At 36.5% G+C, this 60948-nt stretch overlaps 1 protein-coding gene across 3 annotated transcripts; it reads left to right on the plus strand.

The window, feature by feature from the left end:
• Positions 1-21340: 21340 nt before the first annotated feature.
• LOC127856296 (uncharacterized) lies at positions 21341-59945 on the plus strand. Of its 3 annotated transcripts, XM_052392406.1 has the most exons (28): positions 21341-21470; positions 21627-21809; positions 23161-23343; positions 23600-23782; positions 25986-26174; positions 26545-26727; positions 27193-27372; positions 27752-27934; positions 29007-29186; positions 29578-29760; positions 34323-34526; positions 38320-38508; positions 39470-39646; positions 40337-40506; positions 41858-41894; positions 42308-42343; positions 43017-44714; positions 44818-44868; positions 48063-48272; positions 48738-48929; positions 49720-49908; positions 50608-50826; positions 51643-51777; positions 53599-53817; positions 54839-55002; positions 57437-57548; positions 58489-58586; positions 59382-59945. In XM_052392406.1, exons 1-28 carry the CDS (start codon positions 21437-21439, stop codon positions 59463-59465), a joined length of 5865 nt encoding a protein of 1954 aa, XP_052248366.1. In that variant the 5' UTR covers positions 21341-21436; the 3' UTR covers positions 59466-59945. The 3 variants fall into 3 exon arrangements, with proteins under 3 accessions (XP_052248366.1, XP_052248367.1, XP_052248368.1); XM_052392407.1 differs by lacking the exon at positions 38320-38508; XM_052392408.1 differs by lacking the exons at positions 29007-29186; positions 29578-29760.
• Positions 59946-60948: the final 1003 nt, after the last annotated feature.

Raw genomic sequence — 60948 nt, forward strand, 5'->3', positions numbered from 1 at the left:
AACGCTTTCCCAGTTTTAATACGCAAAAACTAAGAGCTACGTCGATTATAAAACCTGTCTAAATGTTAGCATGCATGTATGATTTCTCCAATGTGAATTTGTCCAGTGCGGAAACAGATCAGGAAAATCAGCCTCGTCCTGAACATACTTAGCTATATGCAGGATCGAAAAGTATCGTCGCTGATTAACCCAGGCAGCCCGCACAGGCTAATCAGGAACGAGATTTTTTGCCCAAACCTGATTTTCGTTAAGAAGTGTATACATTAAGCCGAACGATTAAATAAAAGCCGAAGGTGTTGTCCCTGATTAGAATGTTATGACTGCACAAACTTATCCGGGACGACACATAACACACATTCATTTCGCGCCATTTTTCCAAAGCGCGACTCAAATGATATACCTGAGAATTAATAACAGTGGAAAAGTCATTGTGACACTGAAGTCCTAGTGAATGATAACTGCTCAATAAAAACTCAGACAATGTCAACAACATATTGATTAATTGTATACTGTTTTATGAGTGGAAAAAACTCGCCCAGTAAGAATGAACACCGCTATTAACAATGCATCATTAAGTAGAAAGTAATTAGCAATACAGTTTCGGTTAACTGTGATTGATAATAATTGTTTTCTTAATAAAGCACACGTGGTAACTGTCTATTGTTTAAATGTATTTTGGGCGTTTACCGTATACATAAACTTGTTTTAATGTTCGATACATAAATGTGATGACAGTTTCTGACGTATTGTGTAGCTTACCAGCATATGGCGTACGAAAGCTGATATGGAATGTAAATACATAAGGCTTAGGTCACCTATATAACATTGCGAGAGTTTCCAATTACGGTTATTTCCACTGGTCAACGTACAGTTGAAATTATGTAAGACGTGTCATGCGAAAATAGGTCTTACGCAAAATGCAGCGGCCAGGAGCTTCGCTGTCCACAATCAAGTCGTGTAAGGTCTGCTTGTCTTAAGAGAGGACAGAGCTGCTCCTGATAAGACTGTTTGCCGCTGACTGGTCTGGAGCTAAGCTGAGCGAATATGACATAAGGCCCATTTTCGCATGACCCGGATTTTTTGTTCGGCTTTCCCGTCTCATCCAGGTTTTGACCTTTGTTTATCCCATAAATGTGCTTCAATTAAGCCGGATTGTTTGCACTTGTTTAATAAGTAAACTCAGCAAAATAGAGACGTTTTGAAAATCTCTTCATACGATACATAGACACACTCTTTGGTTCTGCAAAAAAGCGAGTAAACGTATAATTAATGACGTTGCGTTATTAATAACTTAATCGAGATGAATGCATTATTTGGAGGCCTTATGTCGTCGCAGAGAGTTATGACCTTGTGGTAATAAACACACATTCACGAGCGTGCAAAGAACCACAAACACGAGTTGATCACTAAAAGGTAAATGAATATACCGTTAATATCAACTTTATCTTTGAATTAATGGTGCATTTGACTAAGAATAAGTGATACTTCCACTGTCAGAGCAAGCTCCTTTGTTTTGAAGAAATATTCTTATTTTTTAATTGTTGAATAACATTTTTGTACAAATTCAATATGCATTAAAGAAGTATCGTAGAAGATCGAAGCGACTTTAGCCTACGTGTTTTACTCAGTGACTGCAATCAAAATATTAAGTATTAAAGCTGCTTTGCGGGCTGCGCAGTTCCAGACAACCTTATCTTTCTCGCATTGTGATCAAAAGCTAACCTGTCCGTGAAAGGGTCACGCAGGGTTCCGTTATGTTATTAGCTGACATGGCAATTCAGGAATAGACAACGATGTGCAGACCAGTCTGGAGCTACGATCCCCACATATGGCATAACACCCATATAATTCATTAGGTGGCTCTTATAATACGTGCTGGTCAAACACTAGTCATGCATATACAACTGTGCATGTACAGAGGGGATAATCACGTGATATTAAAGATGGTGACGTCCATGCCGAGGCAGGTATTTTTCAACGTTTATTACTTGTATTAATTTGTTAAATGTTGCTCACTTTCCCGCCATATCAGAAAGAAACACACTAGCGGTAATTCCGTATTAATATTCGCTCTATATCTCGACCTTACTCGCTGCGAAATTTTCTTAGCGGGGTGATCTAATTACAGCTTCATGAAGAAAATTCGCGGGGAGAAAGGTCGATAAATGAATCGAATTTAACTACGAATTAAAGGCTAATTACCGTTTTACTGATATGGCTGGAAAATGAGGGTCATTTAAAACTTAAACAACATTAATAAAGGGTAAAAAACGGCGAAAATAACTGTCTCGGTATGGAAGTCGCCATCTCGACTATCACGTGATTAACCCATCTGATATACTGTTGTTTTTAGCTTGGAATACAGTTAAATTTTCCGGCACATACACTGATCAAAAACATCGTTTTTTAATCTTTCATCGTTCATCATTCAGTGTTGCTTTTAGATTGAAACTCTGATATGATGATATGATGATTCAAATCTTTGTACTGAATACTAATAAATATTCGATGACATGATTTTTTGTGTTTTAATGACTTTTTTATGGAAATGTGCATTAATGGATTTCTGATTGTGGAAAAATGATGACATTGGTCGGTCATTTTCCGATGTGTTTGTGTTTAATTCGTGAATCGGTAAACCCAAGCAATAAACGAAAAGAAATCACTCACGAAAAACAATTATTTAACAGTATTCTCTAATGATGAGTATAGATTAACCTTGTTGCATTAAGCGGAATACTCGTTTGCTCAAATAAGCTATTCTTGATCAACCCCCACGGATTAGATACTTAAACAATACAAACGATATCGCCGAAGTTATTATTGCTTTTATATATTTACCGTTATTTGTTCCGTTGGTATTTTAATTTTACATGTCATTTTATTATTCAACATTTCGTTCACTCACGAGTTTCTGTAAATATCTACGTTATAGTAACTGTTCTAAATGATTACAAAATATAATCCACATGAACGATATACACGCTTATGCTTTTTCCGTGCGCATGCGCGTAATCTTAATTACTTCATCTCGCCTGTAAAACAGAATATTTGCATTCATCACAGCTGTTTTTTTAAATGATATATTTGCATTTGCATTGCATTCTTCCTGAAAACATTCACTTTCGTACGAATCACGTTTATAACTTATGTGCAAACCAAAATTAACGCTCAAGTTGTCACAGCGAGAAAACTCACATGACAACTAACGTATGCTGAAGAAATACGTTAAAGCAGCAACATATTTTTACCCATTTATGCCTAGTGAACTCTCCCATCCTTCAAAATTTTTATCAATTTATTTCCAAAATTAGGGATATCTAGAATATTTATTTCTATATTTAGATTATTTCTTACAGAAATTCCTTTAAGCAAACAGCGCAGACCCTGATGAGACGCCGCATCATGCGGCGTCTCATCTGGATCTACGCTGTTTGCAATGGCCTTCTTTTCTAGACGCTAGGCATAAATGGGTAAATTGCTTCGATCTGTTATTGAAGTAACACAAAGAGGTTGTTTTCCGTATTTTTGTCGTCAAAGAGTAGACTATATTTCAAAACACGATATTCATTAAAAAATACAATATATCCATTGGGTGAAATTTGTCACGATAGAAGCCATTTGTTTGCTATCTAATGTAAATTAAGGGGCCTCGTTTGTACGGAGTTGTACATTTGTCAAGTTATATGAGTTTTATTTAAGCTTGTGTGTGAGTTAGGCCTAAGATAACCATCCCATGTGGAAAAACGTTCAAACATCTATTGATTATAGAAAATACATGTATTTTTTGAAGTTGTATACTCTGGATATTTTCACCTGAAGAAATGGAATGCCGTTGTTTTGTACTGATGTGATGTTAAGACAAGGTCCATGCTAACTTACACAAACTTTCATTTAGGGGATCAGTAATCACAAAATTATGCATTTGAAACAATAACCTTGAAAACATAGGATATTTTGTCTAAGAAAAATACCCGTTTATTTCCATACATACTGAAACAAAAGTTTTTTGAAAATATGATATATTTATAGAGTATCTTTTGATTTTCAAATAATACATATAAACACAATACTATTTTTGCAAATGTCACTTTAAAACCAGTACAATCGATACATTTTTAATGTTTTTTTAACCATTTTTTTAAGGATCATCCTAAATCTCAAGTAATTGGATGTCATGATATGGGGTGTTATGTGTGGATGTCATGATATGGGGTGTTATGTGTGGATGTCATGATATGGGGTGTTATGTGTGGATGTCATGAAATGGGGTGTTATGTGCTTCATACACGTATCATCCTTATTGTAATATTGTTAAAAATAAGATGCATTTTTCAAGCTTCATGTTTGTTTTATCTTACCCATTTTAATAAAGAAAATACATCATCTAAAGTTTTTTTTATCAACACCCATATGATCAATTACTGTAACGAATTATGTTAATTTTTCTACTATTTACAAAATGTAAGTAAAAGCAAATCACATAATAACACATTAACGATATCTATCTATCTTGATAAAAATCAAAAACATTTTATGCAACTTTATTTTGCATTCCATGTTCAGAGAAAAATGTTAACATGTTATTTCAATCAAAAACAAATAACAAATTCCAAGTTGACAGATTGAATTGGAGATGTATATATTTATATAGTTTGACAGGGGATACGCTCGTGGTCGGTTGGTCAGGTGGTTTGGGTGATTGTTTAATCGCAAAAAAATGTTTGTGAAGTGAACGCTTTCTACATTTCTTAAGGGATTGCATTAAAACTTGCAACATCTCATTACCATGAAGCGTAAATGTGCAAGAAACCTGTTTTCCTGCACACGTATTGAAGAATTACTTAATGACGTGCATTAACACTTGGTAATTTGTATGAACAACATGTTAGCAGTTTGTCTGACGAACTACTTACATATTTTTTTAGCTATTGAATTGAAGCTTAAATTTCTCATCACCATAGATGCAAATGTGCCAGACTACTTTTTCCTGTACACTAATTTAAGCGTTACTTAGTTACGTGCCTTTAAACATAGTTATTTGTATGAACATGTTAGCAGTTTATGCGACGAACTACTTATATATTTTTCGAGCTATTTAATTAAAACTTAAATTTCTCATCACCATAGATGTTAATGTGCGAGACATTCACCAGTCAAGAACAACCCGACCTAAACTCCAAGAGTAATGCGATCTGGGCAAAGATCTCCCTTTAAGGTATCAGAGACATATATATCTCTTCCTTCTATAAACCTCATGAGAACGATGAGTCCCTTAATGATTTATGGTCAACAGTAAGAAAGATTCCCAGAAATAGCTCAATCTGGATCTTGGGTGACTTCAACATGCCCAGTATAAATTGGTCAACCGAATCCATCATAGAAGGCTGCAGGCATAGAGATATCTATATCTCCCTACTGGAAAACCTATTAGACCTAAATCTCCAACAAAAAGTCACCTCCCCCACCAGAGGTAACAACACCTTAGATCTTTTCTTTACAAATGTTCCTGGTCAAGTCCACAGCACCACTACATTGCCCCCTCTAGGTTCATCAGATCACGGCATTGTATTTCACGAGATGAAGGTTAATAGAGGCCGTCCCCTACAAACTGTTAGAGAAGTTAAAAGCTTTAGGAAAGCTGATTGGTCAAGCCTCAAAAATGACTTTAATAAATATGCAAAATCCTTTCTAGCGTGTAACCATTCTGACCCAAATTCTGCTTGGTCGTCTTTTAAGAGTGAACTCACACGTCTAAGCTTCATCCATATCCCATCAAAACAAACTAAGGCACGTCGTGATCTGCCCTGGATAAACCCCTCCATCATACGCCAAATTAGGAAACGCAATCGACTTTACTCCAAACTTAAGAAGTCAACCACTCACTCACCTGACCTGTTACAGAAATTTAAGAAGCTCAGAGGTCAGATCCAAAAGCAAGTTAGAAACTCTTACTGGTTGTATTTAGACCAGGTCATATTCTCAAATGACTCACAACCAGGGGCGAATAAGACATTTTATTCTTTCGTCAAGTCAAACAAAACAGAAAATTGTGGAGTAGCCTCCCTCAAAAGTGATGGTCAAACCTTTACTGACCCAACAACCAAGGCAAACATATTAAACAAACAATTTGAATCAGTCTTCTCTCGCCCACAGCCACCGAGTCTCTCTCAGTCCTGTAAACAGATACTCACCCCACAAAACCACCCAAAGATGCAAAATGTCACTATCACCGAGGATGGAGTACGGAAACTCCTTAAAGGTTTAAACCCCAGCAAAGCCTCAGGACCCGACCAGATCTCCCTAAGGTTACTAAAGGAACTTCACCATGAAATAGCCCCTGTCTTGACCCATATCTACCAAATTTCTTTGAAATCAGGTATTGTCCCAAATGACTGGAAGCACGCAGTCATTGCTCCAGTGTTCAAGAAAGGCCCTAAATGCAACCCCAGTAACTATAGACCCATCTCACTAACCTGTATTGCCTCCAAGCTTATGGAGCATATACTTGTCTCCAATATCATGTCTTTTTATGACGAACATAATATTTTAAGTCAATTTCAACACGGGTTCAGATCAAAACATAGCTGTGAAACCCAGTTTTTCTCAGGAAGTCTATGACAACCTAGAACAAGGTCAACAAACTGATATTATAGTCATGGACTTCAGCAAAGCCTTTGACAAAGTCGACCATCACAAACTCCTCCTGAAACTTCATAGACTAGGGATACACCCCGAGACCATTTGTTGGATAAGGTCATTCCTATACGGTCGCACCCAGCAGGTTGCCGTCGAGGGCCATAACTCTGACAACCTTCCAGTCCTATCTGGCGTCCCCCAGGGCTCGGTCCTCGGACCTTGCCTGTTTCTCTCATACATTAATGACCTCCCTGACAGTGTTAAGAGCAAGGTTAGGCTTTTCGCAGATGATACTATTGTTTATTTAACAGTTAAATCTACCCAAGATGCACAAACCCTCCAAAAAGATCTCTTAAATCTTGAAAACTGGGAATCCGATTGGTCAATGGAATTCAACCCCGACAAATGTGAAATCCTAAGAATCAGCCGCAAAAAACATTCTTTCCTTTTTCCCTACAAACTCCATGGTATAGAACTAAAAGCCACAGAGACTGCAAAATACCTTGGTGTCACCATAAGTAAAGACCTGTCTTGGACCAATCACATAAACAACATAACATCAAAGGCCAGTAATTCACTCAGATTCATTTAAAGAAATATCAAAACTTCAAATAAAAAGGTTAAAGAGACTGCCTACAAAACGTATGTTAGGCCCCAGTTAGAATACTGTTCAACTGTTTGGCATCCTTGGCAAAAATATCTCATTTACAAAATTGAACAAGTCCAAAGATCAGCTGCCAGGTATGTTTGTAATGACTACAACTATACCAGTAGTGTTACCCAAATGCTAAATGATCTCAAATGGCAAACCCTAGAACAGCGTCGTAACATCAGTAATGTCACATTATTATACAAAATCCAAAATAATCTTGTGTGGGTTGACCATCACCACCTGACACCCACCAGAAACCTGAACTACCTGGTACCGTACTCAAGGACACAGTATCACTCGAATTCATTTTTCCCACGTAGTATTCGTCTGTGGAATGGCCTGCCTGTGTCCTTACAAGCTATTCCCAGTTAAGACATCTTTACTGGGAAGCTGCATCCTTTCCACCAGTTCTAATCTATTGTGTTTTTAACTTTTTATCTTAGTCTTGTAGCTTCTTTTATCTTTTTATCTGTACCTAGTATATTGCACTTAACATATCTTTAACAGCTATTTTCTGACAACGCGCCTGCTTCTGATAATCGTTCAACGATTGTATAGCAGTACCATGTAGATGTAAATGTAGAGACTACTTTTTCATGACTTAGATTTCTCATCACCATAGATTTAAACGTGCCAGACTACTTTTTCATGACTTAAATTTCTCATCACCATCGATATAAATGTGCGAGACTTCTTGTTCGTGACTTTGATTTCTAATCACCATGGATGTAATTGTACGAGACTACTTTTTCACTTACATTTCTCATCACCATAGATGCAAATGAGCCAGACTTTTTTTTATGACTTAAATTTCTCATTACCATAGATGTTAATACTACTTTTTCGTGACTTAAGTTTCTAATCACCATAGATGTAAATGTGCCAGACTACTTGTTCATGACCTACATTTCTCATCCCCATAGATGTTTATGTGCCAAAACACTTTTTTATGACTTAAAGTTCGCATCACCAAAGATGTAAATGTGCGAGACTACTTTTTCCTGACTTAGATTTCTCATCACCATAGATGTAAATGTGCCAGACAACTTTTCATGACTTAAAATTCTCATCCCCATATATGTTGATGTGCGAGACTACTTTTCATGACGATTGATCCAGTTGTTCATTACTTATGTGCCTTTAAAACATTCGAAAGGTTTAATGCAGAAGCATAAACTGTTTTTAGCTTGTGGAGAAAACTTTTTTTATTTCTCAACCGATTGAATTTGAAATTTGATACTGTATCCCCATGTGCAAGGCGCTTTTATAAACCAAGTTATCAGAATGTTCATGCGTAAAGTTAACGTGAACTTTGCCTATGATATAGAAAAAACGTGAAACCTTCTCAGTTTGTACATGACATTTCTTCTGCATTTATCACACGATTGAATTTCAACTCAAAATATGACATCACCATATTGTGTTGATGTGCAATACAGGGTTTGCATGCACATATGTTCATGCGCTATGTGATATCGAGTTTAGCTACAAGGGGCTGCATAAGGCATATAAATGACGATAACAATACTACGGACACGGAAATAAGTTGTAAATACAATAAGAAAAATAATCCTTATCTGAAAAAGAGAACATTTAAACGAGTATGTAAGGATTAAATAATGATTTGTTTCTTTTACGTTTGAATTGCCACCAGTAAGTTAATTGCTTTCACTTTTTATATTACTAAGAATCATCGGTTGGTTAAGGTGTTGGACTTTTATATCAAATCCTTATAATCTCGCATCGTGTTTTGATGACTTTATAATGATATTTCACTGTGTACTACTGAAATGAACTAAACGACTCAAGAAACCATTAAAAGACACCCTTGTCTATTGCTCAAACACAAATAATTTTTCATTATTACTCGAAAAATTGATTGTAATTTAAAGACCTTTCTTTTCTTCCTTAAAGTGATCGATAATTTTAAATTGCGTTTCGATATTATTTTAAATCTAGGAACATCTTTAACTGCATTTTGATTTTATTTCAACCTTAAGCGAATCTTTGACTCCGGAATTCTTACATGAAAAACGACTAAAAAACATTTAATGACACCTTTGTATACTCCTCAATCACAATACGTTTTGATTGTTCATCTTTACATCGATAACAATTTAGATATCTGTCTTGTTTGCATTCCAGAGATCGCCATGCGATTGCCATTTTTGGTTCTGTGCTTTGCATGGGGCCAGATACCAGTGTCCGGTCAACCAGTGGATCCGCTACTGGAAAATGCAGCAAACCAATTGTTGGGCCTCATGGGGGGAAAGGTTGAAAGGACCGATATTATCCCTTCGACTGAAGGTAATGTTTGTGTTTCTCAACTTGCTTGGTTATTAGGTTGGGAACGAATATGCCCTGGATATAAATGTTGAAGGCAGTGTGTTTGTTTGTATGTGTTATTTTTTTGTCTTTCTTGATTGATATGGTGGACTATTTATTTGTGTTACATTAATTTGACACGGATGCAATATATTATATAATGGAAATGCACTAAAATGCAATACACACATGTACAAACTAAAGGTAACTAGAACTAAAAGACAACCAAACCGCTACGAAAAGCATACATCTTTCGTTATAATATCTCGTAATAGGCATGTGCAACTTTCAAACAGACCCTATACATAGACATACAATTCGTTGACCCATCAATTGAACAGACCAATATAAAACATAAACTTTAAAAACTTTAAAACAGAAAAAGTCATAATAAGTATTACATTTCTTGACACACGTCATCGCAGTTAATGCGATGGAGCCCCACCCGTGACTGTAACTTAGATTAAACAGCTGCTAGTTCGCTGAGTGTATCCGAATGTGGGTCAGTGATGTTTTTACTAAACTGCACGCTAACCAAAATGTATAGCATAACTCGATAATAACTACCAAAGTCGAGTTCAAAAAGTAAACTGTGAACATTATTTGCCACTAAAAATAACAAGTTTTTCAGTTTCAAACATTATATAATCTTCCAAAGTGTTAGGTTTTTTTAGCATTCAATATAGCATAGTTTTCTATTTTAGTAAAGCTATGAATTCAGGGCCCAGTGGGAGAAATGACATGCCTTTACTCCGGTATAAACTTAAAATGTTATGCATTGCCCTTATTGGATCCAATCCTGATCATTTTATTTTATGTAATGTATGTATTGCCCTTTAATGTATAGGCAATCGACAACATGTATGGTTAGTATAGAAACGTAACAAAACTTTGAATTGTGATATTGTAAACAATGTTGTGTTAAAGATTAAAAGTAATCAGTGTGCAAGAAAGTTCAAATCAGCCACATACACTGCGCTAGTAACAGTTTTTTTTACTCCGATAAAAACAAACATCAACAACATGAAAACTAAAAGCAAAATCAAACGATACACGAATACACAAAACAAATAAAAATAATGAACTCGTTTCAAATGAACATGTTTATAACTCTTCGATGACTTAACTTAACCTGCTCATTTATGCATAGCGTCTAGAAAAAAGGCATTGGCAAACAGCGTAGACCCAGATGAGACGCCTTTGAATTTACGATAAAATGCTTGCAATATGTGTGCTTCATAGTGTGTCTATGTTTGCTTTAATATAAGCGATATTTGTAAACAACCTGTGTTATCAGTGTGCAAAGATCGCACGACAGCACAATACAATTAGCAGTAGGTTGTAGCTCTTTGAGGTAAATGGTTTCGTGCAATATCGTAAAACGGACCAGCGAGGGACAAGCTTGTATTCATTTCAGTAAATGGACCAATTATTAATACTTCGCGTCTCTCAAATATTAGATTTCTTCATTAGTTTAAATTAAGATGGTTTGTAATTGATATATATAAGCCTCGCTCTGGGAACCCCGGGTTTAATGTACATAAGCAGTACGCACATCCCCGGGTTTAATGTACATTAGCAGTACGCACATCTCCGGGTTTAATGTACATTAGCAGTACGCACATCCCCGGGTTTAATGTACATTAGCAGTACGCACAACCCCGGGTTTAATGTACATTAGCAGTACGCACATCCCCGGGTTTAATGTACATTAGCAGTACGCACAACACCGGGTTTAATGTACATTAGCAGTACGCACAACCCCGGGTTTAATGTTCATTAGCAGTACGCACATTCCCGGGTTTAATGTTCATTAGCAGTACGCACATCCCCGGGTTTAATGTACATAAGCAGTACGCACAACCCCGGGTTTAATGTACATTAGCAGTACGCACAACCCCGGGTTTAATGTACATTAGCAGTACGCACAACCCCGGGTTTAATGTACATTAGCAGTACGCACATCCCCGGGTTTAATGTACATTAGCAGTACGCACAACCCCGGGTTTAATGTTCATTAGCAGTACGCACATTCCCGGGTTTAATGTTCATTAGCAGTACGCACAACACCGGGTTTAATGTACATTAGCAGTACGCACATCCCCGGGTTTAATGTACATTAGCAGTACGCACATCCCCGGGTTTAATGTACATTAGCAGTACACACAACCCCGGGTTTAATGTACATTAGCAGTACGAACAATCCCGGGTTTAATGTACATAAGCAGTACGCACAACCCCGGGTTTAATGTACATTAGCAGTACGCACAACCCCGGGTTTAATGTACATTAGCAGTACGCACAACCCCGGGTTTAATGTACATAAGCAGTACACACAACCCCGGGTTTAATGTACATTAGCAGTACGCACATCTCCGGGTTTAATGTACATTAGCAGTACGCACAACCCCGGGTTTAATGTACATTAGCAGTACGCACATCCCCGGGTTTAATGTACATTAGCAGTACGCACAACCCCGGGTTTAATGTACATTAGCAGTACGCACATCCCCGGGTTTAATGTACATTAGCAGTACGCACAACCCCGGGTTTAATGTACATTAGCAGTACGCACATCCCCGGGTTTAATGTACATTAGCAGTACGCACATCCCCGGGTTTAATGTACATTAGCAGTACACACAACCCCGGGTTTAATGTACATAAGCAGTACGCACATCCCCGGGTTTAATGTACATTAGCAGTACGCACATCCCCGGGTTTAATGTACATTAGCAGTACGCCAACACCGGGTTTAATGTACATTAGCAGTACACACAACCCCGGGTTTAATGTACATTAGCAGTACACACAACCCCGGGTTTAATGTACATTAGCAGTACGCACATGCTCTAAGCCAGAACGCGACTCGTATATTTTGCTTCATAACTGTATAATATATACTGTTAAAATTTCATGGCTTAATGTTGAAATGTTATATGCGTGTCGATGTTTATGTTCAGACGTAAGATCAGTTTAGCCTTCGTTATCGAAATCCTTCACCTAGCGTTTTAAACTCGCATCATATTCACTTAAACAAGGAGGGTAAGCGTTCCCAGCCTGGCTAGGCCATATTGTCAAGGTTGACGACCAGCATAATGATTTATCTAATTACTCAAAGTCGGACATTAAGCTTTTCGAGTCTAAATTTGTGTTGATCGATCATAATCATACATGATTTATATTCAGTGTACAATATACCAGTGGATATTATATGTGTATATTGAGGAATGTGAATTTAATTTGAATTACATGTCGATATCGGCTTTTGAGCATCAGCATCATATTCTTGAATGAATTTGTATTAAAACAGTGTCTTAAAAAAAATACGTTTTCTTTTCGTGTACCTCATTTTAGGTTCAATGTCTTCTGGTGGTACGTTAAAGACCAAAGAGTTCACTTTGGATGAATTGACTCGAATGTTAGATTTAATGACCACCCGAAATGCAGAGTTTAATTTCGAAGGACGCCAGCCACAGCGTGGTGAAAGGGTCCTAACAGTGGACATGATCAATCAGATGATTGCCCAAATACGTCAAGGTGCTTTGCAATATTTACACGTTTCTGTATGTTTTGCATTACGTTAATTATTACGAGGACAAAATATGTAATTATTGCATTTGCATGCTTTGCTCTTATACTTCATAATTATATTGAATTTATCAACTTGTTCAACATTGGGTTCGTACCTTTGACTGGTCCCCCGTGCTAAGGCTATGCAATCACTGTGCTTACGCTTTAATGTGTTACTCGCCCCCATAGGTTCAATGTCTAGTGGCGGCAAACAAGAAACTGCCCAATTCACCATGGGGCAGCTCCGGGAAATGCTCACGCAAATGGACGCTAACAATGTCCAGTTTAACTTCCAAGGTCAACAAGCACAATCTAACGAACCAGTCCTCACGAAGGAGATGATCAACCAAATGATAAATCGACTATTGCAAGGTCTTCAACAGTGCTTTTATGTTTATATAATTCATTTAGCCGAATAATAGTTTTCAGAATATTGAAAATATCCATTATAAGTATTAACAACAAGTTTGTAATCATATTTTAATATGACACATGCATTTAATTACGTAATATCATGTGCTTAATTATGTATTGATGAATGTTAATGGTTGTGGTATGCTTTGAATGTGCTATTCTGCTCAAAAGTATCCATGCCAAGTGGCGGTCAACACGGTACCGTTCAGTTTGATCTCGAACAACTCAACAGAATGCTAAGGGAAATGGACACAGATAACAACGTGCAGTTCAATACCCAAGGTCAACGCGCCCAGCTTGGCGAGGCTGTACTCACAAGGAATATGATATACAGAATGATTATTCAAATAGTACAAGGTCTGGTGGAATCCTCTTTGAAATCTTGAGTTTGCTAGCTAATTGTTAAAACTTTGTTCATGTCAGAATACGAGGCAAACTCATAACTGCTTCATATAAAATGTCTTGGAATACCACTAGCAATGTCCAAATGAAACATCGGTTTTAATTCGTGATAATGTATGCTTAATGTCGTGATTGTCAGCAGCTTTTGTTATATCGGCTTTTGTTTGCTTAACAGCATAAAAATGTTTTTATACCAAAGAGATACTTCTCAATTGTAGCATCACAAGCTGCAAAAGATGTTCTGAAACAAGGATAGTAACAATGACATAATCAATTATCAGGATGTTCGTTACAGCTCATTAATGGTATTGCGTGGTATTCACAACATGCTTAACTTAAGTCTGATTAAGCGAATTGTTTTTGCCACCGTTTGCTTCTTTGCAAGCCAACCATTAAATTGATATGTAGCACAACGTGTATGTAACTGATTTTTTTCTACAGGCCAGCAGGCGTCTAGTCCATTGAATCGTGAACAACTTACTCGCATTCTTGCGGATATGGACACAAACAACGTTCAGTTCAATTACCAAGGTCAACCGGCCCAATCCGGTCAGCCGATTCTCACAAGAGAAATGATCACTCTTATGATCAGCCAATTAGAACAAGGTCTGTTTCCGAGTATTTCTAAAAATGTCCTCATGCAAGAGCATATATTTTTTATTATTCGGGACGTCATCAAGCTCAACATGTGTAAATCGGCATGTAGATATCATAAGTTTTCCACCTTCCAGTGACTTGATATATTAAATGAATGACGCTTAATTGGCGTGCAATGATAATTTGATTGTCTGGCAATCAAATTTCTTACACGGGGCAACATGTATTAGTACCAGAATAAAAAAAAAAGCTGTAATGACCGCACACAAAGTTCCGTTGAACTGGCTCAAAAGGGAAAGGCGATTCTAAACAAGAAATGATAGCTCCAAGTATCGCCATATTACGAAAATACGTTGTCAGATTATTCCTCGACTGATTTTGAAATTTCTACTATGTTGCGTACAATTTATCGACAAAGTAGTCAGTTGCTTAAAATATATTTTCCGCTCTGTCGCCATCACCTCCAACAAACACATCTAATTGCTTTTTGACATATTTTGTTTGTGTCTTGCTTAACGATTATGTAAGCTTAAATGAATGTTGCCACAACCTCTCCAAAAAAGTACAACTCAATGAGGTATACTAGTTTATTGTATATATAATGCAATATATTTCATCGCTTTTGTTTTGTCAATGTAATATTTGCTTCACAGACGCAATGGTCGATTCCTCTGGAAAGCAAGTTACAGCTCGATTTAACATCGAACAGCTAAACAGAATGCTAGCAGAGATGGATGTTAACAATGTTCAGTTCAATTTTCAAGGCGAACCGGCCCAAAGGGGCCAGCCTATTATCACAAGACAAATGATTACTCGCATGATCGACCAATTACAACAAGGTGCGTTCTCATGATTTCTTGCTTGCATTTAAAATGTGTGTACATGCTTCCTTTATTGGGCATTAAATCAGCCAGACATCGTCAGTAATGTTATACGTAAAGTTCGTTCAACATTATTATATCTCGATACAAAATGAAAAAGCGGTACCTTAGACGCGTTCCGTGTTTCTATGTGTTTTAATGACATAAGGTATGTTGCTTTCAAAAGACATATATCCCCTCATCAGAATGAACGTCTAATCGTTAAGAGCTATTGTAATCAATCAAATGATTCCTAAAATAAATCAAGGTCTGCATGTATTCTTACACAGCAGTTTACTTTGGGCCATCTCAACAAATATATTTTTTAATAAATATTGATATGATATGATTTACCAATCTTCCTGTCTTCGTTTGATTTACGCAATAACCTAATGGATAGAATTGTATGGTCAGTTTTAATAAAACGGACTACGCTGATACGTGAGTTGGTTATACACTACACATATAAACACATTAACGATCACCTCCGTTATTGACAGTTATTGACAATTATCCACTATACAGTTATTCTTAATCATATAATGAATTTGAAAACTTGAAAAAAATGATTGAGATCTAAGATCCGATTGTAAAATAACTATCTATACTGGTCGATTCTCAGGCACCACGAACTCCTCTTTACAAACACACGGTACAGTTCGATTCAACCTAGAGCAACTCAACAAAATGCATGCGGACATGGACGCTTATAACGTTGAGTTCAATTTCCAAGGTCAAATCGTCCAGCAAGGACAGCCTGTGCTGACCAGGGATATGATCAACAGAATGATTAACCAAATACTTCAAGGTCTGGTGCATGCTTCCTTAATATGTGTTGTTTGTTGGTTATTTTAAACAACCAAAAACGAAGACAGAGGAATAAGAAACGTCTTACGGTTTTTATGACATTAAAACTATTACATGTACTGTATTCAAATACAATTTACGGCATAAATGGACATAATTCTGCAATTTGCTGGGAAGTTTGGAAATTCTGCTTCTGAATATGGCCAAGATTTGTTATGTTCATCTCGCGTACACAACTTTTGTAATGTCCAGCATTTCGAGCTTCTCGCGTTTAAATTTATTATGTCTAGCATTTCGAACAACTCGCGTTTCCAGGTCAGCAAAGGACCGTGCGTTATAACCTTGACCAACTCTCAAGGTTGTTCTCAGAAATCGAGGCCAACAATGTCACGTTCAATTACGAAGGCCAAGTTGCCCAAGAAGGGGACCCTGTTCTTTCAAAGGACTTGATTACCCGCATGATTTTACAGATACTACAAGGTTACCTACACTAATGTCATGCATGGCGTAGTATACAGTTTGAATATTACATTTTACCAAAGACCCGCATTTTGAATGGTGTAGTGTGATTAACTTATGCTTTAGTAGTGTGTTTCCCAAAATTGCTTTTGTTGTGCTTAAGTTATGTCTTGCTTTACAAGTTCTAATCATATGGCCGTGTTTTCCGTGCTTTTGTGTGTTTGATGTGGTTTATGTTCTGTGTTGCTTCGTGTTTGCTTGATGCTTACTAAACTATCAACAGATCAGGGTGCCCCTCGATTTAGCCTTGAAACACTGAATGCGATGATACTAGAAATGGATGCCAACAACGCAAAGTTCAATTACCGAGGCAAGGCGGCCCAATTTGGCGAGCCTATTCTTTCCAGGGAACTGATCAACAGAATGATTACGAATATATTGCAAGGTCTGCCACACGCATTTTTGTTCTAAGAAAAATATTGAACAAAACCGACACAAAATAAAAACTCATAGAAATTGCATATACTTTTGGTATAGGAAAGCTATAAATACCAACATTTTTAGTATCTTGAATTAAAATTGAAGAGGTCTATTCACGTTTTAGTAAATTGAAAAAATAAAAATAAAAGGTTTTCGATTCGCAACTTTTCGTTGTAGTAATGATATTTGTGATGAAACAGTAATACTGAACATTTGCCATGCTCTAACATATCCATTATGTGCATCTTTTGATGATTAAAAAGCCTGCAAATTATAAAGCGTTGCAAAGCGAAATGATTGAATAATTTGGAGAGTTCTGTTGTTGTCGTATTATTTTGTAATACTACGAGGTATGATTATATAAAGTATGAAATACATCACTCATGGTATAAGCACGGATGGCCGAGTGGTCTTAGTGGTAGACTTTTATTCTTTTTTTACACTGCAGCTTTTTAGATCCAATCTTTACATTTATCAATATAAAGCATTTAATTACAAACTTCAATACATGCCAAAATCTGTGGAAAGGCCCATTTAACTGCCATTTTTATAAAACACTTTTTAGAACGTTTGTATTTTAAATCGTGAATTCCTTTAAGTGTCACAAATATATCTGAAATAAAAAAAAACACGTCGAAATGTATGTTAGCACTCATTCTGAAGATTCAATTTCAGTGAAAGCAAACTTCACTAAAACATTTAGTGCATCATTCAAATGGTATATATTGCCATATGGGCGATACAAGTTGAATTTGTTTTTACTATTAAGACTAAATATATAAGATCTTTACAAGATTTCGTTAAACACACATATTTACATTTATCAGTATAATTTAATAATACAACAGTTATGAAATATGTCGCAAAACATTTTAAGACACAATACATGTCAATGTTCAACATTATGTATATCAATTTCTTCAAATGATTTAACAGATTTAAATATAATATTGAGAAAACTAAAACAAACAATTGACACTATGGCAGACCTAAATCATGTTAACCAAGAACCATATATTGCAAACTAATCCCAAATTTCAGTACATCTCATAAATGTGTTATTCTTTTTAAGAGCTTGTCACTTAATACATTAAATCATTTTGAACTTTCGTATCAGAATAACAAAAATGATCTCAAATTAATAGAGCTATCCTAAACACACAAACAAAACACTCAACAGAAACATAAACATTAATAAGAAGCATAAACAAATAAGTGAGTCGTATTTTAAGCATTTTCCAGCAAGTGCAAAGACAAACTCATTTAAATAAAAATATAGTGAGTTGTTGAAAACGGGCACTATTAATATGTTTGAATGCAGGAATCCGTAGAGCAAGTTTACCGGGGACCGCGAGGTTTACGATGGAAGATCTGAATCGAATGCGAGGCATGATAGCGAATGGTGTTCAGTTCAACTATCAAGGAAATGTGGCACAGTCTGATGATGAAATTCTTACCCGGGCAATGATCAACAGGATGATTTTGCAACTAGAGCCAGGTAATAAACAAGGCGCACATATAAACATTCTTAATTATGATATGTTGCAAAAATAATTTTAAGCAATACACACAATCTCACTAGGCATATTGTATACACAGATCGAAATTAAAAAGCATACTTAATAATCAATTTACAATAAAACGATTGCGTTTAAAACTGATCAACGGACGTAAGTAATTATATGATGAAAAAAACAGTTTTACTCTTTGCGTTGTTAAGTATATGGATCCAATACAATAATTTGCATAAATTGACAGGCATTTCTCTCCTGATTTGGCTTATTTAGTTTGACTGTCCCTTGTTATATCATATCTTGATAATGTATGTAAGTTACTAAAGACATGTCCTAAATTTAACAGTGACCGTGCTAACAGGCGAGCTTCCGGGCACAGCGCAGTTTACACTGCAAAATTTAAACAGAATACGGTCTGAGATGGACAGGGACAACGCCAAGTTCAATCTCCAGGGTTTGCCCCTCCAACCTGGGGATACTGAACTTACCATTGAAATGATCGACCGAATGATTGGCCAAATACCACAACGTAAGATTTATCAGTACTACTATATTATTATGTTGAATGCTTTAAAACATTTGTTCTGTGTATCTTCAGTCATAGTTCCAGTATTCAGGACTGTCAGCGGAAGAGGTACTTCTTATTGTGTTATGGGTTGTATCGGATGGTTGGGCTATCGGTCACTTGCCGTCAATAAAGGATCTGGCTGGTTTTAATAAGCATGATGTTTTGGTGTTGTAAACCTAAGCTTAACTTTGTTTACATTTTCCTTTAAGTCTCCATTGTAATAAAGGCAATGATGTGATGATGGTTCTATTTTTATTGTAAAGTAAGGGAGATATCTCATTGTCGTTACCTTCACGTCACAATATATTGTAAAAACTAGAATTCACGTTACTATGGGCACTGTCTTTCCAAACAAATGTCAAATTTTAACCAATTAAAACATTTACACATTGTTAACTTGTTTATCATGATGATGCAGATTTTCTCAAAATTATCGTCATAGAACATATAATGAAAAACAAACAATTAGAAACAATAATTTCAAGATTTTATGATCCAAACATAAAAAAACATAAGTGTGTTGGATTTTCAACTTACCCGAACGTCGACAATTACTATCTAATTGATAGTTTTTGCTTATCGATTTGTTCGGATTGTTAGGCAGTGGGTTATTTAACACTATTTATATTTATAGTTTTATTTAAACGCTTGCATGCAGGGGGGCGTAGAACCAGCTTGCGTGGGACCGCGGAGTTCACGATTGACGATCTGAATCGAATTCGAGGGATGCTGCTGAATGGCATGGATGTCAATTATGATGGAAACCCGGCATTGCCTGGCGATGAACTCCTCACTCGGGCGATGATCAACAGAATGATTTATCAACTAGATCCAGGTACAAAACTAGGCTCACATACACATAATTTACATTATGGTCTGTTGCAAAACACAATTTTGAGAAATGTTTACAAACGTTCCTAGCATACTTAATAAACAGACAACAAATAAACTTTTTACAAATTAAAAGTATTACAATTTACTGCTTGCGTTTACAATTGATCATTGGACCTTATGAATGGCCATACACAGACGCTAACTCAAATGCAACTCTAAGGTTCTAAGATATAAATAGCTTTAATATAATAAAATAATCTGTATGAATTAAAGGAAATTTCAGTCACGATATGAATTCGTAAGTTGCCCTGTTATCTTGTTTCTTCGTAACATATATAAGTGACTTTAAATTGTCCCAAATTTGACAGAAACCAGGCTAACAGGAGGTCTTCGAGGCACATCGCCATTTACATTGGATGCTTTGACAAGAATGCGGACAGAGATGGAACGCAACAACGCCCTGTTCAACACCCGGGGTGAACCTGCCCAGCGTGGAGACACTGTTCTTACCACTGATATGATCGATCGAATGATTGAACAGATACGACAGGCACAACAAGGTAAAACTTAAATTTTGAAATTTTTAAACATTAGAATACAATCACAATGTGTTCAATGTTAAGTAGAAACGGGTTTTTATAAGATTTTTGGTCATATTTCTAGTTGTCCGGACTGTCGGCGAAGAGGTTCTTGTTATTGTTTTACAGGTTGCGTCGGATGTTTGGACAGTTGGTCATTTTCAATCAATAAACGATCATGGGATAATAATAAGCTTCATCGTATGCTGCTGTAAACTTTAGCCTCACCTTGTTTACATCAACCTTTTATTCTACCTAGTAATAACACGGGTGCGATGATGATTTCCAATTTAGTTTGAAGGTGGAGGGAACGACTAATGTTGTGGCCTTAACAATATAAAGTAAAATCGGGAGCTATTGTATCATGATAATACACGGGTTCCGGAATCTATTGTAATAAGGCAAATATACAATATAGTAACAGTCACTTAAAAGTCCAAAGAAACGCAAGCTAAACACATAAGCATTTTATCATAGCCCACCTTTGAAAAATAATATATAATTGATAACAATTTTTGCAAAGTTGTCTAGGAATGTATAATAGTTGGTAGTTGAAAACTTTTCCTATTTATGCGTCTCATGAAGGTGTCCGTACTCCTAGCGGGTTGCCTGGGAAAGTGGGGTTCACGATGGAACAGCTGAATCGAATGCTTCGGATGATGGCGACTGAACGGTGTTGTGTTCAATACGCAGGGAAATGTGGCACAGCAGGGGGAGGAACCACTCACTCGAGAGATGATCAACAGAATGCTTTTGCAAACAGATCCAGGTGAAAAATGAGGTTTTCATATAATTGATTGTTCATTGTGGTATGTAACAAAAAGCTTTTAGATAAATATTTACAAGCGTGTCTGGCATATTCAAAACACAGATCATAAACAGATGACAGGTAAAAGTGACTTACCACGTCTCCTACATATTACAGAAACCGTGGTAACTGGCGGCCTTCCAGGAACAGCGCAGTTTACATTGCAAGCTTTGAACAGAATGCGGACAGAGATGGGCAGGAACAACGCCCGGTTCAATTTATGGGGTGAGCCCGCCCAGGATGGGGACACTGAGCTTACCATGGACATGATTGACCGAATGATTGCCCAGATACCACAAGGTAAGGCATACCTTTGATGCTATTCCAAAATTTCAATACTATAACAATTTGTTTTTTGTTTAATGGTGGTAGTTATATTTCCAGTAGTCAGGTCTACACATGGAAGTGGCACTTCTCATTAGCTAGATTAGAGGCTGCGGTAAACTCTAGCGTCAGTATGTTAACCTTTGCATTTTATTGTGCATTATGATATCATTGGAAAGGGTGCACCGATGATGTATATGTTATTGTGAAGGAGATGGAGACGTCTGATTTTCGTAACCGTAACAATATTAACTAGAAATCGAATCTAAAGGGGTCGTGTGTTTAAAAAAGTCAAACTTCGCCATATGAACAATTGTGTCTTGGTCTGGGAAAACTGGGCTTAATTCATGTGCGTAAAGTGTCGTCCCAGATTAGCCTGTGCAGTCCGCACAGGCTAATCAGGGACGACACTTTCCGCTGTAATGGTATTTTTAGTTTCGATGAAGTCCTTTTTTACCGAAAATCAAGTTTAAGCGGAAAGTGTCGTCCATGATTAGCCTGTGCGGACTGCACAGGCTAATCTGGGACGACACTTTACGCACATGCATTATGACCAGCTTTCTCAGAACAAGACACACAATTTAATGCTTTGAACGTTTGGATCATGACAATACCCGTGTTCTTAGGTAATCGTTAAAGAGCCATTATGTTTAACACATACAAGACACAACATCAAACAATCACTTAAAGGGATCTTTTCACGCTTTGGTAAATTGACAAAATTGAAAAAAGTTGTTTCAGATTCGCAAATTTTCGTTTTGGTTATGATATTTGTGAGGAAACAGTAATACTGAACATTTACCATGCTCTAATATAGCCATTATATGCATCTTTTGACGATTTTAAAACCTAAAAATTATAAAGCGTTGCAACGCGAAACGATTGAATAATTTGGAGAGTTCTGTTTTTGTCGTTAAATTTTGTGAAACTACGAAGATTGCTTATATAAGGTATAAAATACGTTTAGTATGTGTTCTCGGCGGAATAGCTCAGTAGATTAAAGCGTTTTTACTTCAGGACTCTGGCAGGACTCCAGGGGTCACGGGTTCGAAACCTGCTCCGGGCAATGTTCTTTTCCTTTTTTTAATTTTATTCTTGATTTTTTACTGGAGCTTTTACGATCCAATGTTTACATTTATCAATATAAAGCATTTAATGAATAAGTTAAAAAATGTCAAAATCTGTGAAAAGGCCCCTTTAAAGGTGCCAATAAATGCAAACTAACGAATAAGAGGGTTGCATGCTCATATCTGATAATACTGTCTGATGATGTCTTCGTGCGCATACAAATGTTGAACACTGGTTGAAATTATACGTTACCGTGCAGGGAACCGTAGAGTAAGCGGCTTGCCAGGGACCGCAGGTTTCACGCCGGAAGAGTTGAATCGCATGCTAGAACTGATGACGACGCAGGGTATTAACTTCAATTATCAAGGAAATCCGGCACTGCCTGGCGATGAAATTCTCAGTAGGGAGATGATCAACAGAATGATTGTTCAACTAGATCCAGGTAAAAAAAGAAGCTCAAATAGAAGTATCGCGTTAACATATCTTAAACGCACTTAATACACATTATACAAATATAATCAGTTGTTATTTGATGCAGCCAGAATAACATTGTTGACGTATTTAAATACAATATAATTAACTTAATAAATTAACATAATTGTCTATACTGATAAGACTTATTGACTTTAATATTCCCGTATATTCGTATTAGTTTATAATTTATGTCAGTGACCTAACGTATGTCCCAAATTTAACAGAAGCCATACTAACTGGTGGGCGTGAAGGTACAGCGCTGTTCACATTGGACGCTTTGAACAAAATGCGGACGGAGATGGACAGTAACAACGCCAGGTTTAATTTCCGGGGTGAGCCTGCCCAAGGTACAGACCCTGTTCTTACCATGGAAATGATCGACCAAATGATTGGCCAGATACCACAAGGTAAGACTTAACATTTGACAATACATTTTATGCCATGCTGGTGTTATTTATGCTTAACTGTATTTCCTATTGCCTTTAATTCTGCATTATGATAGTGTAGACACGGATGCGATGAAGATTTCTGTTATATTATAAATGAAGGAGACATTGTCTGATTTTTGCTAACGTCACAGTAAATAGTTTAAACTATCGCTAACTTTGCCAGATGCACTGTTTTTTCAAGCAATGGTCAAGTTTTGTTATATCACACATTCGTATTTTATGACCCCGAAGGAGGGCATATAGTGATCGCACTGTCCGTCTGTATGTTCGTCTGTCTGTCCGTCTGTCTGTCTGTCCGTCACACTTTGCGTTTAGGTTTCGAATCAAAGTACTGACAGTACTGGTGTGACGATGCTTTTAAAAAGGATGGATATAAAAGCATCAATTTAAGTTTATCTACATCATCACAATTGTGTATGTGGGTACGAAAATTTTGGGAAAGAAAAAAAAAATATGTACGCAAATTTTGGGTACAAAAGTTATGCCAAAACAAAATTGGGTTCGAACAAAAATTTGGTTAAAAAATGGGTAGGAAAACAATTGGGTAGGAAAATAAATTTGGGTAGGAAAAAAATTAGGGTACGAAAAAAACATTTGAGGGTACGGGGAAGTAGTACCCGTGGGTAACTTGACCCATTCAGCGAATCTGGGAGGCTGGTTACATTCTTGATCAAATATAACAAGAATAACTTTAAAAAATATTCGACGTGTATTTTCTGTACCACTTATCTTAAAAAACATTTGTGGGTTATAACATAACGTTTCAGCAGATATATTCAAAACTTGACATGCTCTTTAATTACGCCATGCTCTTTAATTTCACATGTCTATCATACCAAACTTTATATTTCGTTGTTTCCTTTCCTAAGTTAATGATAATTGTGTACGGATGTGATTTCACATGCCCATGAACATATATTTGTTTTCTCTTTTGATTATTGTTTTTTCTCTTATTCAATAAGCTTAGGCATGTTTGTTCGTTAAGTACGATAATACTTTAATGATGATTCCCGAAAGTAGGTATGAGCACATAGTCGTAAGAGCATTTGAATACGTGAGCACATGGAAGGGTTAATTAAATCTCCGCGATATGACCTAATATGTGTTTAAAACAGCAAACAATATCCAACAAACGAATGAATTATCAAACATAGTATGTGAACTGACGTGGCTCTGTAATTTCTGTTTGCAAAGGTTATTAAATATGCAAAATGAGATAGCACGCATAAAAGCGAGTTTCATGGATATCGTACGGTTATTATGTTGTTCATATACCATATTCGCTATAACGTTTACAAATGGCAGGTTCGAAATAATTCGTTTTCTTTACACTCACGATCGCGTTAAACGTTAATTATACACGTTTTCATTCGCAATTTATTTATTAAATCACGACAAATGTAAAATACAATACAGAAAATGCATAGTTGTTTCATTGATCTATAAACATATAATGGATTGAATATAGCTGATTTAAAATTTATGTTTTCAAACCATTGTTAAATCTTTTCCCCAGAAATTGCTGTCCTATTTATAGCTGAGCCTCCTTTACATGTATCAATGATAATTAGCGAGGTATGCCGATTAGAAAAATCGAGCTATCTCAATCGGACTTGCTCGGTCTTGTACATAGGCCGCCATTGTGAAGAATTCTTTTATGGTATGATAACTCAGACGAGCTGCTTTGCAGCATCGTTAAAAATGCTCATGACTTCTATGTCGCTTCAGATGTAACATTCATATTTGGTATGCATGTGTATATGGACAAGGCCTTTCCATACGCACAACAATTTTGACCCCTTTGACCTTGACATTGAACTTAGGTTCCGCGTTAAGGTTTCGAAAAATGTGCTTAGATTTTGAAAAATGCTCATAATTTCTATCAAAGCGTTTATCGGGAGCATATGTCATCCTATAGGAGACAGCTCTTGTGTTCAACTGTTGTATCATAATAATACAGGTGTTCTCATATAAATTGTTACAGACCCATCTTGTTAAAAAACAAATATGAAACCATCACTTTAATCAAATAAAATAAACAACACATGGGTGGAATTGTTTTTTTAACATCGTCAAAGAATATATATTTAATAAGTTGAACTTATATAGTATAGTTATTTTTTATTTTAATATTGCTTTTAATATACAAATATACATGCAGGGACCCGTAGAACGAAAACGATCAGCGTGGCTAATACTGCGAGGTTTACGATGGAAGATTTAATTCGAATGTTACGAATGATGTCGACGGACGGTACTGAGTACAATTATCAAGGACAAGTGGCACAAGCAAACGACGCAGTTCTTACTCGGGAGATGATCAACAGAATGATTTTAGCACTAGAACCAGGTAGAGAACAAAGTTAACATACAAAAAATTCTTTATTATTCTGTTGCAAAAATAAATTTGAGCAATATTTCAAACTCATCCAGCATACAGAATAAACATATCGTAAATTTTAATTAATTCTTAATAAACAGCTCACAATAAAATGATTGCGTTTTTAACTGGTCACCAGACCTAATTAATAACATTTTACAAAAATATGTGTACTCAAATGCAGCAAGAGTTACATTTCGTTATCTGTTTGAGTACAGTAAAATAACTCGTATAAATATACAGGAAGTTTTCTTCTGTTTTAATGATTGAACTTCAGTGTGAATTGTTTTATTATTTCTTTGGAATGTACGTTAATAAACGACTGTCCCAAATGTAACAGAAACCGTGCTGACTGGTGGGCTTCGAGGCACAGCGCCGTTTACACTGCAAGCTTTGAACAGAATGCGGAGACAGATGCAAGTGTCCAACGCCCTGTTCAACTACCGCGGTGAGCGTGCCCAGCAGGGGGACTCTGTTCTTACCATTGGCATGATCGACGAAATGATAAGCCAAATACCACAAGGTAAGCCTTAACTTTTATAATATTTGAATATTTTGACACTATAATAATTTTTAGTGCTGTGTGGATTCAATGGTTTATTTATATTCTGTTTTATTTCTTGTTAGATCATTTAGCCAGTGATTCTTCTTAGTATCCCCCCAAAATGCGGAGGGATATAGAATTGGTGTTAATCTGACACTCCTTTCGTCTGTTTTACCGTCCGTCCGTCAGTCGCCCACTTGTCATTAATAGGGACCACGAGACGATCATCAGCTTTATCTTATGCTGCAGTAAACTTAAGCTTAAATTTGATTACATTCGCCAGTAAATCTCCATGATGATAATATATGCAAAAATAAGATGATGATTCTCGTTTTATTTAAAGACTTTCTAATTGAAAACGACTTTTTGTTTGGAATTCAGTTGTCAGATAAAGTGTATTAGTGGGTCGTTGACCACTGGTTTGATTTAAAGTTTGGATTTCAGGGGTCCGTAGAACTAGCATGCCTGGGACCGCGGATTTCGAGATCGAAGATCTGACTCGAATGTTACGAATGATGACGACGGACGGTGCCGAGTTCAATTATCGAGGAAACATAGCCCAGGAAGGAGAGCAAAGACTCACTCGGGCGATGATCAACAGAATGATTTTACAACTAGACCCAGGTTATTCACGAGACTCACAAACAAATCAATCTTCATTATGATCTGTTTCGAAAACATTTTGAACAACTTTACACACTCACCTGCTATTCTGAATAAACGTATCATAATGCAAATGATTGGTAAATAAACAGATCACGATAAAATGCGTGCGTTTGCAACTGGTTACCGGACTTTAATTAATCACTTTCTTCAAAATAATTAGTTGTAATATGATGCAGCTAGATGTACACGTTGTTATTTGTGCAAATAAAATCAAATAATTGTTTTATATTAACAGGAATGTATTTCCTGTTAAGGCTTAATGAGTTTTACTGTCTCTTTTATTACCGTGCCTTAATAATTCAGATGAGTTACTAAATAAGTGTCATAAATTTACCAGAAGCCGTGCTTAGTGCCGAGTTACCAGGAACTGCGCCGTTTACATTGAACGATTTGATCAGGATGCGGACAGAGATGGACAGAAACAACATCAATTTCAACATACGGGGTGAACGTGCAGGGCCAACGGATACTCTTCTTACGTCGGAAATGATCAACCAAATGTTTGGCCAGATACCTCAGGGTAAGACTTGTTTCAGTTTAAAATTTAAATATATGAATACTTGAACAATTTGTATGATGTCAGTTGGGACCGGGCTTTTGTTTTTATTATGTGTCTTGTTCTGATAAAACTGGGCATAATTCATGTGCGTAAAGTGTCGTCCCAGATTAGCCCTGCAGTCTGTACAGGCTTATCAGAGACAACACTTTCCGCTTAAAATAGATTAGGAACTACACAGGCTAATCTGGAACGCGCTTTACGCACATGAATTAAGCCCAGTTTTCTCAGAACAAGACACAAATATTATGAGTTCCAATCTTCAGGACTGTCTATGGAAGTGGTACTTCAAATTATGTTTTGTGTTGTGTCGGGTGATTAGGCAGTTGATCTCTCGCAATCAATTAGGACCTAGTGAAGTTCACGATCTGCTGTATAAGTTAAGCTTCACTTTGTTAACGTTAGCCTTTGCGTTGCCGTTATGAAAAATTTTGCACAGGTGCGATGCAGTATCTCGTTTAAGGTCACTCACCGTGGCGTTAGGTATAGCGCCCAGAAGGTCACGGGTTCGATCCCCACCGTGAGACCGTTCTTTAGATCTCCATCATAAAACACAAAGTACTGGTTCTAGGCCCAGGAAACGGACTCGATCGCGTTTCAATCAACCACAGGCTTTCGATGCAATCGAGTATCAATAAATAGGTTTAAACTAAGAATCTCGTTATATGTAAAGCGAATGGACAACGTCTCATTTTTTTTAACCTTAACAATCTTAAATGTAATTACTAGATTGAACATAACCAGGCGCTTTCCAAAAAATGCTTTTTTTCACGGTATAACAAATTTGAATATTTGAATGTTGTATAAAGATAATAAACGTTTTCTCAAATTAATCGCAATTGAGCCATCTTGTATAAAATAAGAAGCAATCATTGAAATAAATCAATACAAGAGAAAAAAACAAATGGGTGGGTGGAATTTTTATCATATCCTAACATCGGCTTAGACTTTTAGAGCGATGACATTTTTGCGAAGGAAAAGGAAAGTCTAGTAGTGGGTTTTTGAACACTTGATTTTTATCAACGATTACATGCAGGGATCCGTAGAGTGAGCTTACCTGGGATCGCGGGATTCACGATGGAAGATCTGAATCGAATGCAACGAAGAATGACTACGGACGGTCTTGAGTTCAATTATCAAGGAAATGTTGCCCAGCCGGGAGATGAAAGACTTACTTGGGCGATGATCAACAATATGATTTTGCAACTAAATCCAGGTACATACGAGACTCACATACATGAACACATATCTGTTCATCATGATTTGTTGCGAAAACATGTTAAGCAACATATCAAACTCACCTGCCATTCTGTATAAATATATCATGATGTAAATGCTAACTAAATAAACAGATCACGATAAAATGCATTCGCTTGCATTTGGTGAACAGACTTTATGAACGAAATTCTACATATTTGTGTATTTGTTCTCTGAAGCAGCTGGATTAACACATTGTTACTTGTTTCAATAAAATGAAATATCTGTATAAAATTACAGAAATGTATCTCCTGTTATATCGTATTTAGTTTCACTATCCCTTCACTTTCTTATCTCATGCCTTTGTTATTTATATAAATTACTAAACAAGTGTCATACAAATTTAACAGAAGCCGTGCTTACTGCCGAGCTACCAGGAACATCGCAGTTTACATTGAACGATTTGAACAGGATGCGGACAGAGATGGACAGAAACAACGTCAATTTCAACTTACGGGGTGAGCGTGCAGGGCCTACGGATACTCTTCTTACGTCGGAAATGATCAACCAAATGATTGGCCAGATACCTCAGGGTAAGAATAATTTTTTAATATCATTGTAGTATTTGAATACTTCAACAATGTGTTTTATTTCATTTTGATTCTGGGGTTTGTATACCTTTTTATTAGTTCCAATCTGCAGGACTGTCAGCGGCAGTGGCACTGTGTTTTGTGGTGTGTGTTTTTTCGGATGATTGGACAGTCGGTCACTCGCCATCAATAAAGTAACACGTAACGATTATTAGCTTCAACGTTTGCTGATGCGAACTTAAGTTCACTTTGTTTACATGTTTAGTTAATTCTGCATTATGATAGTATTTGCAAGTTGCGATGATGAGTCCCGTTTAATTGCAAAGTAATAGAAAACTTCATATTTTCGTAACCTTAACAGTAAACCTTTTATAACAAGAAGAATTGTCTTTCTAAAAAGAATCAAATGTCGAAATATAACATATTCTTAATAGTGATGTTATCATGATAATACAAGTGTTATGAAATAATTCGAAATCAAGCCATCTTGTAACACAAAAACAACAACACACAATCGTGAAAAAAAAATAAATTCATCCCCAAGAAACGTAAAATAAACAAAGAGTGAGTGATGTATATATCTTATCAAATCATCGGCAAAGACTATCTGATTGACAACAATTTTGCAGTTCTAGTTGTCCGGGAAGGTCTATTGTTGTTGTTGAACACTGGCGCTCTATGTACGATTTCATGCAGTTATCCGTAGAACGAGCTTGCCTGGGACCGCGGCTTTCACGCTAGATGAGCTTAGATTGATGGCGACGGATGGTGCTGAGTTCAATTATCGTGGAAATGTTGCACAGCCCTGGGATGAACCTCTCACTCGGGCGATGATCAACAGAATGATCTTACAACTAGAACCAGGTTTAAATGGCCCACATACAAATTACTCTCAATTATTATATGTTGCAACCATATATGTTAGCAATTTAAACACTCACATGACCTACTTAATAAACTGGTCATTATTTAAATGCGTACTGTGAAACAGATAAAAATATACAGATTATTATACTTAATCCCGGACAAGAATAACACGTTGTTAATTGTTTGAATACAAAATGTGTATACTGTACAAATACATTTCTCTCTGATATGGCTCATTTAGTTTCATGATCTCTTGTAATCTGTTTGCTTTGTAATGTGTATAGGTTACTAAACATTGTTACCAAATTTTACAGGAACCGTGCTTACTGCTGCGCTTCCAGGAACAGCGCCATTTACATTGGAGGATTTGAACAGGATGCGAACAGAGATGGACAGAAACAACATTAATTTCAACTTACGGGGTGAGCGTGCAGGGCCTACGGATACTCTTCTTACGTCGGAAATGATCAACCAAATGTTAGGCCAGATTCCGCAAAGTAAGACTAACTTTTATATATACTATTTTTATATTTTAATACTTTAACAATTTGTGTTGTATTGTTTTGATTCCGTGATTTGTATATCTTCTGTAATCGTTCCAGTCTTCTGAACTGTCAGCGGAAGTGGTACGTTCTTTTTGCGTTATGGGTTGTGTTTGATATTTGGACATTCCGTTAATTGTCACCAATAAAGGGCCGCGTGATGGTAATTAATTTGAAGTAATGCTGCCGTAAATCGAAAAATCAATTTGCTAACATTTACCTTTAATTCTCAGTAATGGTATGATATGACATGTTATGATATGCTTTTGTCATGAAAAAAGGCAATATGCCCATCATTCCACGTATAACACAATACAAAAAAATATATAACTGATTGATGCTGGGGCATGTTACGTTATGTTTGATATCTATACATACAGTTTTATTGCAAATGGATGGGAGACTACTGATGTTCGTAACCTGAACAAACTAGAACTTTCATTACCAGATGCACTGTCTTTCAAAATAAAAATTGCATAAAAACACTTGCACTTATATCAATTAGACAATAATTGCTCTTCGTATATCGCTCATGGTTTGTGCTAATAAATCATTTTTTCACGGTTGAGAAGAACAACTCTCACTTAACTATGAAATTTCTGGAGAAAGCAGTTCTTAACAACAGTTCAACCGCTAGTTATTTTACGTTATAAAGAAAATTAAAACAACATATCAATAAGTTCACGCTATATCACCAATTAATACTTCTGCAGTCGAACAAAAAAGAAGCTTTACGTTGGAGCAGCTCGACAAAATGATCGAGGATACCCGGGCAGGACGGGTCATCTACAATACTGTAGGCCAGCCCGCTCATAGTTTGTGCTAATAAATCCTTTTTTCACAGTGGAGAACAACTCTCACTTAATTATGATGTTTCTGGAGAAAGTAGTTGTTATCAACAGTTCAACCGGTAGTCATTTTACGTTACAAAGAAAAATGTAAACAAAATATATCAATAAGTTCACGCTATATCACCCATTAATACTTCTTCAGTCGAACCAAGAGGAAGCTTTACGTTGGAGCAGCTCGACAAAATGATCGAGGATACACGGGCAGGACGGGTCATCTACAATACTGTAGGCCAGCCCGCGACCCCAGGACCAAATGACATTGACCCTCGAACAGCTCTTAAGATTTAAAGCCGGACTGGAAGGTATGTTGATGCATTAAAAATAATAATCTTGTGAGTTCAAAGTTTCAGAAAAGGGCTTCTGAAGCAAATTGCGATTTCGAAATAATCAGTGGTCATTTTTATATCGTATGAGATTTAAAATAAACATTTTCAGAGTATCTGATCTAAAAATGGTTTTCATATGTTTAATGCAATTCAAATTGAATTTTACCTTACACTTGTTTATAATTCATTTGATTAATTTTAAGTCATTATTCGTTATATTTATGGAATAAAACTATTATTTAATTGGACAGAAATATCCAATTGATGTACACGTTTTTTTTTCATTTTCATCTTCATGCTATCGCTTGTCATTATAACTGTGTCAGGGATAGTGATTAATCAATGTCTGCTCGCTTGGAGCAGTTAGAATTTAGCATGGTCAAGTCAATCTTAGAAGCTGATAGTCCGACCGTGCAACCAATGCAAACTGGAATCATTTTTTCCAACAGTTTATAACGTTATTAAAAAACAGAAGATTTTCTCTCAGGAAAGGGCATTACGCATTGAATCCAGGTCACTAACTTTATATTTTGTTTTATTTGGTTTAAAGTAAGTATAAAATTATTATTACGCTAACTTGTTGCTGGGCTCATTATTTTACTTTTGCAAGAGTACACCGGTAAAGACATTTACCATTCCGGCCAACCTACTGTAAAATGTTAGTTTCTATTTATGTTTGCGCCATTATGGCGGCATATGTTGGTAATCTTTGCTTACATAGGAAGCATATCAGAAATGCAGTGGAACAGATTAAACACCGTTTCTCATTTGATAATTGAATCGAATATCGTAGCAATGTCCTCAATCACACTTCCTAAAAATTTAACGTGCAAGGCCGGCCAGCCAGAAGATGTGAGCCAATTCTTACGGAAGCCCATATCAACTTCATGATTTCATCGATCACACACGGTGTTATATTAAGTGTAGTGCGCAAAATCTCATTTTGGTGATAAAATGCATCCGTCCAAGACCGATACAAACGTTTTATGACTGACATCGTAAAAACCATCCGTTCAACAGCTTGTTTGAATGTAAACCTCTATACGTTCAATAAAATCCAAACATAAGTTTGATAGAATCTTCTTTTTTTCTCCTTACTACGCTATGCTGTATTATATAGATGCTCTTTTTAAGCCTTCGCAAAACTTACTTAGATGTCATTTAGAAAAAAAATGGCCTGCTACGTGTTTCGTTGATATTATAATGAATTAATTGCGCTTTTGCTTAATTAGTTTTGATATTATAATGTTTCCTCTTAATAGTCTGAACTGAAAAATGTTTTCGATTAAAAGACAACAACCATCTATTTGCAGAATGGTATAAAATATGTTTCATAAGTTAACTAAGACACAAAAAAGCAATTATGCCAAGATCTAACTTCATGTTTCTGATATGTTGGACCTCATGAACGCGAATGCAATATTTTACCAATCCTAAATATCCGACGTGTAAAGCACAAAGATCATTCCTAAAGTGATATTATCGGCATATTTCACTGTTGAATTGAGCTGAAAAGAATTAACAGGTTAAAAGAGTTAGTTAAAATGTGGTTTCTGACCAATTATCTGCAACTCATCTTGCTACCAGTTGTTTATAAAAAAAAACATATATTATATTCGATATTTTACATGACTCACCCAGTTGCGAAATGATCCGTTAAACAAAAATGTGTCTTTGTGTCGTATGAACGAATCTGCACTAAAACTAGATTTAGATTCACATCGTAAATCGAATCATTTCTGTCGTCAGTTGTCAAAATGAAAGTACGGTTGATATTCAAATGCATTATTTTTTCTCTTTCCGGGATATTGTTTTAGTATGTTGATGCTGCATTAACAAATATAAGTGTACATGAAGTGAAAACATTAAAAATAAACAACGGTAGCGATAGGCACCTATAAACTGTAAGATGCCCATAATATCATTTTAAATCGTGAATTTAACTAGTTTTATTAAATGAATATTTTGTACCCAAATAGGTGTCCCGACGACACCGGTAGGCACACCATCAGGTCGGATCGAAACAGCGAAGTTTACTATAGCTCAGTTGAACACAATGCTTGCTGATATCGATGCCAATAATGCCCAGTATAATACGAATGGACAGAGGTTTAGTCCTGGCGATGTCCTGCTTACGCGAGACATGATTCTCACCATGATTTCCCAGTTTCCCGCAACTACAGGTAAATAGTACTAATGTAACTATGAGGTTCCCGTATTATATAAAAGCTGCAAAGGAGTTTGTATAAGCCACTGATTACAAACGGCAACGATTGATTTAAATGATTGTGAATGGGTTGTTTGCATTGTATGATATGTTCGCCAACTGCATTATATTTAAACACACATTTTTGCACGCACATTACTGCGGATCTTCTGTCCGTGCGCTTAGGATTTCGTCGAATAGTATGACATATTGGGATAGCGGTCATTACCGGCCATTCCTTAATATGTCTCATGATATTTAGCGATGTTCAAGCCGTCCTAAGCATACGACCATTTAACTGACAAAGTTCGGTGGCATGCCTGTAACATTATGTGGGTCGCCGTCATTTGTTTTCTCTCTATTTAGGTTTACATGTGTACCTGTTAACTGCAACTTACATTATGGTGCTTTTCCATGTATATCTTGTCCGTATCTGCAGAAATCCATAAGTGACCGATTGGATGCGTACTTATTTATCATATTTTATTAAAGCATTTTCTTGCAAAGCCATACATAAATCACATATATTGATGTTTATAAACATATTAACTTTAAAGCACTTATACTATTTTTATGAATCATTAATGATACCGTAGATATTCACGATACCACCATATGCGAACATGTTTGCGTTCGTAAAAAATGTTCGATGCACACCGTATACTATTTAAAAAATTTATTTTAATTTTGATTTACACACTTTGGTTTAAATATACTACTATAATTTTCAATGGGAAACGAGTATACATGGAAAAGCGATGACGCAAGTATAAAGTTACGGATATATGAAATTATCCTCGTCCTAGTATGTGTAATATACGTTAAACGAAACCATCTGCCCATGTGTAGCTCTTGAATATGCGCCTGATAACCAATACTTGGTTTACCTTTTTAAGCGTTTTTTATAAGGTAAAACTTTTTTTTGGCCTGAACATTACTAAACCTAATCATTAAATTAATATTTGACATATAATTACGTTACTTAACTAAAAACGAGAATTGGTAGAATATGGATTTTAATTCACGAGTGGTCATAGTAAATATTTCGTTTTTGTATGATCACGAGTGAATGAAAACCCATATACCAAAAAATCCAACAAATTTTCTTTTTAGTTTATGCTTTCAAGTGATTATTTGTGTATTTAAACTGGAGAATCACCTTAAAATAATGACGTCATGACATAAAACACGTCATTTCATAGTAAAACCACAGGAGGGAAGCCCATATTATATATATATGCTATAATAGAAATATATATGCTATAATAAAAACTATTATAGCATATTTATATAAAAAAAATATCAAAAATACTATGGGCTTCCCTACTGTGAGTAAAACAGTGGAAATTATCGATAATTTTCACTTTTAAATTTCAATTTTCTGAAACAGTAAATTATCAGTTTTAATTTAATGATATTTCTCTATAAACGACCGGTAAGCATAAAATATATTGGAATCTCAGAATAATTCTGTATTCGGGGCAACCTTATTTATTTAATCGACAAATGGTTGATAATATTACTTGGAATGTATGGAAAAGCAGTGACAGAATATACAGAAAGTAACTACTTTATTTGAGAACGGATGTAAATTCTTATGGTTGTCTATAGTCAATGCAAAATAATGTTTACACTGGCATCGCAAAACGCGAAGCAATTAAAATAATGCAAATTGATGATTGCACAGTGTTCTATAGAAAAACGAAGTAAACAAATAAGACATAGACATTTAATGTATCATTTGTAGACGTCATGCCAAGTGAGTCTGTGAGAGCCGAATTTAGACTGACAGACTTACAGAGAATGCTAAAGGAAATGGATGAAAGCAACCTACAGTTTAATTTGTTTGGGCTTCCAGCACAAAAAGGCGACGCTATTCTAACTCGACAGATGATCAACAACCTTATAAGCCAAATTAGTAACTCAGGTACAGTTCTTCGGTCCCATCTGAGGACCTAAATTAAGGACAGAGTTGTATTTCATATGCGTGAAGTGTCGCATATATAAGCGCAGGCTATTCGGGGACAACACTTTCCGTCTTAATTGGATTTTTTTTCTTTAAACGAAAATTACCATTAAAGCGGAAAGTGTCGTCCCTGAGTGCGCAGACTTGTCCGGGGCAACGCTGACCACATATGGCAAAAGTCCAGTGTTTGATGACGCGGCTCAAATGGTGTTGGAGTATGTTAGTATATTAAGCCATCCTTAACTGCATTCAGATCGAATTTACGAGTAAAGTTGAATTTGACTACATTATTTTGCATTGACTATTATGACTGTTCATTCAGAACCGTTCAAATTTGTAACCAAATACCGATGAGTAAAAGCTAAGCGAACAATTTTTATTTATTGTTAATTAGCAGCTCGTGAAATGTGGTTTTCAACTTTTGATTTGATGGTACACATCAAACGCCCCATCACGTATTTTAAAGACGTGGTTTCAGAACAATACGATAAAAATTAATTTACTATCAGGTTTTTTCACACTATATCGTCTGTTTTTGGTTTGAACAACGATTGTATTTGGAATATTACGATTATGACAAGTAACAAAACATTTTCAAATTATCTTTTTAGACTGGAACACTGTTAAATTTGAAATTCGCTCATTTTTTTAATTTTAATTTCATTAAAAAACAGATAAATCATACAACTACCAGTTATTTGAACATAAAATTATCAATTTTTAAAGGAACATTACTACTCGAAATCAACGAAAATTTCGTGCAATATTTCGTAAAATAAGGCTAAACCATTAAAAATCGTTGTTTCTTCTGGCCATTGTCAAAATTTCAACGCCAGATGTGCTCGTTTTTATTATGGTTTTAACATGGTACCATATTAGTGTTCGTGTGCCGTATCAATAGATATATTCGCAGGAAGTTAACATGGAATTTATTGTGGTCACAAATAAATAAAAACGAGCATTTTGTATCTACAAAAATCTATGTAATCATACCACATCTAGCGTTGAAATTGTCGCTATTGCTATAAGGAATACTGATTGGTTAGGTGTTAACTTTATTTTACGAAATACTTTACGAAATTTTCGTTGATTTTGAGCGTTATAGAGACTTTAAGGGACAAGGAAAAATAGATTCCCATCGTTATGTAAATTATACGTTTAAAATAAATACACTTTACTAAAATGTGTAATGCAAAAGTAGGAACTTGATAGAAAAAAAGTAAGAAAAAGATGGTATCAAACTCATGACTCAGGAGCCAAACAATGAAATGACATTGGCAATCACTTTACCCAACTGCGCTTTCATGCTTGTTTAAGAACTCCCTCCAATAAAGGCAGACATATACTTATCTTAATAATAACGCTGAAATGTACACATTAAAAGTTCGAAATAAAAAGAATCCAAATTATAAAATTAATTTATCTCATACTTCAAAATTATTTTCCTGTTCTATATATCGCGAGTTGTATCCGTTATTATATAACAACTATTATTTGTGTACAATTCAGAGTTTGTAGACGGCACCACTATGAGGCACGTTTAAATTACACTGTCCATCTAAAATAAGTGATGTCAATGTGACGTAAAATTGTTAATTGTGGTATATTGATATGATATATAAATAGCAAATAATGGGGTATAACTTATTGCATTTTGAATGGTTTTAATAGTCAAGTAAAAACGCCGTTATTTGAATGCTCATTGTTTAAGTTTACTTCTTTTGGCAAACTTCATAATATAATTATTGTATTATCTCTCTGACACTTCGATAAATACATAACGTTTCACAAATACCGATTTTAGTACCAGAAGCTCCTCTTTTACCGGGCCAAACCATCAGGTTTTTAAGACCTCAACTTGTGAACTTTTTGCAACGAATGATCGCGGACAACGTTAGGTTCAATACTCGAGGTGAACTGGCCAGTGATGGAGATACTAACATTTTGACACGTGAAATGATCAACGATCTTCTCAGACAATTAGATGCCACAGGTAATACCCAGAAATGTATTTGACTAGAATGCAGTAAGATGGACATATCATCCAATGCAAACAACCCATCAGCAACCATATAAATCAATCGTTGGTAATCTTTGGCTTATAAAAACTCAGTTGCAGCTATTATATAAAAAACATCAAACGTTATACAACTGTTATAAGGTTTGCACCAAATTTACTTTTGTGTCACAATGATTTGACACCGGTACAATCAAATAATTAAAGCACCATTTGCCACCTTGGACATTCTGTCCAAACGTTAAATAAATAAATACCGCACTTTTTTATGTCCGGCTAAGTATTGGTTATGTCGGTAATGTCCAATTGTTTTGAAGTTCCGACCCGTTTAATTAAATCACGAGTGATTTTACAACAGGCATTATAACGAAAAACCGTTGGTGATTGCCGCAATAAATTTCGATTGTGTAACAGGTTTATAAAATTCGTACACCTAACGTTGATTTTTTTATAACCTCTACTCGGCCCTTTTCTGCAAAGAACTTACACAATCGTTACAATAATGTTACGCACCCCCTCCCCCCCCCCCCCCCCAAAAAAAAAAAAAAAAAAAACACAAAAAAGTAAGCTCCATTGATTACAAATTATTAATGTGACGCGATATGTCTTGTTCAATACAGTAAACCTATTATACGTATTAATGCAAATTAAGCCAAATTAAACAAACATTAATATTAAGAAGAAATAAAGAATACTAATTGTTTTTCTTATGTATTGCAGATATTATGTGTTCGTCAAATTTGCTAGAGCGTGCGCTAATGAAGGTGTATTTAACTCTAGATATTTTATGAATTTCCGTAACTTCTTTAACGTTACGAGTCTCCGCCACTGACTTGTTGCAGAATATACCACACTTAGTTTCCTAAAAAAAAATACATAAAAAGACGTGCGTTGTGAAAGAATCTGAGATAAACGCAAATTGAATTATGTGTTTAAGAATCCGGTGTTCGGTTTGGACGATTCAGTCTAGCTGATGTCAACCGCATGATAGCTGAAATGCAAGACACGTTCGACCCGCAATTGTTCAATTTCAACGGCCAGCCGGCCGGCCGAGATGAACCTACCCTATCTCTGACGCAGCTGGAATCAATTAGAGATAGGCTCAGAGGATCAGGTAAAATTACCCGCCAATACACTCAATCCCTGAATGCATAAAATATTTTGTATAATAACTTATTAAAATTGGTGTACTGTATGGTCTCTGCATAAGACGAATAGCCTTGGAACGGTCCTAAAAATGCATTGGAGTTTAAACCGGTTGACATTATTCACAAACATCTTACCTAAGGATGACTCTACGGTGGCATAGAGGTGACATTCACTCCTCTTTTTGAAATTGCACTCCTCTTTTTTCTATCTCGTGGCCACGACTTAGTAACTCGTGGCCACGAGTTAGCTATGTCGTGGCCACGAGATAGAAAAAAGAGGAGTGCAATTTCAAAAAAGAGGAGTGAATGTCACCTCTATGCCACCGGATGACTCAAGAAATAGACAAGTGTCAATGTGTCACAGCAGCAAGTGGTATATGAATACTATGCGCTTATCGTAAGGTTGGAGCTCCACAAAACAGATTTAGACCCCCAATTGTTTGCAAAGACCTTCCTTGGCGGTGACGCCTTTTTTCACTTATTTGTCAATGTTGTTTGTTTTGGGTCTTCTGAATGTTTAACGTGTTCGCCTGTTGGGCGATTGGTCACAAGCCGGTAATATAGGAACTCGTGTTATAACAAAGGGTTCTTACCTTCCGGAGATAATTTTTAAATAAACAGATCAACTAGAATAATTGGACATTATTCTGTTGAAGGTGCCACCACATTCGGTTTGGGACAGATCCGTCCAGAAGACATCCAGAGAATGATTGAACAAATCCGAGTGAATCCCAGCACAACATTTAACTTCCAAGGACAGCCGGCGGGTGCAGGCGACCCAGTTCTGTCTATTGAACAACTGAACGGTCTTCTCCGTCTTCTACAGGTATCCACATGAAAGCTCGGTTGTGATTGGTTGGTTAGCTGATATCACTGTGTTGGATATTGTTCAAAATAATAAAAGTGACACTTGTATATTGTTTCAAGTAGATAAGACGTCTTATGCCAAACCATTTAGAATGCCTTACTAAGGGTTTCTGCAACTCACTCGTGCTTGTATAGTGTTTCAAGTAGATAAGACGTCTTATGCCAAACCATTTAGAATGCCTTACTTTGGGTTTCTGCAACTCACTCGTACTTGTATAGTGTTTCAAGTAGATAAGACTTCAAATGTCAAACCATTTAGAATGCCTTACTTTGGGTTTCTGCAACTCACTCGTACTTGTATAGTGTTTCAAGTAGATAAGACTTCAAATGTCAAACCATTTAGAATGCCTTACTTTGGGTTTCTGCAACTCACTCGTACTTGTATAGTGTTTCAAGTAGATAAGACTTCAAATGTCAAACCATTTAGAATGCCTTACTTTGGGTTTCTGCAACTTACTTGTAATGTTACTTTCCCTTAGTTTTCTGTTGTTTCATATAAAGTATTTTCATACATCTGGTCAAATGATCACATTACGAATGAATGATTTACGTTTAGATGAACAATAATCCATATATCCCTTACTTTCATAGTATCGGCCCTCCGCATAGTATCGACCCTTTAACGAAAAACCTTCAAGACGTGCTGGAAAATTAATGCTTTTTTCAATTGTTAACAGATTGTAATCTAATTTGATGGTTATCCATGACTATTACGACGATCATTCTCATGATTTCCGGTGTTCATTGGAATGTAGGTCATGTTTATTCCAGGGTGATGCTATGATTTTTCAATTACGTAACACACGTAAGTACTTTGTTAATGGATAAGTTGTAGCTTTATCAAAAGTGTTATATGGCGCTTATTTTTCAATAAAATGTAAAGATATTTTAAAAACAAAATGTGCAAGAGTTTCGTTTTTCCATTCAGTTACCATTTTTAGAACAAACACGTGCGCATAGTCACAAATCTTAACAACCAATTAGAATGGGCCGATACTATGAAGAGGGTCGGTCGGTCCATGAAACAGATTACTAAAGGGAGCTAAGTCTAGCAAGTATTTTGTCAAAACATTACCGATTTAAATGCAGTTTGCGTTGTTATGTCCAAGAATACACATTTAACTACATATTGACATATAACACATGCATGCGTGTTTTTGTCTTCGTTCACTTCTAAAATTCCAATGTTTTCAATGAGAGGGCCGATACAACAGATAGACGTGTGTTAGGTGTTCTAATTAGCGAAAAGGATAGCTCATGATCAGACTGAACGGGCCATAGTTTAATTTTCATCGCATGTGATTTTTCAGGATCAAGCAATACCTGCCGTTAGGCCCAGCGGTTCGGGTATGTAACGCAATTAAGATGTAAAGTATTATATGCTGTAACCTAGTCAATAAACATATTAAAATTACTTATTGTTATATCACAATTTGTCTTATTTCGATTTAAAAATATGGAGCTTGCTTGGTATTTCATCCGATTTGTTTCTCTAACATGTTAATTGAATAACCAAGTTATTTACTTATTGATTAGAATTGTTATTTACTTGACTAGAAATTTAACAGCCAGGGATGACATTGAGTTAGCATATTAGTGACATATGAAATAGCATATTATGCTAGTACAGTTATCGTATGTTATCTATTTCTAATAATTGTATTACTAATTCTTACGGTGCACTAAGGTTATTAAGGAATACAGTTAATATTTTATTTAATTGCCACAGGGTTATACTTATTTTTACATTCTACTTGCAGAATCAAGCATAATCGACCTCAACCCTAGGCCTTCAGGTTAGTAATACCAGCGATGTCTTTTGAATTGCTATAATATGAGCCTTGTTCTAAGAAAACTGGGCTTAATGCATGTGCGTAAAGTGTCGTCCCAGATTAGCCCGTGCCGTCCGCACAGGCTAATAAGGGACGACACTTTTCGCCTCAACTTGATTTTGGTAAGGAGGGACTTCCTTGAAACTAAAAAAAACTAAAGGCGGAAAGTGTCGTCCTAGAGAAGCCTGTGCGGATTGCACAGGCTAATCTGGGACGACACTTTGCGCACATGCATTAAGCCCAGTTTTCTCAGAACGTGGCTCATATAGTTGAGCCTCATTCTGGGATCACGGGTTTACTGCACACAGTCTAATCAAGGACGACATGGTTCGCCTTAACTGGATTTTGACTTAAAAGATTTTTCTTTTAAACGAAAGAATCCTTCAAAGTGGAAAGAGTCGCCTCTGATTATACTTTGTAAACTCCAGGGGCTAATCTGGGACGACACTTAACGCAAATGCAAAAAGACCGTTTCTCTCTACGCCATGCTCAGTTACACTTTTAACGGAACATTTACGAATTAAAGTAATGTATATTGCCCGAGTTATTAAAGACCATACAAGACGATATTTATTTAATTGGAAATTAAAGTAGTATATATAATCAATGACGTTGCATATTATTTTTTGCATAAAAGGTGAAACTGCAAGTGGTACATCGACTGGAACTGTTGTAACTGTTACTGGTGGAACTGTTGCGCAGCCTGTTCAACGTGGAACACCGTCTGAAACTGTTGTGACTGTAACCGGTGGAACTGGTACACAGCCTGTTCAACCTGGAACGCCGGACAGAGCTGTTGTAACTGCAACTGATGGAACTGGTACACAACCTGTTCAACCTGGAACACCGACTGAAACTGTTGTGACTGTAACTGGTGGAACTGGTACACAACCTGTTCAACCTGGAACGCCGGACAGAGCTGTTGTAACTGTTACTGGTGGAACTGGTACACAACCTGTTCAACCTGGAACGCCGGACAGAGCTGTTGTAACTGTTACTGGTGGAACTGGTACACAACCTGTTCAACCTGGAACACCGACTGAAACTGTTGTGACTGTAACTGGTGGAACTGGTACACAACCTGTTCAACCTGGCACGCCGGATAGAACTGTTGTAACTGTAACTGGTGGAACTGGTACACAACCTGTTCAACCTGGAACGCCGGATAGAACTGTTGTAACTGTAACTGGTGGAACTGGTACACAGCCTGTTCAACCTATAACGCCGGATAAATCTGTTGTAACTGTAACTGGTGGAACTGGTACACGGCCTGTTCAAACTGAAACGCCGGATAGAACTGTTGTCACTGTAACTGGTGGAACTGGTACACAGCCTGTTCAACCTGGAACGCCGGACAAAGCTGTTGTAACTGTAACTGGTGGAACTGGTACACGGCCTGTTCAAACTGGAACGCCGGACAGAGCTGTTGTAACTGTAACTGGTGTAACTGGTACTCAACCTGTTCAAACTGGAACGCCGGATAGAACTGTTGTCACTGTAACTGGTGGAACTGGTACTCAACCTGTTCAAACTGGAACGCCGGACAGAACTGTTGTAACTGTGACTAGTGGTACTGGTACTCAACCTGTTCAACCTATAACGCCGGATAAAACTGTTGTAACTGTAACTGGTGGAACTGGTACTCAACCTGTTCGAACTGGAACGCCGGATAGAACTGTTGTAACTGTAACTGGTGGAACTGGTACTCAACCTGTTCAAACTGGAACGCCGAATAGAACTGTTGTATCTGTGACTGGTGGAACTGGTACTCAACTTGTTCAAACTGGAACGCCGGATAGAACTGTTGTGACTGTAATTGGTGGAACTGGTACTCAACCTGTTCAAACTGGAACGCCGGACAGAACTGTTGTAACTGTGACTGGTGGTACTGGTACTCAACCTGTTCAACCTATAACGCCGGATAAAACTGTTGTAACTGTAACTGGTGGAACTGGTACTCAACCTGTTCGAACTGGAACGCCGGATAGAACTGTTGTAACTGTAACTGGTGGAACTGGTACTCAACCTGTTCAAACTGGAACGCCGGACAGAACTGTTGTAACTGTGACTGGTGGTACTGGTACTCAACCTGTTCAAACTGGAACGCCGGACAGAACTGTTGTGACTGTAACTGGTGGAACTGGTACTCAACCTGTTCGAACTGGAACGCCAGACAGAACTGTTGTAACTGTGACTGGTGGTACTGGTACTCAACCTGTTCTACCTGGTTCATTTGTTGGAAGAACTAGAGAAACTACTAGTACTGCCGTCACTGGACAAACTGGCGTTGGAACTGGGGATCAAACCATTTCTGGAACCATCTTTATAGATCCAGGTGCGTAGTTATTAAGTTGTTGAATTTATGGTGTTTTGATCGCTTTGTTGTAACTTGAAATGCATTTTTGAATTGAAATTATATCTCCCACGTGTATTTGAAGGTTGGGATAGCGGACAAGTGCATCCATGGATGAAAGCTCGCTTAGACCCAGGTGAGCTTTTGTTTCATTCAAAATAACAACATGACAATATACAACTATTAGTTTTCGTGGGTGCAGTAATTGTTGTGACGTTCTGTTGTTGACACCAATTATGGAGTAATATGTCCAACAATTTATTATCATGCGAACTTATTGTTCGTGTCCATTTTCAACACCTAGCTATATTACATATCGTTACTATAAATAGAAACAAATTGACGTCACGAGCGGGTGTTATTCTTATCTGCCGGGCTAATATGATCATTTCGGCCCGTGTCGATTTTTCAATATCGGAAAAGAATCCGATTGCGCGACTTCAACTGAACTAAATGGCGTCTTCACTTGTTTTAGCAGTCGGTTTTAAATAAAATCGAAATTAAAAGTATTGAAAGTTAACAATATTTGATCGATGAAAATATAAATTACATCTACAATTGTAGATTAAATATATATATGACACAATTTTAATTTTAAAATGAGTCATCAAAAAATAATAAAAGACACGCTTACCAAAATGATAACTTTAATCAAATGCATATGAAATGAAGATAAATTGCACTTCAATGTTTCTGTTCTCCTGCCTATTAATCTGTTTATTATTTAAACCACAGTATCTGGAAACGTGTTTTGATCGATTGCTTAACATTTTGACAAAAAGCACGATTTAAAAAACCAAATGACTGGTTGAGGCGATTTACTTTATCGGTCGAGACATTAATTTTATTCCTATTCAAGTTTCAAATTATGCACGACTAACGTATACCCGTGGCAGCGGGCCGATTATGTACGTCAGGCCTAGCTCAGTACTAATGTTATTGTCTAAATATGAGTCGTGTTCTGAGAAAACTGGGCATAATGCATGTACGTAAAGTGTCGTCCCAGATTAGCCTGTGCAGTCCGCACAGGCTAATCAGGGACGACACTTTCCGCTTTTATGACATTTTCCGTTTAAATGAAATATCTTCTTAGCAAAAATCCAATTTAGGCGGAAAGTGTCGTCCCTAATCAGCCTGTGCGGACTGCAAGGGCTAATCTGGGACGACACTTTACGCACATGCATTAAGCCCAATATTCTCAGAACAAGACACATATGATATACATGCACCGCAGGATGTTTTATTGGTTGAATGCCTTGAATGTTAAGACTGGGTACACACGACTTGAATAAGTAATAAATCTCGGTAAGTGTTAAGAGCACGCTGTAAATTCGGATACTTCGATAACAGGAAACAACAAAAGCCACGCGCGAGAGGTAATTTCCTTAGTTTTTTGTCCTAAAGATTAGTTTTTGATACAAGGCCCATGGTCGAGTTAATAAATAGCGTATCCCTTTGTATTGGGAAGAAAAAAACGGTAAAATGGTAGATTGTTGTTCTAAAAATATAAAATTCGGTCGGAAAAAAGCATGTACTGAGTGAACAATAAACATTTCAACAAAATAAAACTACTTTGAAATATTGCAAGAAATTGTTTGATAGTCCAGTATGTAGAGTAATCACTGTGCTTCAAATACTGAAATTTTAATAGTATTCAATGAAATATTAACGAAGATAGAGCATGTTTTAATAGGTGGTATTCATGAAGTTGCGGATAATTTGATTCCCGATATAGGTCAAATTCGGATAACAGAGACTTGCAACAAATTGGGCACTCTGATAACCGATTTTTATCTTCTATCTTGAATGCATTTATGTATATTATGGCTATTCTTACCAAACATTTTAAAGTGCGAATCAATTTGCATAGTCAAGCACGACACATAGGGAATCTATGCATAACGTATTTCATACACATATGAAATATAACCAATCGCGTTGTTCGTTTTCAAAAATCACATTACTATTTTGTATATACAATTTATATTATAATTGCAATTTTTAAATAAGATTCAAATGCATATTTCTGAAGTAATATATTTCAAGTGACGACCGGAAATAATGGTCTACATAATGAGCTTATTGTTTAGTGTTAGCTTGATTTTCAGAGAGACTGAAAATACAATGGATACTATGGATCAACACGCTAATTGTACTAATAGCAGACCTATAGAAAACAGGAGCGAAGGGGTCTTTATGCGGTTAAACACCTGTGTTCTTCATTAAATCTAATGCCGTTGATGGTCATTAGAATCGCATCATCAAGACGATACTAATGCGAAGCCAAAAAAGGGGAACGTCCCTTTACGCAACGATAACGTTAGCTCGAAGTTCGATTAACCTGCCCCTTACATCACTTTATTGGTTGAGTTCAGCGAATGTCGGACCTGCATCGCTGCTGATATTTATCTCTAAGTAGCAGTTTTAGCAGAGTGATGTTTCATGACATGCTATTAAATATATTTATAAGTAAATGGCCATAGTACCTTTATTGGGACATAGTATACATGTTTTATATCAACCTATTTCGCTACAAAGAACGTCAGTCAAAATTGTTTGAGCTCGTGTACCGGCGTTGAGTGACTCGAAAACTGGAAAAATATATGGTCATAGAGGCTGTACATATTAGACATATCGACTTAGTTTCAAATTCATCTTTCACATTTGTACAAAATCATAATCATATTTCAAAAGGATAGGAGCATGTTTCGGTAATTCGTTTTTAGTTTACTTCAGTACATACGTTTTTATGCATCGCCTGCTTACTCTAACAGTATTCCACATCGAATTATGCATTTCTGATTCACTAAAACATAGAATTAAACCTGGTTAAAGAAGTGTCCATACAAATTTGGCATCCGACTCTTTAAACATTGGAATTTTCTCAAATACGTTAGTAAACTAAAATGTAACATGTTGTAACATTAATAGACATATTGATCTTTTATTTCGAAAAGTAAGCACGTTTCCAAGTATTTTTATTTTGTTGAAATATGTACTGATCATACAATTCATGCTGACTATCGATGGATTTTTATCATTTTTTTATATAATCCACCGTGTTTCTGTGAATTTCTTTCTTGGAAATGCAAAGTGCTATACCACTGATCGACCAAACAATGTCCCGTGTCTGATAACCAAATAACAGATCATGAATGCAATAGAAACCTGAAGAAATCTTCACTCGCGCGTGGCTTTTGTTGTTCTCTGCTATCGAAGTGTCAACTGTTATTAAAGTATCCGCATACCCGGTGTGAAGAGTGTCTTTCTGAGTGATATTTCTTCAGTTTTATTATTGAAAATTCGAGGATTTGTATTGATCAATTACAGCGCAATGCCTCCGCTCCTGCAACCTTCAGATCTGCTATTTGCCGTACGATGGCGATTGTAAGAGTTACGTTGTGTGTCAGCGGACCGCAGTTGGAACCTATGTAGCCTGGAAGATGCGCTGCGCTTTTGGGTCTTACTGGGGTACAGGCAAGCTCTGGACATGCGAACGAGTCGAAGATCTGATTCGAACAGGCTTCCAGTGCCAGTCTGGTGAGGACAAGATGACAATAAATGTCTAGCAGGGACACTATTTTCACATTTTGTGTCTTGCAAGAACTGTAAAGGATTCTTAAAGCCTTTGTTTAATTTATCTTGAAGTGTTTCTTCCAGTACATTCACTATGATTTATTACCCCATCAATGAACGGCCCAAACATTGTATAAGATTCAGTTTGGCATTGTATAAGATTCAGTATGGCATTGTATAAGATTCAGTATGGCATTGCATAAGATTCAGTATGGCATTGTATAAGATTCAGTATGGCATTGTATAAGATTCAGTATGGCATTGTATAAGATTCAGTATGGCATTGTATAAGATTCAGTATGGCATTGTATAAATTTTGCTACGTCATGTTAATTTTATTCCTATATCTAAAACATTTCACAGACCCCATTTTACCACCTCGATTATACTTTGCAATGTCCTAATCGATCATTAACATACATTTTTTAGACCCATGTAAGAACCGATCACTGATATCGTATCCGGATATAGAGGAGAGGAACTGCCGCACTTACTGGCAATGCGAAAATGGGGTGTCGACCCCAAAATGCTGTGAACCCCACACCAGATTTGACAGAAATACACTGCGCTGTGAGCGTGATAACGCGGAGACTTGTAGAGCGCCATGTCCGCTTAGAATAGGTAGGTGTCAACCTTTTGTTTGTCTCAAAAAGTCTTTTTTTAGCTAAAATTAGTTGTCGCGCACATAGGTTTCTTTGAGTTAAAAATAAGAAATTGTTAAGAAAATGGTCTTCTTTGAGTTAAAAATAGGTAGATGTCCAGCAAATAGTCTTCTTTGAACTAAACATAGGTAATCGTCAAGCAAGTTGTCTTCTTTGAGTTACAAATAAGTAGTTGTCATTCAAATAGTTTACTTTGAGCTAAAAAGGGTACTTGTCAAGAAAATAGTATGTTTGAGATAAAATACGCAATAGTCAAGCACATTGTATTCTTTGAGCTTAAAATAGGAAGTTGTCAAAGCAAAAAGTCTTCTTAAAAGCGCACTTCTTAAAGCCCAGAACATCAGCCAAATAGTAAAAATTGCTTGAACAAGATTGCTGTAAACATCATATAAATAGTAGCATATTCTAACATGTGGTTAAAGAAACCTACATTTATGTAACAAGCACGTACTTAATTGGCAAACATGGGCACTTACTTAATACGATAAACAAACGACTCTGTTACATACGTGATGATTTCAATAATTAACGCTTTGCATGCTGGGAAATTTGTCGTCAGCTAAAATGTCGTCTTCTGAATTTCTAAAAGTAGCATTTTCTTCGATTTTTTTTTCAAAGATTACTATTAGAATAGCAAACAGGTTTGATATTGATGAGATGCCACGTTCTGTGGCCTTTCTGTGTGCAAAGGCCTTTAAAATTCGGTTCCAGCGCTGAAAGGGTTTAACATATTTTAATATTCCCGACAGAGGGATGTAACGTACCGGGAGCCAGAACGCAGCCGTTCTACGACGGAAATTGTCGCACCTACTGGAACTGTGAGGCCGGGCATCCACATCCGGTCTGCTGTCCTCCCGGTCAGGCGTACGACTCGGAGCGAGGCGTCTGTGAGAACAGTGCCCAATGTCGTGACGAGTGTCCACCTGAATACTCTGGCGGTGAGTTGTAGTGTATTCTTCTTTTCTTTTTGGTTGATAGGTTACACTCCACTAAATCTGTTTGTAGTGTCTATTGCTAAAGAGTTCATTTCCACTTCTAGTACACGTATAAAGAAGATTAAGCGATCGCATCCATATTTTTGTATATCATTTGTGTGTGCAATATGCTGTGAATTTAATTGGGGACTACGTAGAAGTGCCCTTGTTTACTTGTAAAAGCCTAAACCCTGTGTTCCGAGGATGCTTGCATTTGGAAGAATTATACTTTCTTCGAAATTTAAAAAATCTATGGTTCGATTTTAATTATTAGAAGAGGACAGATTTAGCTTTACAATTGTACCAGGGTTGAAAGATTTGATATATATATATAGGAAAGGAAAGACACAAGGTTTGATGGTTTGTATTTTTTGGTCCCAATGGGATATAGTATTAGTGTAATCCTAACCTGATATATGCACCTGCTTTAACCTGTTGATAATTCTTGTCAAAATATCTTAGACTATATATGCATATCTGCTGAGCTGGATCCAATCTTTAACAAATGTGTTAAAAGGAAATGCATACGTTATTTGTTTGCTGGAAACAACGCAATGCATAGTAATGTGTTTGTTTTCATCGTTAATATGATTGATTTATTCTCAGGATGGTAGAACTGTTGCCTAAGTAAACCAAACAATTAGTTCTCCATTATATTTATAGACATCTGTGGCAAGGTCGTCGGCGGAACCGTCGTGACGTCATACGCGCTCTCTGATGGCAACTGCCGGACGTACATGAGGTGTAACGAGAAGGGTTACAAAGAGGCCTACTGTTGCATCCCCGAGCATCGCTACAATACCACCAGCGGGCTCTGCGAGCGTATTAGGGACCCTAATGATGCGTGCAACTTTGAGATATGCCCGTATACGTATAAAGAAAGTACGTGTGCTCATGTATTACCCTTCGCATGTTTAAGTGTAAAAATGTAAATTTGCGAATGTTTTGTTTTGTAATGAATGAACAAAATATTTTAATTTGTTGTTATAAATGTAATGAAGTTTCGCCATTAAAACAATGCACATATGTCATGATACATTATTATATCTTTTACGGTGTTTCCTTTCATCCGCCTCAAAAGTTATAATGCTGGATTCAGAAATTTTCAGAACAGATTGTACTGCTTCAAAGGAGGATGCCTTGCCATTTATATTGTCTGTAAAAAAATAAACATTCATTCGAGCCGCGTCATAAGAATATGGGCGGTATGCCTTATGCGGCCAGCGTACCTCCACTCTAATCTGAGTGTTAGTTTAAACCTATTTATTGAAGTTCGATTGCATCGAAAGCCTCTTGCTTATTTGAAACGCTCTCAAGTCCGTTTACTGGGCCTAAAACTATTTATTGGTATCTTTGGGGGAGATCAAAAGAGTGGGGATTTAACTCACTGATCTTCAGGTCGCTAGGCAGACGCCTTATTCGTTACACCACGGCGACCGTATTCGCGCAGTCTGGTCAGAAGCGTCCCTGGCCGCTCACGAGACCACGATACAATGTGTGAGTTCACAGAATTACATTTGCAAAACTATGAAAACACTTAAGCATCCTGAGCAGACTGCTCGAATTCGAAGGTTTGTCTGGAGCTACGCTTGCCGCATAAAGCATAAAACCCATTTTTGCACGAAGCAGCGAATCTTTTTATGTGCAATTCAGTTATCTGTTGATGCTGATCTATCTCTTGTTTCCGTGTGATTGTAGAGTGTCGCTTTGAGCCGGTGCGTGACAACGAGTACCAGTTTTACGACTCCGTTTCCGGTGTGACCCACAACTGCGCGCCCGCAACACACTTTGTACAGGATATCTGTACATGTGACGGCAGCTCCTTGGTTAAAAGTAAGTACCTACACTTTATAAGTTCTATTTTCGTCTAACCCTTTGCATGCTGGGAAATTTGTCTTCTGCTATAATGTCGTCTGCTTAATTCTAAAATAAGCATGTTCTTCGATTTTTTTTTTCAAAGAATACTATCAGAATAGCAAACAGTTTGGATCCTGATGAGACGCCACGTTGTGTGGCGTCTCGTCTGGATCCAAACTGTTTGCAAAGACCTTCAAAATTCGGTTCCAGCACTGAAAGAGCTAAATACACGGGAAAATGTATTTTTTATATATTTTTTCTTTCAACGAAAACTTACATGTAATGGTAGAGAAACTATACTAACCTATATGCTTGGTATGCCATTGACTTCTATCTAAAGATAACATTAGATGTGATGCATATGGGTGTTTCTTCTCTGATTGCATTACATTATTGCGCTATTTTCAATTATATATGTATTTGTTTTCAATATTAAAATGTGTTGAAAACTAAAAAAGAAGAAAAACATGTTTTTTGTTAGCATGTATGTGAATACGGTAAAAGCCGTGGAAACATTTTGACGTTTAATGCCCGGTTACCTCAATTGTCAAATCTCAGGAACAGAACACGTTTCTCACTTGAGAATGTTTCTTAAATCTGTGCTTATGAATGCATCAAATGGCTTACATTAGAAAAACCATGCGAAGTATTATCTTAAAGAGCACACATGTTTCCAGTACTGATTTCACAAACTGTGTTCTTCCTAATTGACATAAGAATGTGTTGATACTGTTAACCCATTTATGCCTAGCTTCAAGAAAAAAGGCCTAGGCAAACTGTTTGCTTAAAGGAATTTCTGTAATAAATATTCTAAATATAGAAATAAATATACTAGACATCCTTAATTTTGGAAATATATTGATCCAATTAAGAAGGATGGGAGAGTCCTCTAGGCATAAATGGGTTATTACTGGTATACCGCATCGATCGGCAAGTATACACACTCGTGAGGACTGAATATTAAAACTGATCACGCACCTATACCTTAAACATTGCGCATTTGTATGTCACGACCAAAATTGCATTTATATTGAGGATATTATTGGATTTGGCGGAATATCGATTTTAATTCACGAGTGATCATAGAAAACATATTTTTCTATGATCTAGCTTGAATTAAAATCGATATTTCACCGAATCCATCAAATGTTCTGTATTTATTAATGCTATCATATGATATTTTTTTATTAGTGCCGGTAAAACAATGGAAATTATCGATAATTGTAATGTTAATTTTTGCACTGTTTGAAGTCAGGTGAAATTAACTGATATTTCTCTTAAAACCACCAGAAAGCATAACATAAACTATTTGTTCTTTCTTTTAGTGATCTAAAATAAGAATGTCGATGCTATGTGATTAGAATTTGTTTATACTTGCGTGTGTACCTGAGCCTTAATAAATGCTTATATTTGATGATGTTTTGCATGCATTGTCAAGTATTGTACAGGCATTTGGTCACTTGCATTACATTTCAGAACAATAACACCTGCGCCCATGATTTGAGAGTTGTTGCCCCTAACGATTGTTATATTTAAAGCTTAATAAAATTTATATCGGAGTTATCAACATGAATATTCATATGTTCATAAACCTCATTAAAGAAAATGCTGTGCACAAGAGACAAAACTCTTGCCTCCTGTGTGTGTTTTTGTTTGTCCGATGATAATATGTACCTTTATAATTTGTCAACACTGCACACGAGTCATGACTGGTGCTTAAGTGCTTTTATAGTTTGGTAAATGTAACGCTATGTTAGATTTACGAATATTTCTAATTGCGTTTTTCTCTATTCTTAGCATGCAAGAAGGAAGTCTGGGCGAAGTTTGACCAGCTCGATGACAAGTGGAGCGTCAAGAACTATGGAGATGGCTGGATCTCAGTGTTCGGCGAGATGACCAAGAACAGAACCGCCCAGGGAATGACCTATGGAATTTTCGACGGAAGCAGCGGAATGGAGGTGTGGCGTTACGATCACACGTCATTCCCGGAAATGACGTCAGAAATCACATTCCAGCGTACGTAGTAGTGTTGTCTGAAATGTAAAGCGTTGCTTAAAATCAAGTTGCTATTGTAAACATAAGTGCAGATAATTATGCTAAATCGTTAAACTATCGATGGACGTTGTGCATACTTTAACAATGAAGTATCGCTCTAAGGTAACTCGCGTTAATTTGTGCGCGTTAAGTAACGTTCCAGAGAAACTTTTCTGGTGTTGTTTTTTTCATTTAAAATAAGTCTCGACTACAAAAAAAATCGAGTCTAAGCGGAAATTATCGTCCCAGATTTGACGGTGTGGACTTCACATGCTAATCTTGGACGACACATTACGAACTTGCATTAAACGCTGTTATCCTAGAGACCTACTCGCATTTGTCTACATATTACAGCCATTAGATTCCTCTCAGTGGCGTATTTAACCCTTTTTATGCTGGAAAATTTGTTGTCTGCTAAAATGCCGTCTGCTGAATTTCTAAAATTAGCATTTTCTTCGATTTCTTTTTTAAAGAATACTATCAGAATAGCAAACAGTTTGGATCCTGATGAGACGCCACGTTCTGTGGCGTCTCATCTGGATCCAAACTGTATGCAAAAGCCTTCAAAATTCGGTTCCAGCACTGAAAGAGTTAACGCAATAAATGACACCCTTATACGTATGTGTTTACATTGTTGGGCATGTCAAGTTATTTTGCAAATTGTATAATTATTAAATAATTCTCCAGGTCTTTCACATATAGAAATGTATAGTACTATTTAATATGTAATTGAAATTGTAAATGCATTATTTCGGCGACAAAATGTATATTAAATATGGTTGGGTTGTAATATTTGTTTTGTAATGCAGTGTAATTTATATATAACTGTAAGTATATGAAACACATATACCCAACTAAACACTGACTTTGCTTGTCTCTACTAAAATTTGACTTTTTATCACCACTTACATATTCTTTGTTTATCGCAACTAAACGTTTATCTCAATCACAAATTGACTTTGTTTATCTAAAATAAAATTGACTTTTTGTATCGCATTCGTAGCGGTCGCTGGAGGAACGCAGAAGCAGATCCTGTTGTCTAACTGTAAGTCCACGGAGGGAGGCAACGGACCTTCGTTCGAGGTCAGCCTCAACCCGGGAACCAACGAGCTCGAGATATTCCTCGTGACCAAGTTCGGCAGTGAAAATATCAAGCTACCATACAACGTACGTGTGTTGTACACTCCGTCGTGTCTTCGGTTATATCTTCCGTACAAAAAAGATGCCAATCGTGTCAAATAAACTCAATAACGGGTGTATCAAATTTACTATACGGCAATATAATCCGGTAGCACTTAATAATATAAATTTTAAAATGCAGTTGAAATGCATTGATAAACAATTGAAATACTGTTTTTTAGCTCACCTGATTGCTCAGGTGAGCTTTTGTGACCGGTCTTTGTCCGTCGTTTGTCCGTCCGTCCGTCGTCCACATTTGGTTTGTAAACACTCTAGAGGCAACATTTCTTGTCGGATCTTCATGAAACTTTGTCCTCATGATATCTCGGTCGAGTTCGAAACTGGGTCGTGCCGGGTCAAAAACTAAGGTCACTAGGTAAAACAAAGAAAAAAACTTGTAAACACTGTAGAAGTCACATTTCATGCTCAATTTTCATGTAACTTTGTCAAAATGTTTGTCTTAATGATATGTTGGTTGAGTTCAAAAGTGGTTCCGGTCCGTTGAAAAACATGGCCGCCAGTGGGCGGGGCAGTTTTCCTTATTTGGCTATAGAGAAACCTTGTAAACACTCTAGAAGTCACAATTTTTGCCCAATCATCATGAAAGTTGGTCAAAACACTTGGTTTTATTGATATCTTGGACGAGTTCGAAAATGGTCTAGATCGGGTGAAAAAACATGGCCGCCAGTGGGCGGGGCATTTTTCTCTATATGTATATAGTGAAAACATGTGAACACTCTAGAAGTCACATTTTTGGCCCAATTTTCATGAAATTTGGTCAGAACATTTGTTTTCTTGATATGAGAGCTGAGTTAGAAAATGGTTCCGGTCAGTTGAATAACATGGCTGCCAGGGGGGGGGGGGGCAGTTTTCCTTATTTGGCTATAGAGAAACCTTGTAAATACTCTAGAAGTCACAAGTTTTGCTCAATCATCATGAAAGTAGGTCAAAACATTGGTTTTATTGATATCTTGGACGAGTTTGAAAATGGTCCATATCGGTGAAAAAACATGGCCTCCAGTGGGCGGGGCATTTTTCTCTATATGTATATAGTGAAAACATGTGAACACCAGAAGTCACATTTTTGGCCCAATTTTCATGAAATTTGGTCAGAACATTTGTTTCCTTGATATGAAAGTTGAGTTTGAAAATGGTTCCGGTCAGTTGAAAAACATGGCTGCCGGGGGGTGGGGGCAGTTTTCCTTATTTGGCTATAGAGAAACCTTGTAAACACTCTAGAAGTCACAATTTTTGCCCAATCATCATGAAAGTTGGTCAAAACATTGGTTTTATTGATATCTCAGACGAGTCCGAAAATGGTTCAGATCGGTGGAAAAACATGGGCGCCAGCGGGCGGGGCATTTTTCTCTATATGTATATAGTGAAAACATATGAACACTCTAGAAGTCACATTTTTGGCCCAATTTTCATGTAATTTGGTCAGAACATTTGTTTCCTTGATATGAGAGCTGAGTTTGAAAATGATTCCGGTCAGTTTAATAACATAGCTGCCAGGGGGGCAGTTTTCTTATATTTATATAGTAAAAAAAGCTTTGAACACTCTAGAAGTCACATTGTTTACCCAATCATCATGAAACTTGTTGAAAAGATTGGTTTTATATATATCACATAATTAATGCCATAATTATTGCCATTATATTGTCTAAATTTTCATTATATAGTACAGAATCCTTGTAAACACTCTAGAGGTCACAATTTTGTTTAAGATTTTATGAATCTTGGTCATAATATTTATTTTTGTAAGCAAAGTTTGATGTTTGGTTAGGGTCTACTCAAAATATTGGTCACAAGGTCAAATCTTACAAAAACAAAATCACTCCATATGCCAGAGTTTTGGTTCAATAATGATGAAACTTGACCAGGATGTTTGTCTGGACAATATCTAGGTCAAGTTCGACGTTTGGTAAAGATAGAATGAACCGACTCCACTCAGGTGAGCGAACTAGGACCATCTTAGCCTTCTTGTTTTGTACTGTTATTGATAAGTTTCCATTATTCCTAATAGCATGGTGTATCGCACTATTTTTCCCAACTCAAAAGAAGCCGTACAATATAATGCAAAAAAAACACACAACAACAACACTGTGTGTATATAAGCAATGATCGAAAAAAAATAAACAGCAGAAAGCTCTCATGTAGAAGAATTTAAAATGTTCACAACATATTATTTTCATGAATATCAACCAAAATCACTTTAATAGCTGCAAGTGGCAAGCATACAATAAGTACTAATTTAACAGCACATGCCAATTTAGATTTAACTTTACAAATGCAAGCTGAACAACAAAAATAGTATTCCACCTTTACCCCTTGGTTTGAATCTTTACAAATGCAAGCATATCAACCGAAATAGTATTTACAATTACAACAAAAGAAACTAACCCATGGATGCCACTTTTAGCCCGCGGGCTGGAACACTTTGAAGATCATGTTCGACGGGAAGACATTCATCGGCGTGCTGGAAGATCCCACGGGTATCAATAAGGCATCGGTGGTGCCTATCAACCTGAGAGGTAATAGCGCAGAGGAGATTGATTATCAACTTAGCTTAACCCATATATGCCTATGGACTCTCCCATCCTTCTACGTTGGATCAATTTATTTCCAAAATTAGGGATGTCTAGTACATGTTTTTTCTATATTTAGAATATTTCTTACAGAAATTCCTTTAAACAAAAAGCGCAGACCCTGATGAGACGCCGCATCATGCGGCGTCTCATCTGGGTCTACGCTGTTTGCCAAGGCTTTTTTTCTAGACGCTAGGCATAAATGGGTTAATATTAACACTGCACAATTTATGTCTTATTATACACATATTATTATTATTATTGAAATGCATCTGACGTGTTTACCGATGTGTTGTTGAGAACAAACGGATACGTCCGTTCGAAACCCATGATACTATTAGCGGAACTTGTTTTGTTGAGTAAATTACATGTGTTCATACAATGAACTAAATCATCGATCGTTCCGCCCACCTAGTTATCGTACATTTAATGCTTTTGTCGTGATTTTCGACATTTTTTGTCAAACAAAATGGCCGCGATAACGCGGTATTTGATTGGTTGATCAGTAAGCTTGATTGATAGCTGGCGAGCTGTCTATAGGTGTTAGGTTAAACCTTTACCAATATTTAGCAAAGTAAAATGGCTAAATGTAACCAGCATCAAACTAGAACTGCCTTCGAGTAACTCATACTCTGTTCAGGTTTAACGCTGTTTGCCGCTCATCAGTCTTTCAGGGTTGGACATAGAGCATTTAAGCCTTGAATCTATGAAGAAACGTTTTGAGTTCAATTTGATATTGTAAGGGGACTACACACGCGCTTTGCAAAAAGCGTAGACCCAGATGAGACGCCGTAGACCCAGATGATTTGGAAATAAATTGATCCAATTTAGAAAGATGGGAGAGTCCACTAGACATAAATGGGTTAATTGTGTTTGCCTGTTCCAGGTGAGATCATTGCCGGTCTGGGGCCTTTGAGGTTTGGGCCCTGTCAGGATCAGTCCAGCAACCCCATGAACAACGGCTTCACAGGCTTCATAAGTGAGGTAAATATCACAGACAAGTAGTGCAATATCACAGACAAGTAGTGCAATATCACAGATAGGTAGTGCAATATCACAGACAAGTAGTGCAATATCACAGACAAGTAGTGCAATATCACAGACAAGTAGTGCAATCTCACAGACAAGAAGTGCAATATCACAGACAAGTAGTGCAATATCACAGAAAAGTAGTGCATTATCACAGACAAGTAGTGCAATATCAAAGACAAGAAGTGAAATATCACAGACAAGTAGTGCAAAATCACAGGCAAGTAGTGGAATATAACACACAGAAAGTGGAGCATCACAAAAATTAGTGGAATATCACATACAACAAGCGGAATGTCAGATATAAGTAGCGGAATATCACATACAAGAAGTGGAATATCACAGACAAGTTGTTGAAAATTGTAGTAGTTATGACCTACGCTGGCAACATATGACATAACACCCATGTTCACATCAGGCGGCTCCTATTATCCATTATTAGGAAAAGCAAAAGCACTACATCCAAGAGTTCCACTGTTAGTCAACTAATTATTACATTTTCTTTCAATACCATGTCTAATTAACAATTTTGGATCATTGTCATGTTTTGTTCAATATAAACAATCGGCGGTTCGCAGGATTTGCATGTAAAAATAACAAATTAAACGTCAAAACCTTTTGATCTGAGATAAACCGGACATCTTAATTCTTCGGCAATAAGGACCATAATCAGTTGGAAACCAACTTGAAAATGTTTTGAATGGGTATAACCGGGATGTTTGTAATCAAATCCTATGTATTTCATTTCAGGCTGTATTTTCCAAGTGCGTGGACACCGCCGCTCAGGATTATATCAATCAAGTTCGAGCAAGAATCCCGTCGATGTCGGGCTGAAACAAGGATTCTTATTTGTATAAATTTAGTGTAGCGACATAGCAAACGCAAACATAATAGATACGTTTTTATTTTTGTATTTGAAACAAAGAAGATAATAGCATAGACTCAAATAATTTGATATTCATGTATGCAATGCTCGGCTGTGTGTGTCTTTTATATTGATATTTGAATGTATATAACATATTATATGCTTCTCTGGCTTTATTTGTATATAGTCTTTTAATGTCAATACAAACTCATACAAATACTCATATTATGAGACATAAATACTTATAAAAATATAAGATAACAAATTACCCTTATATATAAAACATCCTAACATATCTATTTATTTCTTTCAGTACGTTGAACAATTGACGAAATAATTAAATCGACGTTTTTTTTTAATCATTTCTGAAGTACCTGTTCTAGTAATGCAAGCTCTTTTATGTAGTGTAAAGTCACAGAATGTATTGCATAATAAATATATTGAACATCTTTGGTCGAGTTATACTTTACTATTATAAATGCCCATTCGATCAGACAAGTAAGGGCTGTTCAAAGACAATAAATGGAACACCTTTATGTTCAGACAATCTAATACATAATAAAACGACACTTTCCACCTAAAATGGATTTTTGCTAAGAATATACTTCATTTAAACGAAAAATGTCATGAACATGCAAATCTGGGACGACACTTTACGCACATGCATTATGCTCAGTTTTCTCAGAATGGTCGCATATGGCTTAAGACACATTTTCGCATGACAATACTCATTTATCAAATATGTTGTGTTAACAGGAACCACTAAATATTCATCGTGTCGCAGAAATATTTAATACCACATTTTATTTTATAACGTAGGGACATTAGTCGGATCTGTGTGTGAACAAAACAATTACAACGTACATGAAGCAATAAATGCACTTGTTTTCAGATTTTCAAAAAGCGATTTTTTTGAAAACAAAATAGCGTTGATTCCAAAACGAAACCATATAAACGATTGAAAAAAACGCGAAAACACACGTACAAATTAGAAATATATTAAATAATCGTTTCATTCCGGACAATCAGCAAAAGAAATAGGTAAAATTAAAACGCGTTCGTAATGCTTTCCACGGTCATTTGACAATCAGCTGTGCATTTTTTAATATAACCCGCTACTTAATGGGCATGGCGTGGGGACAGTTGGAGAGACTCGCCCAAAACCGAGAAGCCTTTAGCAAGCTTGTTGGCGGCCTATGAACCACATGCGAAGATGATATGAGACACGTTCTGAGAAAACTGGGCATAATGCATGTGCGTAAAGTGTCGTCCCAGATTAGCCTGTGCAGTCCACACAGGCTAATCAGGGACGACACTTTCCGCCTTAACTGGATATTCGTGTAGAAGAGACTTCCTTTAAACGAAAAATACCATAAAAACGGAAAGTGTCGTCCCTGATTAGCCTGTGCGGACTGCACATGCTAATCATGGACGACACTTTTCGCACATGCA

This window comes from Dreissena polymorpha, chromosome 13 (assembly GCF_020536995.1).
Source record: "Dreissena polymorpha isolate Duluth1 chromosome 13, UMN_Dpol_1.0, whole genome shotgun sequence".
NCBI classification, from domain to species: domain Eukaryota; kingdom Metazoa; phylum Mollusca; class Bivalvia; order Myida; family Dreissenidae; genus Dreissena; species Dreissena polymorpha.

Coding starts and splice junctions, on each gene's coding strand:
- LOC127856296 (XM_052392406.1), top strand. CDS start 21,437: ATGATCAACAGAATGCTTTTGCAAACAGATCCAG. Junction 29,761..34,322: donor GATTGGCCAGATACCTCAGG/GTAAGAATAATT, acceptor GTACCCAAATAG/GTGTCCCGACGACACCGGTA. Junction 42,344..43,016: donor CCTCAACCCTAGGCCTTCAG/GTTAGTAATACC, acceptor TTTGCATAAAAG/GTGAAACTGCAAGTGGTACA.